The sequence below is a fragment of the Gossypium hirsutum genome, chromosome A10, assembly GCF_007990345.1.
Source record: "Gossypium hirsutum isolate 1008001.06 chromosome A10, Gossypium_hirsutum_v2.1, whole genome shotgun sequence".
Classification (NCBI taxonomy): Eukaryota; Viridiplantae; Streptophyta; class Magnoliopsida; order Malvales; family Malvaceae; genus Gossypium; species Gossypium hirsutum.
This window is the reverse complement of record NC_053433.1, coordinates 101,325,039-101,397,127: the sequence shown is the minus strand read 5'-3', so window position 1 is coordinate 101,397,127 and position 72,089 is coordinate 101,325,039. Positions and strand designations below refer to the sequence as shown.

Below are 72,089 nucleotides of genomic sequence, written 5' to 3'. Positions count from 1 at the left end.
AAGAATTATTCGGCGTATGACTTAGAGCTTGCAGTGATTGTTTTTGCCTTGAAATTTGACAACACCATTTGTTCGGGAAAAAATGTCATATTTTCACATATCATAAAAGTTTGAATTATTTGATGTCATAAAAAGATTTGAATTTGAGACAACACAGATGGCTCGAGTTATTGAAAGATTACGACTTGATTATTGACTATCATCCGAGAAAAGCTAATGTTGTTATGGATGCTTTAAATAGAAAGTCTCTGTTTGCTTTACGAGCATTGAATACATGATTGATATTGATTGGTGAAGGGTCGATTTTAGCTGAATTAAAAGCTAGACCGACATTTTTTCAACAGATTTGTGAAGCTCAGAAATGCAATAATGTTTTGATAGCTAAACGAAAACAGATTGAGACGATACCTGATTTAGATTTTCATGTTGGTTCTGATGATAGTTTGTATTTCAAAGGTAGAATTTGTGTGCTGAGAAATTCTGATCTTGTTCAGAAGATTTTACAGGAAGCTCACAGTAGTAGCTTATCTATTCATCCCGGTAGATATAAAATGTACGGTGATTTGAAACAGATGCACTGGTGGCCTGGTATGATATGAGAGATTTCTAAGTTCGTAACGAGATGTTTAGTTTGTCAACAAGTTAAAGCGAAGAATTGGGTACATTCTAGTTTATTACAGTCGTTGATGATTCCAAAGTGGAAATAGGAATCTGTCACGATGGATTTTGTATCAGGATTGTCTCTGTCACCAAGAAAGAAAGATGTTGTATGGGTTATTGTTGATCATTTGACGAAGTCCGTGCATTTCATTCCAATACGTATGGATTTTTCACTCGAGAGATTTCCAGAGTTGTATATTGTTGAAATCATTAGATTGCACAGTGTGCCAGTTTCTATTATTTCCGATAGAGATCCGCGGTTTGCGTCTCGATTTTGAAATAAGTTACATGAGGCTCTAAGTACTCGACTGAGTGGTAATCAAACCAATTGAAGTGGTAATGTATATTTATGGGTTTGGTTTTGTTGAAATTATGAATAATTTTAAAGGATAAAATGGTACAAGAGTAAATAAGGTTAAATTAATTAAAACCAAATTCAATTCATCTTTTCCAAATTTGCTTCCACCGAAATTTGAAGGATAAAAAAAGCCATAGCTAGGGTTGGAGTTTCGACAACTTCTATAGCTAGCATGTAAGTGTTATTTTGTCCCATTTTTAATGATTTTTATGTTTTTGGGATCGTTGTAGTTTAATCTAGCTAGCCCGGGGATTAATTTGTAAAACTATTAAATAGCTCACAAAGGAGCACACACAGAGACATATAACAATGAGCTCACATAATGAGCTTACTGGAAACACTTGTAAAGATTTCACACAAAAGCTCGTGAAAACACAACTTATAAAACAATATGTTAAAACGTTTCTTAAAAACACAAGCTCACTTAGGAGCTAGCATAAAACATATATTTAAAACACAACCTAAAAAGTGTTTTGAAAACAAGTCTCAGAACTGAAAAATAGGGTTTTGTCAAAAACTTACTTTTGGAACTTAGTTTAAAAACAAAGTTCTTGAAAACCAACATAGTTCGCACACAAGGTACAAACATTAAACATTCATACTGGAAAACATGATAGTTATCATACTTACGACAATCCAGATCACTTGCCAAAAATTGAGAATTAAACAAGCTTGGCTTTGCCTTTATCCTTGCTTGTAGATTGTCCAACAGGTTCGCAATATAAACAAACACATAGATTACTAAACAGACAGAACTTACAGAATTCACACATGTAAGAGAACTTGGACAATCAACCTTAACAAGACAGAGGCTTACCCTAGGTGCTATGAACTTAATTCAGAATAAAGACTTGATGGCATGATATTCGATAAGAGAGTTCTCATGGAATAAGGGTCGTATTTATAGACCTAAGTGTCCTAGAAATCTTTGGATACCCTACTTGACTTAGGAAAGACATTACTTGCATGTAAAGTATTCCTAGATACACTATATCTTTATTTCCTAATTTTAAGTCTGATTTTATCTTTGACTGGTGAACTCTTAGTTCGTAACTCAACTGCCGAACACCAGTTCACCAAATAGATTGGTATACTCTTAGTTCGCAACTTATTTGGTGAACCTTAACTTTCCAAACAAATTGGCGAACCCTCTTGTAATGAATTTGGCGAACTCCTTACGGTGTCTTTTGATGTATACTACTTCATCGAAACACTGGCAAACTCCTTGCTAATACTTTTTTGGCGAACTCCCCCTCTGGTAAACTCCATAATTCGCCGAAGTACTGGCGAACCTTCACTTGTTAGGCCAAAACTTTTAGGTCTGATTTTGGGATGTTACACTCCATTCTCGTCTCCTTCCCCTACCACTGCTCTCCCATCCCTCTACTTCTTTCCTACCATCTCTCTCCCTTTTTTCGATTCTCTCCCTCTCCCCCATCGTTCCTCCCCTAATCCGACCCTCCCCTTCTCTGTTATCGCCCTTTTCCCTTTACTAACCCACCCACCCTTCAAGCCCCTTGATTTTTTCTCCCAAAACCATGGATCCTATTCTCCCCAACCAAAAATCTCAATCTAAACCTCCAAGAAAAATCCCATCAAAGACCCATTTTTGAAAAATGAGTAGTGGAGTAGTTTCAGCAAGCAAAAGCCTAGCTTGTGGTAGCCACAATTGCCTTTGCTCCATTCCTCTTCTCACACCACTATTAGTAAGCTTCTCTCTTTTTTCTCATCATCTTCTTTTTTTTCTTATCAAAATGGCAGCTTAAAAAAATTTGACAGAAAAAACAATGGAAGAAGAGACATTTACAACCGCGCAGGTAAATAAAAACCCATTCTAAAAACTAAAAAAAAGGTCTTTCTTTCACATGAAAATTTGAAAAATCATAGCTTTCTTCAAATTTTGAGTAATAAGGTAAAGTTAATCCTTTTATTCTTTGAGACAAAATAGAGTGTTTGATCTTAACATAGTTAAAGGATTTTTTCAGGTTCCTTAGACATTCTTTTATTCTCTAATTCAATTCAAATAGATTGTTGAGAAAGTAAAGCAAATAGGGTTCAGTCTCAAGAGATTTACTTTTATTTTAGCTTTTACTATTTTGGATTCAATGAGAAAATCCACTTGGGAGACATACTTTGATATTTATAAGAAATGTAGTTGGTCTAAGGAAGAGATTTTAGATGGTTTTAAGAATCATCCATCGGTAATGGCAGTTTTTGAGTGTAGAATTAAAACATTGATGGAGTTCTTTGTGAATGTAATGGGATTCAAGGCTTCATTTGTTGCTAAGCAACCCTATTTTCCAGGATTGAGCATGGAGAAAAGACTATAAATGATTACAAAGTAGAGAGAAAGGGACTGCAAATGATTGTTGATTTAGGAGAGGGTTAGCAAAAAGAAAGGGGCGGTGGGAGAGAAGGACAGGGTTGAAGTAGAGGAAAGGACGATGGGGGAGAGGGTGAGGGTCGAAGTAGGGGGAAGGATGATGAGGGAGACAGAGAGGATCAAAGTAGGGGGAAAGACGATGGAGGAGAGGGAGAAAATCGGAGTAGGGGGATGATGGGAAAGAGGGAGAGGGTCGAAGTAGAAGGAGTGAGAGTAGGGAAGAGGGAGAGAATCGAAGTAGGGGGATGGATGGTGAGGAATATTAAGAGGGATAGGAAAGCGGTGGTAAGGGGAGGGAGATGAAAGGGGATGGGGAGAGAAGGATGAAAAATGGCAGCTTTGTTACGTATGTAATAGGAAATGGTTAGTGGTGACTGATTTGTTATTTTTTAAAAGTTTAGTGACTAAGTTGAAAGTTGAGTGACTATTTTGTCATTGAGATCAAACATGAGTGACTGTTGGTGTACTTTACATTTTTTTTAACAAAGTTGAATATGACTTTGTTAATACATATCCTATATCTGAGTTTTTAGCATACATAGATTAATCAGTACGGTACCTGCCAAGAATGCTGATTGTTGACATATTTATAGAGTGATCTATAGCATAAACGATTCATAATCCTATAAAATTTTATGCTAGTTTAATCAATTAAGATTTGGCAATGAAATAATACTAGCTAGTTTCACCAACCATTCATTGGCTTTTCATGCATGTTCTTCCAAGGAGCTCATTGTAGTAAAATTTCTCATTAACCACAAGCCCTTGAAGCCTATAATGATACGCTATCAAGACTTGGCAAGATGGAAGAATTTTATATATGTCTTCCAATCCTCGTCATATTTAGCTCATAATTGATCATTAATTCCAAGGGAATCACTTGACAATTATCGTGTAATATGTGCTATCAGTTCAATTTTTCTCATACATTAGCAAGTTGCCGAATGTTAATAGGAAAAACATCATTAGAGTCGCCATCCAGGAGACGTTTCGCTATTATGACATTGGCTGCATCAGAAGGATGGAATGGGTCCCAGAAAACGTACTTGGATCTATCTGGACAAACTTTGGATGACGGACCACATGGGATCAAGCCACCGAAGCTACCGGCGATATAGCAGCATGCAAAGCTTCCGCTGTCGAAACCTGTAGAACACGAAATATAGCTAAACCATTTCAGAACATATGGTTAATGCAATTGCTTGAAAAGTGGGTGAAAAGAATTTTACAGCATTGGTACCATAGGCTCTATAATTTTGTATCATATCGTCTACAATGCGGTAAACATCAGCATACACAAAAATTGAACCCTTAAAGCTTGTGGTGAGCTCTTTAGTAAGACTCCTCAACTCAGTATTAAATAGCTGAGCCAGCTGATTTGGACGACTAGCACAGCTAGTTCCAGCTGTTGGATTTAGGTCTCTCTCATATGGTATACATCCAATGGGGCCTACATTTACCACAATAATCTTTCTAGCACTCGAAGTGTAAAGTCTCTGAAAAAAAAAAAAAACAAAGCTGAATTTCTGTGGAAACTATGATTGATATAAGAAAGAGAGTTGAGTAGAAAATCTATTACAGTAAGCTGTAGCTTGAATCTTGCAATCATGGAGGCCACAAACACTTGTGGAGGGACTAATTTTTGCTCCTCAGCTGAGACAATGGGTGTAAAGTAGTTATTGATGAAATCATTGGATCCCATCGTAACCGAGAAAAGAGAGCTTTGAAGCAGCTCTAGAGTTGCAGAAACACCAATGGTGGAGATTATATCTTGCCTCGTATTTTCAAAATTGTCCAACTGTGCATCAAAGTTGATTCGACCACCCTATCATTGCATGCATATTTATATTATTGCTTATTACTAAGTGAAAATAATGGATCTTTGGACATTAAAAAGAGCCATAAGATAATTTAATCTCAAACAAGTTGAAACCAGTTCCTGCATTTGAAGTTCAGAATTAGACTTTTTTACGTCAAATTTTTATTTTGGTCGCTAAAATTTGAGATTTACTTTTCCTATTTTAATTTTGTTTGATTCTCCTGCTTTCAGAATATTATAAATAACCGGAAAAGAATCCTACTTTTATTAACATTTGAACACCATGTAAAAGAAGCCTTACAAAGATGTTTCCAGTGTGGTTGAGAATCCCACCTCCCCCAGAAGCATAATTGATACCTTGAAGAACCACTGGTCCTCTAGCTGTGGGGGCTAAGTAAGGCGGAGTGAAACCTGGAAGACCCAATTCCTGACCTGCAATCATTTCCATTAAACTTATAATCAATTGCCTCTTTAACCAGATTTATAATCATGAAATGCAGAAGCTTTATCAACTTGCCTATGATGTCCACGATTGTTCTACCATTGGTGAACCGACCGGTCGGACCTCCAAAATCGATCCCATTTGGGACGAAGTTAGCCTTTGATAATGATGCAATGTAATTGTTGTTTCCTGCATCAACCAAGGAATCTCCAAACACAAAGTTGGCTGGAATAACATCCGTAGCAAAACAAATTTTTAGTAACACTTTGACTGTCACTATTTGGAACACGGTCCTAACTATCATTTGTCTATTTGAAAGCTCACTCATAATGAAATCAAGTACAAGAATGCACCCAAAAGAAAACAGTGCTAGGACGGTCCTGTAGGATAACCTTAGATCATTGATTAAACCTTAAATTTTGAAGGGGACAGAGCACTAAATTTATAGATGAGCATGTGGTCTGCAACGAGTAACAGGTGAGTAAATGCTAACATTAAATGAACTGCCACTTCTCAATACAAAATCCCGTGAGAAGCCAGAAAAAAGACAAAGTAAACACTATTGTAGTGTCGTAAAACGTTCCAGTATTTGTTAAAAATAGAAGTTTGAGCTGTGAAAGAAACTGAGCTAAATGTACTGGGCTCTTTTTTCATGGAATTTAAAACCAAAAATTTATGTGAGCCATTGGGGTTTTTTACAAATATGGTATAAAAAAATTATTATATATGAAAATAAGTTGTCAGATAAATTATTTACGAAAATAAGTTACTTTTTTTTAGTTGCGCCTACCTGACAGGCACGACATATTATTTTATTAATAAATTTTTTTCTAATATTTTATTATTATTATATTTTAAAAAAATTTCAGGTTAAAAACGGGTCACCCGTGACCCGTAGGCGCCACATGTGGTGCCTGATGCAAGGGCGCCACACCCTGCAAACCTCATTGACCGTGCAGTGAAGCAGTGAAGAAAGAAAAAAGAAAATAATTTAGTAATTTTTTATAATTATTTTAAAATTAGATTGTTAGTAATTTAGAATTATTTGATAACTTTTTGTGTTTGTAATTATTTTAAAATTAATTTATTAATAATTTAAGATTATATATTCTAAATTATTTTGTTTAGTTTAATAATGTTAAATTTATTTTGTTAAATATTTTGCTATAAATAATTTGTAACTATAAAGAAAATAATTTAGAATTTTTTAGAAGTCAAGAGACTAAAAAATTGAAAGTAAAAGAGATTGAGAATAAAAATTAGAAAAGACGGACGAAATTGAATGGAAAAAGATGATATTTGTGAAAGTAGTATTAGAGTTTGAGGGCAATAAAATTTGTAAATGTTGGTGCAATAAAATTAATTTCTAAAATGGTATTTTTAATAGTGTATTATTGTATTGCGATTTTTTTGATAATGTATTTTAAAAAAATATTTTTATAGCTATTTTATTAGTAATTTATGATTAGTTTATATAGTGGTTTTATTGGTTTTTTACCTATTTGGTATAAAAAATTTATTATATACGAGAATAGGTTTTAATAAAATACGGGTTGAGCCTCCTGAGAAGGCACCACATGTCGCGCCTACCTGACAAGCTCAACATGTCACGCCTGTCAGGTAGGGGCAACATGTGGTGCCTCCTCGTTAGGCGCAACCCATTTCCCCTATATATACCCCCTCCCCGGGAAAGCATGAGCAAAAAAACTAATAAAAAAATTAGTAAAAGTAAAAAGAGAGAAAGAAAGAGGGAAGAAAGGAAAATAAGAAGAAAAACAAGGTATTTTAATTTATTTATTTTTAAATAGAATGTAGTAATTTGTTAGAAATTTTATTATTTAATGTTATTTTGTTAGATAAATAATTTTGTTTGTTAGGTTCTGAATGAAAAATTTTGCATCAAAAATTTTGAAAATTGTGAGAATTTTGAACTTTTTTTAACAGATCTAGTATTGAAGATGGAGAACAAATTTTTCGTATGCATTTATTTCGATGGCGAAATTTTGACAACAAGCGTCGGATGTATATTTGAATGCCGCAAACAAGTTGCAATGAGATTTAATAGAAATATCACGTTTGATGATATGAACGAAAAAAATTAGTGAAAATTTTTTATAGACGTTGTGGGAGAAGGATCTTGAAAATTTTCTACAAGTTTCCAGTTTCGATGGATCCCATAAAATTCATCGAAATGGAACTTGTAGACGATGAAGATGTGGAGACAATGGTTGCTCTTTATTGCCATAGCAACCAAAATGCACCGATTCACTTATTTGCTGAGTTAGCTATTGTGGAGTCAACAGAAGATCCAACTCCATTAGGTGAAGAAGCTGGACCTCAAGAGCCGTGTATGGTGGTTCCGATATCATACGTTGGTAGTCGATATTGACATTGATCTTAATGCTACACCCGAGACTGATGTGGGTGGTGATGATGTATACCGAAGTAGTGATCCTTTTGATTATGAAGTCGATATTGATAGTGATCTCGACGTGGATGATGTCCCAGATGATATTGACGATGAAGGCGTGAACGAGGATGGAAACATTAATGCATCTTTAGTCGGGAACCAGATCCGTCGTATTGTGATACACAATAATCCTGGGGCACACATGTCTCGGATAGACCCCGATGCGGCGCATGCAGCCGAGTTCCCGGAGTACCCTAAGATACTACCTACTCACCAGATGGCCATATATTCTGATCCTGAGGAGTTGTTCGTGGGCCAGAGATTCAAAAGTAAGGAAGAGTGCGTATTTGCCATTAAGCGGTATAGTATGAATATATCAGTAGACTACAAAGTCGTCAAGTCTAAACCGACATTATATATTAGAGAGTGTTGGAAGTTGGCAGAAGGCTGCAATTGGCAGATACAAGCTGCATTTATCCAGAAGTCTAAGATGTGGGAGATACAAAAATTTGTTGGGCCTCACACATGTACTTCAACACTAATGACAGAAGATCATCGAAAACTTTATTCGAAAACTATTTGTACATGCATCATGCCAATGGTTGAAGACATGCCGACCATTAAAGTTTCGGTATTAATTGCCGAAATGCAGGCACGATTCCAGTATCGAGTATCATATCGAAAGGTATGGATAGCTAAACAGATGGCAATGGAGCATTTGTACGAAAATTTTGATGCATTGTACAATGAGTTGCAGTGATGGATTGCGGCAATGAGGGAGTACGTACCGGGTACTGTCATTGAGTTGCAGACAAGACCTTATTATGGCCCAGATAAGCAACAACAACCGGGTAAAAGAATTTTCCAACGGATGTTTTGGACATTTGATCCATGTGTGCGTGCATTTCCCCACTGTAAGCCATTTATGCAAGTGGATGGGACGTGGCTATACGGTAAATATACACAAATCTTACTTATTGCGATTGTTCAAGACGGGAACAGGAATGTGCTACCGATTGCATTTGCCATCGTAGATAAAGAAAACATGGAGTCGTGGGAATTCTTTCTTACAAATCTACGGAGGTATGTAATTAGTAATGATAATATTTGCATCATCTCCGATAGAGGGAAAGGATTAATTGCCGCCATTAGGCGTTTTGGTGTGCCATGGAGATCTGTTTACTGCATACGGCACATTGCGGCTAACTTTCATCGAGATTATATGAATGCAGATTGGAAGAGACAAGTTGTGAAAATGGGTAAAGAACAACCTTATCGTTTCAATAAATAACATACAATTTTTTTGTGGCGAGACTGTAACTTAACTTATATCGTCTTAATACATACACAACTTACGAGCTAGAACCACACATTTTTCGGCAAAGGATGACTAGGCTTGAGAGTGACATAGAAGGTCAGACGAACACATATTTTCGACAATAGTTGGGTAGCATGGAGCCATGGCAATGGGCTCAAAGTTTTGACGAGGGCTTTCGTTATGGTCAAATGACGACAAACTTGGTGGAGGGGATTAACGCTATGTTGTTGAAAATGCGACATCTTTCGATTTCATCTGTCTTCTCAGCTACATTCTATAGGTTGGTTACCTTGATGCCAAGAATGGGTCAGCAACAAGTCAACCAGACGGAGACAGGACACGTGTTTGTCGAACATGTCAGGGATGCAATTGTTGCAAACAGTCGGATGGCGACGTCGATGAACGTAGAAGTATATTCACGATGTAATGAAACGTTTCGCGTTATAGAGACCATCGGTCGTTGACTCGGTATTCCACCTAGGTCATACGGGGTTGATCTCCAAAATAGACGGTGCGATTGTAGGAGGTTCCAAACACTTCATTATCCTTGTGCATATGTTGTGGCAGCTTGTGCTAAGGTCTCGCTCAATGTAGATTAATTTATCGATGAGGTGTACACACTTGAACGCACGTTACGTGTATAGGAGAATGAGTTTCCCGTGCTTCCTGACCTATCTACTTGGGAGGTTCCTCAGACGACCTTTGAGCTTATCCCAGACAAAGGCTTACGTAGGAACCCTAGAGGTCGTCCGCAATCATCAAGAATCCATAACGAAATGGACATTAGAGAGAAATCCGACGGGAAGCTGTGTGGAGTATGTAGATTAGCTGGTCACAATCGGAGTAACTGCCCACTCCAAAATTACCAAACTGGACAATCATCGCGATCGGATAGAAATTAAGATATTGTTCATTACATGTTGCTTATTGCATGTTGAAAGAAAAAAGTATTGTCTTATTAATTTTTAAGTACTTCGAAACTACCGAACTGGATAATCATTCTCTGTTTTTATTTATATTATGTATTTCAACTAAGCAATTCTAAAATTCACACTCAAATCCGATAATAAAATGGCAAATAAAAAAAATTGATAAATATAATGCAAAAAAATAATTTACATAAAAATAAAGTAATTTACATAAAAAAATAAAGTAATTTACAATACAAAACCCTTTAAAATTGATGGTTTGATGGTGTGGTTCTAGGGGTCTATCTTCGTGGAGCTCGACGTTCACGTTCTGGGCGACTACGATGATCAACGTTCTCTTCACCCATATGTATGGGTGTAGAGAAGACTCAAATGCCACTAATGAACTCGAGTCGGGGGGAGTAGAGAATGGCGCTGGATATAGGCCGGGGGGAGAAGAGAATGGCGACGGATACGGCTCTGGAGGAGTAGAGTACGATGGTGGATATGAGCTGCTCCCGGAGTGTAGCTCCGACTCCGGCTCTGGCTCTAGGTCTACCTCTGGAGCTGGTGCATGATGCTGATCTGGAAGATGTTGCCCAATCCGTGTCGTATGAGGGGGGACTACCATTGACCGCCCACCAAATAAAAATGGTTTCCCCTTCTCATAGTACCACTGTAGGTACTGTGACGAGGGCTGCAGATCCAAACAACGATTCATCTGAGGTACCCTACTAAACTGGTTGTTCCACATCATAATATATTCTGAATGCTCATCTCCCCAATCAGTTCCATGCCTCCCCCTCCTATTCATGCCATGTAGCTGTACATCCAATCTTACTGGCTGTGTCGGGATATATTGTATACAACCGAACTGCCGGAGTACTCGATCGCCATGATACCACTCCACTGTATGAAAATGGATAAGGGGTGCGCTAATGCACCATAGGTGTGAGTGGACGTGGGCATACGATGGAATAACAGCTGTAACTTCAGGAACAGAATATGGCATCCAAATGAACTGCACAGTTCAAAACATTTTTATATTAACGCGGGTTAAGTGAGATAAAATAATAAAATAAAATTAATATTAAAAAAACTTACTCCCTCTCCAGAATGATTCTCGATCATCAAACGGTATATCGGAACCGTGTATGACCTCCCGATACCTGGATTCGTGCTTCATCTATGAAAATAAATTGTTAGAACAATATAATCCGAAAAAGAGACAATTAATTGTTGTAGCGCGTAAAGATTCATCACCTGTTAACGAGTGGAAATATATATGATTGATGACTAATGGATGCCAAGAATGGCATCCGATAAAGATCCCACGACTGCAACAGTATGAGGCATCCACCTATGTCAACCGTAGAGGGATCTGTCGTCCGAAAAAGTTCGCGGTACAAAATGGCTAACACTGCGCACCCCAACTGTATGAATGCGTGTTATGCAAATTAGATAGCAGCGGTAAGTACATTAAGTGGACTTCACTTCCGTGTGTATCCGGCATGAGTACACCTCCTATAAGGTGCATAATATAAGTTCGCGCTGCCTGCATAACCTCCAATTCAGTGGCAGTACTAGGCAAATATTCAAAATTGGCCTTTGGCCATGAAAACTTCAAGGTTTGAAAATTTCCCTCACTTGGCAAGCGTCCAAGTAAGTCATAGCAAAGGCGAGCAGGCCTAGAGATCAAACTTACGCCCGTGACCGTGCTCCCATCGATGGGGAGCTCCAGCTGTAGTGCAACGTCCTCTAGAGTGATTGTGCACTCCCTGCACGGCAAATGAAATGTGTGGGTCTTCGGACGCCATTGCTCGACTAAGGCAGAAATCAAGTTATATCGTAGATTAAAAGTCCGGATCAATGCTGCTGATCCAAACCCGACTAACTCTAAGAACGGTATTAGGCATTCATCCGGCTGAAACCCTACACTATGAATATGGCCCTTTAATGCGCGATACTCGACCTGACATTATTATAATAACGAAATAGTTAATACAATATAATTTCATTCAACAAATAATGTAATGTGAATATCAAATAAAAATTTCATTACCATCTCATTAATGCTACTTGATATGTGATTAGTACTATCAATCAATGAATCCATTTGTTACAAATCTGCAATTAAAATTATATAACAACAAATTTAATCAAAATTTTAATCAATCAATAAAAATTATCAAATAAATAAATAAATTTATATAACCTAATCATTTTTTAAAAATACATTATCAAAAAAAACACAATACACTAATACACTACTAAAAAATAATTTTATTGCACAACCATTTTAAAAAATAATTTTATAATTCCCCATCGTTTACAAAAACCATTCAATTTCGTCCGTCTTTTCTATTTTTTTTCTCAATCTCTTTTACTTTCGATTTTCTAGTCTCTAAACTTCTAAAAAATTCTAAATTATTTTCTTTATAGTTACAAATTATTTATAACAAAATATTTAACAAAATAAATTTAACATTATTAAACTAAACAGAATAATTTAAAATATAATATTAAATTACTAATAAATTAATTTTAAAATAATTACTAACACAAAAATTTATCAAATAATTCTAAATTACAAATAATTTAATTTTAAAATAATTATAAAAATTTACTAACTTTCTTCTTCTTCTTCTTCTTCTTTCTTCTTCTTCTTCTCTTTTTTTTTTCTCTCTTTGTTTCTTTGCTCCTGCTCCTGGACGTAACAAACATTTGGGGGGGGGGGAACCTTATATGGTCCCCCATTATTGTTTTTCTACAATTAAATTTCATTCCTCCCCAATTTGAGATGACAAGTCACTGGGGAAGGTCATGAAATGACTACACGCCTGCAGGGTGTGGCGCCCCTGCATCAAGCGCCACATGTGGCGCCTACAGGTCACGGGTGACCCGTTTTTAACCCAAAATTTTTTAAAATATAATAATAATAATAAAATATTAGAAAAAAATTTATTAATAAAATAATATGTCGCACCTGTCAGGTAGGCACGACTAAAAAAAAATAACCCATTTTCGTAAAGAATCCATCTGACAACCTATTTTCGTATATAATAATTTTTTTATACCATATTTGTAAAAAACCTGAGCCATTGATATGAATTTGAGATGAGTTTTTATGGGGGGATAAATTTTAAAATTATTCAAAATTTTTTATTGAATGTTAATTTAATATATGAGTTTTAAATAATAGCATGATAACTTGTAAATAAATATTAATAATTTTATTTAAATATAAGCAAATATTAATAGTAACTATTATAAATAAATATGGGTAACTCTCAGATTTAGGATCTTAAGGGTTTACGATTTTAGAATTTATTTATCTATACTATTAATAAAATCTTTAACTGTATTAGTGTTACGAATCAACTGAACACCAATTTTGTTTAGAAAATTACAAAAATATTCTTTCTTTTTGCAATTAAAATAATTTATATTATTTAATGATACTTTAGTCTTTTTATTATAACAATAACCAATAAATTAATGCATTTAGTGAGACTTAAACTCATACCAATTAGATTGATAATACCTTGAATTTACCACTAAAGCAAAGTTTCGCTTTGTTTTATTTTATACATTTTTGTTTTAATATGTACAATTTATTTCTATCAATTGTATATCTATGGTTACTATTAATAAAATTTTTGGCTGAGTTGATGTCACGAGTCAACCGAACATCAACTTAGTTAGAGAAATTATCAAAATGTCATTTTGTAATTAAAATAATTTAAATTATTTGAAATTATTTTAATCTTTTTATTTTAACAAAAACCAGTAAAACTAAAAAGACACATTTGGTGAGATTTGAACCCATGATAATTGAATTGGTAAAAACCTTAAAATTATCATTTAACTAAAAAAATTATTTTGTTTTATTTTATACATTTTTATTTTAATATACATAATTTATTATCTTAATTAGTTGTATATATTAACAATTTTTTTAATTGAATTGGTATCTCAAGTCAACTCTATAACTCATAATTGATGACCACACCATAAGAGACAATTGTAGTGCATTTAGTATTGTTAATCTAATGTATTTATCTGTTTAAATTTCGTTTTACTCATAATTTAATCTATTTTTTTATTTTAATATCATAATTAATTAGTTTCAAATCATATGTTTCATTATTTATTATTTGTTAATTTTAAACACACATCAGTGTTCTAAATCTGTAATTTCTACATGTATATACCTTTGATAGGATTTCTTGTAACAAATTATTATTTAATTATGTTAAATAAAATTATTAATATTTATTTATAAATTCTCCATTATTATTTATTTTATTTAATGATTAAGTGCATATTATTATTCAAAAATTTATCCACATCATTTGCAACATTACCCGACATTTTTTTAATGTTTCCTATTATTATGGTTGGGCTAAAATTTGAAGATACAACGAATTCAGGGAGCATATTAATTTCTCAAATTTCTAACAAGTTGACTTTTTTTTTTTATCACAAGTTTGTGTAGGTCGGTGTTTCTACAACAAGTAATGAGTCATTTATCAATTTTTGGCTGAAAAATATTTTGTCATTTATTATGATTTCAGGAGTTATTCTATAGAATAATAGTTCTTGCAGCTCAGTCAAAAAATTTATGATTCTGACCATCATACATTGTTAACTCTAAGCAGCATACTTTTATGATTAAAAAAATGATAAAAAATTTAAATCTACCAACCATTAAGTGCTTAGTTTTGAGAAATGCTTATGTTACTCAGCATTTTCAGTTATGGATTTAGAGATACTTATTATGGAAGATAAAATGAGCTTGAAGGAGAATTAAGGAAGGGGTGGAGCTTATACCTAAAATATTATTTAATTCTGAAATTCATATATATATTTAATATTTATGTTGAATACGTATTTGAACAGTGGTGGAATTAAAAATTTTTTTGAGGGGTTAGAATTAAATCATATATTTTTACGATAGTAAAATGTAATTTTATTATTTTAATAGTCCATATTTTTGTAATTTTTAAACTATTAAATTAAATTTTTATTATTTTTAAAAGGATTAAAGTATAATTTTACTATTATTAATTTAAAATTTTATAAATTATAAAAAACCTAAATAAAAAAAATTTAATTTTAAAGATTAGAACACTTGCCAACCCCTGCTCCCCCACTGTATTTGAACATAAATATAAAATATCATAATTTAAATATTTAAAAATTATTCAGAACTAAAAGAAAAAAAAAGTCGCATCTGCAAACAGGTTGCTTAGAGATGCTGGTTTTAGTAGTGAGTAACATGGAATTGAATTGAAATTTTCGAATCGAAAAACAACTTGCTTAGAGATAGTGCATGTAGCTTAACTTTTTTGTCCAATTCGTAATTAATTATCCCTCAGCTAAGGAATCATCCAAGTTGGTCAACAAGTTATCACTGACCTAGACTCGCCCACACTACTCCACCGGCTGCTCTATCTGTAATCTATCTCCACCGCCTCTAGACCCAAATAATTATTTATTATTTAAATTTGATTATAAATTTTTTTAAATTATTAACATTAAATAAATAATAAATCTGACTTTTAGATTGTAATTATTAAGCATCGACTCGTATAAACAATGAGATAGTAAAAATGAAAAAAATGAACACAAATATTTTACGTAAAAAACCTTCAAAGAATAAAAAATCACGGGCAATGGAGGTTTCAAATTTTCACTAAATAGGTAAACAAATGACAGTACAATATATAGAAAATAAATCTAAAAGTACTAAATGTACAATCTCAATCCTCAAAAATAAAGTTTAAAATCTCAAAAAGCAAACCAATAAACAAAACCTTAAATTTTATAAGGCATTCACAAAAAAAGGTATAAATTACACTCCATAATTACTATGAAACTCTTACTAAAACTCATATGTAGTTATATCTTGTGGCTTTCAAAGAAAAAAACCCTTGTTGATTTGTGTCTAATTTTGGCCTCTAAAATCAAGAATATAATGGCCCCTTTAAATATGTTAAAACTAGAGCCCTAATATGACTATAATAATCTTAGAATAATTAGAGTTTAATTAAAGAATAAATAGTAAAATTTAATTAAGAGTAGAAAATCCGGTTGAATTAGACAACATGGTTTTATTTTTTGTCAGGACGACATCCTTCACGCCATAACAACATCGTAATCCTCATCATAACGTCATCTTGTAAATATGAAACACACCCTATAGTAATTCACCGAATCATGAGTAGTTCTAATATATATATATATATATTTGCTTGGTTAGAAAACTAGAGTACAATAATGGGTCTAACTTGGTTTGATAGGGGAACATTTGTGAAATTTAATATCCACCCAAGTTGCCATTGTCAGCTCGATAATAAAGATTGGGTTTATGGGGTATCACTTATCAGCATCCCTTACCATTTTTCTAAAGATGGGCTTGACTTCTCTAACACCTTTAAAACACAAAAACACTACCCACCGTTTCTATATTAAAGAAATATTGAATTAAATAATCTTAAGAGATCAATTTTAAAACTATACATAAATTTTTATTTAAGGTGTAACGTTATATATGAATTTTCATTTTGTATATTTTTATATATAAAATTTTGATTTAATTCAGTTTTCACAAATCACTAATAACATTATTGAATTAACACTATTTTACGTTAATATATTACATACACAAACAATTATATTAGGGATAATATATAATTTAGCCCTTGAATTTGTCCATTTGTACCTAGTTGATCCTTAAATTTGTATTCTGTCAACCTCGCTGGTACCTTCGCACTAACACCGTTAGTTTGATATGGCACTATTAGCCAATTTGATGGTGCCATGTGGCAGCCTCTCAGGATGACACATGGTACCACTAGATTGGCTAGTAGTGCCACTTTAGCACAAACTAACAGTGTTAGTGCGGAGGCACCAACCTAGTTGATGGAATACAAAATTCAGGGACAACTAGGTCCAAAAATAATTGAGGGACCAACTAGGTATAAATGAGCAAATTCAAAGGCCAAATTATATATTATCCCATTATATTAATCCAATATGAAAATAAATGTATGTATTTATTTCTTTAAGGGTAAACTACACTCATGGTTACTAAATTATTAGTAAGTTTACAAATTGGTTACTCAACTTCAAAAAGTTACAAAATGATTATTGGACTATTCAAAAGTTTTCATTTAAGTCATTAAACTATTTGAAAGTTTTTATTTAAGTCATTGGATTGCTAAACTTTTCTTTTAACTATCCGAGTAGCGAGCTCCAAGCAATGATTCAATAATCAGTATAGTGGATCAATACCTATTGACAAGTAGAAGAACATACTTTAGATCCAAGTGGATCTGATGATCAATATCAGATATTAAAGAAGAAAACAATTTGGATTTTGGTTATTAGATTCTTGGCATTCAAAGTTGTTTCATGAAAAAAATGAACTGTAAAAGATAAGGGATTTTGATTGGTGCAAGCGGTGTGAACAGAGAAGGTTATACAACAATGATTTTAACAATCCGACGACTTAAATGAAAACTTTTGAAATTTTCAGTGATCATTTTGTAACTTTTTGAAGTTGAGTGACCAAAACGTAAACTTATATATTATCTCTAATATAATTGGTTGTGTATGCAATATGAGTTTTAGTAAGAGTTTCATGGTAATTATGGAGTGTAGTTCACAAAAACCCTTCTATATTATCCCTAATATAATTGTTTGTGACCTTGGGTGTAGTTCACCCTTTTTGTAAATGTATACAATTGAATTAAAAACAAAATTTTATGTATACATATGGACCACAATTCAATTTCCATTATATAATTGCACCAACTTAAAATTCATATATCAAATTGTACATAATACCAAAGTTCATGTATAAATTTAATATTTATCCCTTAATTAATCATCTAAGTTCACTTGGTTTTATTGCTTTTCTTTTTTTTTTTTAAATATCTCATACATTGTCCATGAGAATTTTTAAAAAGTCGCTCATGCCTTTTTTGGTGTAATAGAATAATTTTATCTTTTTAAAAAGAAAAAATATGTGACTGTATTTAAATTCTATTTGTGATGTTAAAATTTTTTACAAACAATATATTAAAAGATTAATCCTGTAGAGGGTTCTTTTATTAAAGTGGGGAGACATTACAATCTAACAAAACGAGATGTCGTAGGGAGATGGTAGAGAAGAAAATTAAAAGTCTTTGGAAAATATGTTTGGTGGCAAGCGGTGGTGATGACATCAAGAAGGGTTGAGAAAGATGAGCTATAGTGGATATTATGATTGTAGAAAGAAAATTGTAAAGAGTTTTAGAGTGCTCAAGTTTGCCTGCAGATCAAAAAGTTCCAAATGAGACGTTCAGACTTATATTTTTAGGCATTGAGAAGAAAGTTATTAAACAATGGTTATAAGGAAAAAGTAGGCATGAACGTGTTAAAATAGTGGGTAGTGGAAATGGGAGAGGTTACTTTGAATGTGGATAATGGAAGGTAAATTATACAGCTAATGAGTGGAATGATGGTTGCATGAGCATTATACCCAAATAAAGTACTTTAACAAGAAAAGTCTTAAGTGAAAATGCATTGTTTGCTTATTGAAGAAATAAGGAGGAAACCTTTATAAAGAAAGGTTAAGAAGTAAACTTCTCAAAAATATTTGTATATGAACTTCCAAGCCATGCTCTATAAGACATCCCAAAAGTGGAACAACCTAGGAATCTTACCATCTTTCCAACGTTGTTTTCAATAATATTCGTATCTGAACTTCCAAGCCATGCTCTATAACATATCCCAAAAGTGGAACAGCCTAGGAATCCTGCCATCTTTCCAAAGTTGTTCCCAACATAAAGATAGGTTGAGTTTGATGGTAACTCTTCTCTTTTCCTATCTTTTTCGTTCTCTCTAAAAATTATATTTGAAATTTTAGAGAGATTTCTAAAGGTCCCTAATAAACACTATCCTTTAATCAATTTCATATGTTCAATGGTTGTGATTTATTACTATCCTTTAATCAATTCCATATGTTCAATGGTTGTGATTTATTGGAAGTTTTTTAAGCATATGAATTCTTCAACTATCAAATGTTGTGGTTGGAGGTTAGATTGTAATTTATTTTCAACATTTTCGAATGTGCTTTAGATCTTAAACCTATTGTTGAAATATTCATGTTTACTTTTTCAAATATTATATATATTTATTATGTATTTAGATCCATCTAATTAATTATAGAATCTTACATACTTAACAGGGCTAATTGACTTAATTTCAATAAAGGTCACTCTCCATTTTCCTTAACCTGCACACACACATACACACACAAAAGTTTATCTAGCTTGAACATGTTAAGCTCATCAATTAACACATTTACTCATGCATATCATCATTTCACCATATAAACCAAACTCACATAACTATTAAGCTTCATAATAAATTTTATAACCGATTACTCAACCATCATAATGAAAACTAAAGCATAAAGAACTATATTGATTAGGATTCAAAAATTAAAATAAAAAAAAGAACTAAAAGCTAAGGAAAGAATTGATTAACCAAATGGAGGAAATTTTCACTAATGCTTGGAATTTAACAATGCCCAAGTTCAATATTGTTGGATCTGATGCCCTGAGTGTAGTATATTCGTTTGTAAACTTGTAATTTTTTTTAACAGATCGGTTAATAAAACAAATTAATGGATTAAATTAATATAATTTGTACAATTTTCCTCATATGGATTTTGCATGCAAAGCAAAATAGAAGCAAATATTAGCTTACTGGTTATCTAATTTTAAACCATATTAAGGAATATTACATGGTTGGATCATAATATGGAAAGACAACTTATATTAGTAGACGAACCTAAACATGTCCTTAATCTAATCAGAAATGAGCAAATCAATTGAAAGACTAATATGCTGTCTATCAAGTCCAATTGGGGAAATGCTTTGTCTTGGGTATCAGAGCAAATGAATTTTAGAAGATAGAGACATAGATGTGACTAACTGGGCTAACAGTACATCAAATTAGACCCAAGAAGAATAGATCTTGAATCTATTTATGGATTTATTCACTTGTGACATTTATAGTGTGGCATAACTAAATCCTAAATGGATATGGACTATTCATGCGTGACTCGTATACTTTGATGTAAGTAAAAGCATGCGTTTAAATAGATAAGGAACTGAAAGCTGGTGCGTTGGGTATACGACTTCTTCAATATGTAGTGTCATTCAAAACAATGGAATTCATAACCCGAGACATGGCTAAATGATATCTTTTTACTGGCATTACATGGTTGATGAAAAGTAAATGTAATCGTGAGTCGTTCATCTTTTTGAATAACTTAATTACTACTTGATAGTAATTGACTTTTTATGAAAGAATATATAATGGTTACCATGAAATAAAATAGGATTATATTGAATGACTTAATTACTATTTGAAGGTCCTAATGATTTCGAAGCTTCAACAAGGTAAATCACACAACAACACAATCAACAATCAACCAAAAACTCACCTAAACCAACCAAAAACGTAAGTCTAAGCTATATTATTCATGAAACTGAAATTTTGATAGGCAAACTTGAAACTCAAATATCTTAATCTTTACTCATACTCATAGCCTATAATCTATTCCAATCATCTAATTATACATTTAAGAACAATTCCCAACCTTCAAACTACTCAAAACTACCCAATTCATGGTATCAGAATTTTCGACATGTTTATGACAATTTTCACGAAAATTCATTATAATGTTGAAAATCTTCAACGAAACTTTAAACTAAGTTTAGAAACCTTCTATTATGTCAAAACTAATTGAAAAACACTTTGAAACCACGTTTTTTACTCAAAATTCCAAAATCTACTATTAACAATCTTATTTTCAGCTTGTATTTAAAACATGCGATTTAACGACTAAAAACTCAAATTAAAAGATCAAATAACATCAAAAACTGATAAGGAATCGGATCGTTACCTTATTTGACAAAAAACTGAACGTTTGATCGAAAACTGAAAAAATCCAAAAATTCAACAATGAATAAATCTATGGTGTTCTTGGATATCTTTCTTAAAATACTATGGAGATTTATGGCTTGGGGAATGATAGAAATCTAAGAATTAAATTGTGAAACAAAATTGAATGAGAGGAGCTTTGGAATGCAATGGACGACAAAACAAAAATATGGTGGAGAGACTAACATGGGTTTTATAAATATGAAATGGACAAATAGGGTGAAAATTAAATTTTGGTTTAATTGCCTTTTAAAACTCATAATTTAAACCATTTTATAGATAAGTTTTTATTTCAAAATTGAAAGTTTTTTCAGCATTGTTTTCAAAAATTAATTTAATTTTCAAAAGTCATAAACAAAAATAATTTCGAGTTACCACAATTCAAAATTTCTAAACCCATTCTGAGCCAAAATTCCTAATTTACCCTCAAAACTTCTAGACCCAATTTTAGGATGTGACATATAAATCAATTTAAATATCTGAATTAATATGCAATATTTATTTTGATAATTTTAATAATTATTAAATTTTCAATTAAGTTTTAGGCTGAAATTTTAATATAATATCTATAATTGTCATTTTGTATTCTTACTTCAATTTAGGTTACCATTATTATTTTGTTTGTATCAAAATATATATCGTACACTGATTCTAATTTTACAATTATTGATACCGTTTTTGTTATTTTTTATCCAGCTTTAAATTTTCTTTTGGGTATATTAGCCATAATTTACTGAGTAAAAAGTGGAAAAACATAATTCAAAGATGATAAACTATTTATCAACAATCAAAGTTAGATTAGAAAGAATAAAAGGTTCACTATTGTAGATGTGAATAAGGAACCCAACAATTTCTAATCAGCTTAGTTGGTTGCAATTCTTTCTAATAACACCTTGTTTCCCGGTCAGAACTCCATAGCGAGATAGCTTCACAAAGGCAGAAGAGAATGCTCGGAAGAAATCAGCCTCATTCATGGAGAAATGTTTCATAACATGTGCTGTTTTGGGGTTTGATACCATTTCAGCATCTATTTTTAGTACTCCTCGGCCTCTCATTGCATTTACATAGTATTCATTGTCAAACGAAAACGGCGTCGGGTCATTCAGAACGAAGCTTAAATTTGAGGTTAAGGGTCCTTTCTGACAAGTTAACCTCAAAAATGCAGCAAAACCAGGTTCCATTCCTCTAAGCTCATCGTTGTTACGACCGTATAAACGGTTCTGAAGGTTTGAACAATGCGTTATGCCGAGCGTGTGAGCACCTGCAAAACCAAAGATAGTAGTGTCATATTTCCATATTGGAGAAATAAGTCAAATTCTATATTCCTTTTAAATTTTATAAATATTTAATTGAATTGTAAAAATATTATCATTTATTTAAGTTTAAATCATAAAATCATACTTAAATTATATTTTTTTTCCTAAGTTAGTATTTAACCCACATAGTATTTTTAAATTAACATTAAATTAAAAGAGTAGAATTAAATTTAATTAAATTAAAACTCCCTCCCAACTCTTTTAATACACTTTCTTTTAACTGTTATATAACTTGCAATACTCTTACCTTTTTATTTACTCATCTTCTTCATAATATATGAGTTCCATGCTTTATTTGGGTTGTTTTCATAGTAAATTGTTGAGCATCGTTAATTATTTAATGCAAAATATATAAAAAAAAGGAAAGAATTATTTTTAAGAAAAACAATACATATATGGTTTTTGAATTGAGGGTAAGAAAGGAATCGAAATTAAAATTTAAAAATAGAAAGAAAAAAAAACTCGTCGGAATCGAGTTTTGTTGCTGGAAACTAGGTTTGGAAGAGTTTTCCGACAGCTTGTTAAATTTTTTCGTCATCAGAATTCTTAAGTATAAAATAAAAAGACGAATATGTTTATAAAAGATCTTAAAAGGTAATAACATTTAATTTTTTGAGGGGGATTTTTTTAATTTTAAAAATGTCATGTGTCACTAGGTGATTGATTAAGAGATTTTTTTAATGGTTAAGATAATTTGGATAATTAAGTATAATTTGGATATCACTTGAGATAACGGAATATAGTTTAGTACTATATGTGACAACACGGTTTTATGCTTTGGGTAAAATGGTATAATTTAAATACTATTTTTTGATTTAACCCTATTATTTAAGTTGTTTCATTAACTTAACCATCAATTTGAATATTAAATATCAACTATGTGGATTATATTTTGAACACAAATGCATCATTAACTCATTAATATAGTTTGGATTTAACATAATGTATACATATATATAATGAACTTAAAAATTACAGATTTAAACGTTATATTTTTACCTGTTAGATCCAAGCTTAAAATACAAGTAACCAAGATATATCCTTTAAATTAAATGCTTATGTTGAAGACATACCCAAAACGGCGACAGATTCTTCAAGGTTCATTCCTTTGTTGGTGAAAATATTAAGCATTTCAGAGACTCCAGCTGTTGCAGGAGGGAGCAATGCGTCTGGCAGTCGATGGCTAGGGGCGTGAGACGAATCCCGCCGTCCCAATGGGACTTTTATCCGTGGCCCTCCTGTCACCGCCACGGCCTCTCGAGCCGCCAATATCAGAATATCGGCACATGAGACTTGTTGGGGGCATTGAGCTTCCACCATTGATTTAACCATGCTTACTATCTCTCTCTTTCTTATCCCCAAATTCTTACTAGAAGCCATCTCTGTTGCCTCATTTCCATTTCCTGGATCAACTAGAATGGAAGCATCGCATCCCTGAGGTAAACAAAATTAAATGTCAAATGTTTCACATCCTTAGTGCACCAGCAAATTATAAAAAAAAATAAAGAATGTGACATAAAGACTGTTTTTGATGCATGCAAGAAACTCAAGTTTTATTATGCCTCTCTAAATTATAATCGTAAAACCAAAACTGTAAACCATCAACAAAGAATGGTTGTAAATCAGTGTACTACAAACGTCGGTACCTGAACTTGACAATCATGAAACATAAGCCTTAACAACGCAGATGCAGAAGTGGGATCGGTGAGAAATATAGGCTGAAGGCCATTTCTGACAATGTCCTCAACTTGTGGGCACGATTTCTCATAGAAATTATATGAAAGGCCGAAACCTTTAACATTAAAACTAAAACATTGAAACATGAAGAATACCACAACTATAGTTCTTCTCATAATAAAAGAACTTATAATTGCAGGCAGATACAGCTAATAAAGACCAAGAAAGATTATAGCTGCTGTGAAAAACAAAAATGAAGTAGTGTTGCATGGGAGAACATTATTTATACTACTTTTCCATTAATGATTATTAAAAGATGTAAACTTTAAAGGCTGTCAAAAACTATACCATCCGAACGTGACAACAATAAGGTGAGAATTGAATTACCCCACCGCAATGAATTAAGCTCATCTATATTTCATCAAACAGGCTCTATATTTAGAAATTTATAGCGTGAGTATATTAAAAGAAACTGTGGGATTCTGCTGAGCTAGCATTTGCTTTCTGAATCCTCACCCGTTCCATTCATCATTTAATTGTGATTTTCTCCATTTGGATTGAAGAATTATCTTTACCTGCCATCAGAACTGGAAATTGCTGATGAGAAAAGGGCAACCAAATGGTTGGTATTGAGTCTAAATGCTTATGAACAACCCCCTGTCCACATATTTTTCCTTCAAAAAGTTTTAAAGTTTCCTATCACCCAAGCAAGCCCTGCAGATTTAAGACCTACAGGTTTCCAAGTAAAGAACGGCTCAGAATATGCAATTATATTGGTCAATGTATTGAGTTGTAACCCAATTTAAAAGATATTACCACACTTTTCCTTTTTACAAAAATAAATAAGATTTTACAGATACAGAATTATAATAAGTGTACATACACTTATGGAAAACATTATTAATATATTACCAAATTTTACTACTTTCTTCATCAAGTACGTTTCTCAAAATTTAAACTTGCCCTGTTTCATTCTTATAAAATCAAGACAGCTAAAATTTATCCCACAAATTGCAACTCGTGCTTCTCGTGCTTGATTACATTTTTAAACGTTTTGAGTTGTCACCCACGTGAGACACCAAAATTAAGCTAACCATCATGAATTATTAAACCGGCAAGTATATCGGTAGGGTTTTTTTTCTTTATTTTATAAATAGTAGACAAAAAAAAACTGTAATTTGTGTTTTTATTAATATTTTATTATATTTTTATAAAATATTTATCAATCCCTTAATTTTATTTGTAAAATCTAAAAACTCTACTAACACTTTATCAAATATTTTTGCTTATCAAATATGTTAAAATTGTAAATCAAAATATAATATAAGCATTAAATTCGTTGTATTTTGGCAATAATATTTTAAATTAGTGACAAAAATATTATATTATAAATATAAAAATTTGAATTTAATCCCAATATATGGGTGTTATGTTATTTTGGTGTTAAATCTTAGTAATACGAAGGCATACGAATTTCATTTTTGGGATTTGGAGACAGAACAGAAGTTTATGGTAGGAGCATTGTTTTCATTTTGCTCTCTAATATTTATATATGGCAGTATGACAAATCATTGGCAAACACACCATCATTAACAGCCACGGTTACAAGTTGACTATATTTTTAGCATGCACATTTTGCCACTAAAATCCCCCTCCTCCTTTTCCACCTCCATAGCCGCCGCCACCATCACCACTTCTTCCACTTCCACCTCCATGTCCTCCACCCTTAGAACCACCACCAGCACCGCCTCCATGTCCTCGGCCTCCACCTTTTCCACCGCCAGCTCCACCTCCAACTCCTATGCCTCCACCAATTCCACCTCCTATACCTCCACCTATTCCACCACCAATACCTCCACCTATTCCACCACCACCTCCAATTCCAATTCCTATACCACCACCAACACCTCCACCAATACCAACGCCCAGGGTCTCCCTCTCAAGTTTTCGGCATTCTGCTATCCATATGGTAAACACAAGTATCATCAAAAACAATCCAACCCATGTGGAAATTAATTTCCCCATCCTTTTCTCTTTCTTTTTTTTTTTCTTAAATGAAGAACCAAACACCCGAAATCTTTTTTTGTTGTCAGTGTTGAGCTTCAACTTAATGAGTTAATTCAGCAAATAACCACTTATATATACAATATCCGTTGTACGTAAACATAGATGGACGCCATATAATACTTGCAGTTGATTGGTTTAAGATTATTTTTTTGGACTTCCATACATACAAACTTTCAACTTGTTTGATGAAATTGACCTAACTTTCAACTCTTTTTGAAACCGATGGCCGCATGACAAGTGGCGAACCCAGGGGAGGCATGGGCCCTTTGAGTAAATGGAAATTTTTGTTCTCTTTTCTCCCTCTATAAAATTAATACATTAATTTCAGCCCTTTTAACCTCTTGGTCTGATGAAAAAATTGTGATTTTTTACCCCTTCTAAATATTAATATTCAATTTAAGTTTCTTTAGCTCGAAAAAAAAACATTTAACCCTTTTAAAAAATTAATAATTTAATGTAAACTTTTTTTAATATAAATTTTTAATTTTAATTTCTAAAAATTTTATAATTTTATCTTAATCCTCTAATAACATAAAATTTTTGGCTACGCTTCTATACGAGACTAATGCTTACCAGTGCACCACCACCACCACCATCGTTAGAAAATCTCAATGGCTCAATCCTAAGTTGTAATCAAGGAAAGTCTAGCCAAGCTTAAATAATGAGAAGTTAAAGGTTTAGCTTAAAATAAAATTGCACTATTTAAATTCAGCTCAATTAATCTTATTTATACGTTAATTTATATTCAAACTCAAGTTGAAGCTCGTTCTATATATATAATTTTCTTGGATAAAGTAATAATCTATTAAAAATACATTTTCAAACAAAAAACAAACAAACATAATTAGGCTTATGAGCTGCTTAAATTGAAAATTAATATAACTTAGCTTCCTCGAGCAGGAAATTAAGTGATGAATTCATTTAATCCTTTTTGAGTCGGCTTGTATGCTAAATGTCCCATTTGTACCCTCTGCAGTTAGCAGGTTCATAATTACAGAAAACATAAAATATAAAGTCTTCAGGAGAGTTAAATTCAAGTTTCTAATTGAAGATTAATGGTAAAGTCAGCTTGCATTATCCTGCCGCCTTTCTTTCTGTATTGAAGTTTAATGGGTTAATATAACTTTTGCACCCTAAATTTGACAGTCAGGTCTACTTTAATTTTTAGTAGTTTAATAACATAACACTTTAATATTATATTATATCAACACCTAAAAAATAATTTAATTTAATAACATGATATTTTAACGTGGTACAATCCTAAAATATTATATAGTTAAAAATTTTATATTTTCTCAAAATTTAAAGATTAAAATAAATATGATTATTAAATTTAAGTAGTAAAATATAACTGTTTGCAAAGGGTAAAAAATTTCATAAACCCAAGTTTAAACATGTCACAATGATTTAACACCTCGCTTTTATGGTGCAGCCTATCTTTTTGGCCAAGGAAGCAAGCAGCAGCTCGCCCATGTGATATGTTTAATTTGTGGTTGAATAACAAGTTTTTAATTCTCCTCTGATTATGACTGTAGAACGAAAAACTGGGTGCTCTTTTTTTATATTATTGAAAATCAATCTTGAAAACGATAGGATATTTGTCTTTTTACCCCTTGATGACTTCAGGATTAAAATATGTCTTTGAAGTTAGTTTTTCTTATATTTTCAGAACATACATAGGATGATTACACCTAATGTTTCTAAATTATAATTTAATTTTAAGTTAGTTAATAACCTTTAAATTATTTTACTTGAGTCATCAAAATAAAGTAGCATATCAATTAGATTTTTTTTCTAGTGTAACTTTTTGTTTTTATACATTAAATGTTTGTTTGGATTCTTCATTAAGCATATTTAAAACAACCATGTACCTGTCACATAGACAGATTAGACATAACATGTTGAAAAATATCCTTCTTAAATTTAATAATATTGCCCTTTCTTTTAATATGTCAAAATCCAAAATTTAATAAGGACATTATTTATATAATACTGATATTTTAAAAATATGAACTGACAGATAATGTTTAAATTGAAGGATAAATTGATATAATAACCTTATTAATACGTTAATATTGATATTTTAGAGTTTAAAATCAATTTAGAATCTAAACATTATTGGAAGAAGTTGAGTTTAATTAATCTCAATTATAAAAACCATTGGCCCCTAAGAAACCCCTAAGAAACCCATTGGAGTAATAAATTTATTTTATCAATACAATATTAAGAAAAAAAAATTGAGATGAACATGTATATTTAAGTGTTAGATGAGAGTTCTGATCACTACTCCAAATAATTTTTTTTGGCAATATTAAAATTTTTTAATTGTATTTATTTTGTTATTCTTATCTCAAATTAAGATAATTTGATCCTTCTAAACCAAATTAGAAGTAAAATTGAAGAGGACATTTGGGGGTAGAACATTACTCGTGTTTTCTATGTTTTCTTTCTAACAAAACAAGATGCTTGTAGTATATTTAATACGCATGGTTGAAGTAACAAGCATTAAAAAATTACAATAAAATAAAATAAAATTTAGATTCAAAGCTCAAGTTGCGAGCTTTTGTTTTGTGTGTGTATAATAGTATATAAAATTGACAAGGTAGTCCAAGTTCTTAGCAGCATTTCACCTACTATAACCTAACTTTCCACAATTGACTCGCATAATGATGCACGTGGTAAGTCGGATGTTAGTTGACTAAGTTCGTAAATATAGACAAATAAGGGAATTGGCTTAAAAATGATAATTTTTTTCTTTTGAAATTGTAAAATTTTAAGTTGTTCAAAAATGGTAACTTAATAGTTTAGCCTTTCTAGAAATTGTAAAATTGTTAATTCATACAATAATAAAATTATATTTTAATCCCTCTAAAAATTTATAATTTAATTTCAATCTTCCAAAAGAATTTTAGCTTGACTTCTGGTTGTGCAAAGCGAATGACGTTCGAAGATATCAGAGTTAGACATTTGGGCATCTACTTCTAATGATGCGCACTATATAGAGGTAAATGGAGATGCTTTCGAATGCTCTTTTCGATCTCTAAAATTTGTCAATATCACTTTTGTTGCTGAAGGGAATAGGATTCCTGTGCCTAAGTTAACCAAGAGAAACGAGACGAGGATCAAGCTGAGTTTTGGAAATGGAGCTTGAACTAGAAAAGGTTTGGCAAGTACATGCAGTGATGACCAGAGCTTTGAAACCAATAGGCAAGATGGATCTGTATGGTTTGGGGTTCGAGCCAGATATGGGCTAAAGAAGGAAGCAGTAGTAGAAGAATCAAGAAAGAAGAATGGCAAGAACTTTAGATCTGGAAGTGGGAATGGGAACCTATGACTAATCGTTCTTTGTCAGAAATTTTCACATCCGCAGGACTGATGTACTATGGACAAGATAATCTGGAAATACGATGGTATCGGCTGAAAAAAACTCTTCAGAAATTCAGCATAAATGTCATGAATAAGGGAAACAGTGCAACTAGGAATCTGTCAGTGATAAGCTTATGTCCTTGAAGGTATGTACTTAACACTTAAAGACTTTTTGTCGACCTTCATGTAGTTTTTAAGCCCTTTTCAAAGTAATGCTCAAAACTAAACCTTTGCTTTACCTCGAAAGCAATTGAGATCTTTTGTAAAAGCTTATGTGTACTCTTTACTAATAATGCTTTTTTTTTTAACGATTCGATTTTCAGTAACATAAAAAAATTGATTTCTCATATCAAATTTCTTAAATCAAATTAATTGAAAATTTTAAATAATAATGTATCAATTATGAAAATAAGAGCAAAATTATTAAGTGGAATTAATTAGATTGATTGTAAAATTTTAGTACAGGGACTAAATCGTAAATATTGTTATTAAAGAGTTTTAATTGAAGCAAGGCTAGAGGACTCTGTTAACAAATAAACCTTGGACTTTTGTGTAATAATACCATAATTTAATAATTGCTTAGTGTATTATGGTGATCTACACCATCAAATTCACTAATGCATGTATAGTAAGATGTGAGCCATTGATTAGGTTTGTATTTAAGTTAATTAAGCTTAAATAGAAAAGTGTGTATACCGCAGTGGGAGAGAGGATGAAAAATAAAATAAAATAAGTTTTCATCTTCACTATGTTTTACTAACTGAACCATTAAGGAAGAAGAAAGAAATTTTCTTAATTTTCGCCTCCATTGCCGTACACCATTGCTTAAGGTAAGAGTGATTTCCCACTTGGATTTTAATGAATTTTTATTTATTTATTTTAAGGTTAGATTTTTCAAGCCGATCCTTAGATTATTGAATTGTTGATGTTTTGGTTGAATTTCCATAGTTGAAAAGTTTTAGAAATTTGATACTAATATCTCAAACTCATGCATGAATGATATTAGTTAGTTTAAGGAAAGAATACCTTAGAAAGGCGGTGGAAAATATTGTATTAGGCTTGAAATAAGTTTAGATTATTTGATTTAATCATGTGTTGTTAGGGACCTATTTGTAAAGGATCACAACCTTGAGGCTTGTTAGTGAATAATGGTAATATGAGGTCCCTATACTATATTTGTGAATTTAAATTTAGATTCGATCGGATATATTATGAAATACGAGAATTTCAGACATTAAAATTAAAAAGAGACTAAATTATAAAATGAACAAATATACTTAAATGTTAGATACATATTTATTAAATGAGGAAGTAATGTTGTTTTTGTAATCGAATCATCGAACGTAACTGAGACGAGGTCGAGTTGACGAGGGGCGAAGGCGAAATCAGACAACGAGCTACAAATATGGTTTGTTTCCTTGTAATTGAAGTTTGTACTTTATTAGTTAGCCAAATTATAAACAAATAATATTGAAACCAAACATGAATCGAAGCAAGGACAAGTTCGACTACTCGATTTGATCAGATTAAGCCAAGGTATGTATATAAATGTTTGCATTAGGATAATACGATGCTATCTATATTGGTAAATTGGTTGGATATATATTCTGTATATATATGTGATGGTTATATTATGGTATCATTACTTGTGTTATTTATGAATTAATGCAGAAGTGATATATCGAAATGTAAACACATATTTGCTATTTGTGGTAATCTTATGCTAACTTTTGGTATAGTTAAATAATGTTAGGAAGTGTGTATAAACTCGAATATTTATGTGAGAATACGAAATTATATGTTTTATTGAGTTAATGTGTTATTATCTAAATTGCATTTGGTTGATATATGTTGAACATGAATACATATGTATTATGAAGTTGTGAAATTAATTGAAATTTAATATGATTAAATGATTATCAAAGAGAAAATTAATAGTGTTAGATAGAGTTATGAGTATAAGTGACATGCTTTAGGGTCTGTTTCATAGGTGGGGTTTTATCATATATTTGATTGTTTCAATAATCACGTTGCTTTTAATTCACATATATTAATATATTTAAGGAGTTTATTGAGTTGGTGTTACTCTTTAATTAGGTCCCAATTCAATTGAATAATACATAAAAATAAAAGGTAAATCAATTAAAGCTTCAAAGGAAATTAATCAAGGGTAATCATCTGATGCAACACATGTGGAGTTTTTCAGACTCCACAAGCGAGTTGAGGGTGTGATAAATGTCACATTTATTTATATATTTACTTATCTTTATTACACTCTATAAGATACTTATTATACCTTAAACCCGCTTGTGGAATACGAACAAAAAAAAACTCCACAAACAACATATGAGATAATTTTCTATTAATTAATTAATAAAATTTAGTTTTTAAATATTTTAAATAAAATTTAATTATTAAAATATTTAAAATAAGGGGAAACTACACAGATAGTCACACAACTATCAAATTTTTTTATTTAAGCACCAAAAATAATAAAAAAAAGTTTGCAATTTAAATATCAACTTACATAGTTCAATCATTTTAATCACTTGCGTTAAAATCACAGACGGGAAGTTGATGCGGCAACTAAAGAATTGGTATAATAACAAATTTAGCTATCAAATTTTATACATTATATCGATTTAGTCATAATTTTAAAAAATTAACCCTCAAAATTTACAAATGTTTTCAATTTGATCCTAATTCTAAAAAATCAAATATATATATAAATACGAAAATATTTAAAATATATATAATAAATTTAAATTTTGTATTAATATTTATATTAACATTAAATAAATATAATTATATTGTTAGAATTGTGTGACCCAAATTCTAAGAGATTGCTTGCAAGTTAAGTTAAACAAAAATATATTTTCTTTCTAGAAGATTTAGTATTTATTAGTATAATATATTTAGCATTTATTAGTATAGTTTATTTGACTTACTAATTTAGCCTATAAATAGGCTCCTTTACAATCTTAGAATGAATAGACACCCATTAGATTAGAACTCATAACACATTCAGAGAATTTTGTGTTTACGTTTGAGGGTTCTTTGTTTTTCGGGTTTTCGGGGTTTAGTTTTTATCTCCATCTTTTGTACTCTTCATTCTTTTGCCATTATAGTAAAATTATCTTTGCCCGTGGTTTTTTATCCTCTTTTGAGGGGTTTTTCCACATTAAATTTGTGTGTTCATCTTCTCAATTTCTTCTACTATTTTTACTTGTTCGTTGCTTAATCGGGATGATCCTAACAAGTGGTATCAGAGCTAGTTTAACTTTCATAGATCAGCCCGGTCAGAGATGGCAGCAACAAGGTTTGAAATTGAGAAGTTCGATGGTGAGACAAATTTCAATCTGTGGCAAGTTCGGATGATGGCAATTCTAGTTCAAAATGGCTTGAAAAAGGTTGTTACAGGGAAAAAGCCTGAGAATCTAAATCAAACAGAATGGGAAGAGCTTGATGAAAAGGCCTTGTCTGCAATCCAGTTGTGCCTCGCGAATACAGTATTGCAGGAGGTATTGATGGAGAAGACCTCATTCGCCTTGTGGAAAAGGTTAGAAACTCTTTATGCGACTAAGTCTCTGGCTAACCGTTTAGTGTTGAAACAACGTCTATTTACGTTTCGCATGAACGAAGGTGAGCTTCTTAAAGATCACATCAGTTAATTCATTACTCTTTTAAATGATTTAAAGAACGTTGAGGTTCATATTGACGATGAAGATCAAGCTATGCTATTATTGTGCTCTTTACCCTCTTCATACAAGTCTTTCAAGGAGACCCTGATTTATGGCAGAGACAAACTCTCGTTCGAAGATGTGAAGGGTCATTTGTTGAGTAGAGACAAACTCGACAATGAGTTTGATTTGAATAGCAAAGCAGATAGACAAGCTTCCGTTTTGGTAGCATCAAAAAACAAGACAAAAGGTGTCGCTATTGCAAAAAGTTAGGTCACGTCAAAGCAGATTGTTATAAACTGCAAAATAAAAGAGCTGCTGAGAGTAACGAGGAAGATGTAGCTGGTGCTAATTTGGTCGATGAAGGCGGTGATGATTTCTTGTTAGTGTCAACGAGCGATAACTCCAAGCTTACGTCTGAGTGGATCCTAGATTCAGGATGTTCTTTCCACATGTGTCCCAATAGAGAATGGTTCTCCACATACAGTTCAGTTGAAGGTGGAGTTGTGCACATGGGAAACGATTCATCTAGTAAAATAATCGGTATTGGTACTGTTAAAATTAGGATACACGATGGGACGATTAGGACACTCTCAGATGTCAGGTATGTACCTGATTTACGAAAGAATCTCATCTCCTTGAGTATTTTAGACTTGAAAGGACGCAGAATCAACATCGAGTCGAGCGACATTAAAGTATCTCGTGGAGCTCTCATTTTGTTAAAAGGTAAAAGAACCGGCAGTCTTTATATTCTGGAAGGTTCTACAGTGACCGGTGAAATCGGACGTCCCTCGTCCGTTACGGAGTCAAAGTCAACTCATTTGAAGCGGAGGCAACTTGGTCATAGGAGGGAAAAAGGTATGACCGTTTCGTTGAAGAGAGGTTCTCTTTTGGATGCAGGTTTTGAAAAGTTAGGGCACTGTATTCGTGAAAATCAAACCCGGGTTAGTTTTGATTTGGCAGTGCACAAGTCGAAGGCTAGAAGTCTTCCAGCTTCTAAGCATAGATTCGACTCAGTTAATTTCCTGCATAGTTCAAGATAGGCCCGTGGAGGGTTTTGGCAAAGATGGCATTGAAAGAATTCGTGTCAAGGTGGAGATTGTTAGAATTGTGTGACCCAAATTCTAAGAGATTGCTTGCAAGTCAAGTTAAACAAAAATATATTTTCTTTCTAGAAGATTTAGTATTTATTAGTATAATATATTTAGCATTTATTAGTATAGTTTATTTGACTTACTAATTTAGCCTATAAATAGGCTCCTTTACAATCTTAGAATGAATAGACACCCATTAGATTAGAACTCATAACACATTCAGAGAATTTTGTGTTTACGTTTGAGGGTTCTTTGTTTTTCGGGTTTTCGGGGTTTAGTTTTTATCTCCATCTTTTGTACTCTTCATTCTTTTGCCATTATAGTAAAATTATCTTTGCCCGTGGTTTTTTATCCTCTTTTGAGGGGTTTTTCCACGTTAAATTTGTGTGTTCATCTTCTCAATTTCTTCTACTATTTTTACTTGTTCGTTGCTTAATCGGGACAACCCTAACATATATTAATATTAAATAAAATAAAAATCTCCCCGCTTCCACCCGTCCCTCTCCTTCTCTCTCTCTCTCAGTGGGACCTCCCCTATCACTGTTCCCGTCCCCCACTTAGCTAATATAAATCGTTCAGGCTTTGAGCCATTATCATGACAGAAGATTGAAGAATGGATGGAGATTCAAAAAAGAATGAAGATTTGCGATTTATATTAGCTAAGGGAGGGAAGGTGGTGGCGGTGGAGGAGGAGGAAAGGAAGAGGGGTTGGGTGGGGGATTTTTTATTTCATTTAATATTAATATAATTATATTTATTTAAAAATATTTATGTATATTTATATTTTTTTATTCTCTTACAATTAGGATCAAATTGAGAATATTTTAAAATTTTGAGAGTTAATTTCTTAAAATTATGACTAAATTGATATAATGTGTAAAAGTTGAAAGTTAAATTTATTATTATATCAATCTTTTTAACTGTCACATTAACTTGTCATTTATGATTTTGACAGGAGAGATAAAAATGACCCAATTATGTAATATGTGTGTTTAAATTGTAAGCTTTTTATTTTAAGTGCCTAAAATGAATTTTTTTTAATAATTAGATGAATACCTGCGCAATTTACCATTAAAATAATTAATGTCAAATTTTAATTATTGAGACAATAAGTGTAATTAATTACGTGACACAACTGATTTTTGGAACATCCGCGTGTTAAAGTATTGAACTCTCCTAAGATTATTTCCTTCTTCTAAAGATAGCGTTTGGTAAGGATTTACATTTTAAAATTTTAATTTTTAATTTATAATTTATAAATTCATTATTTCTAAATTTTTTGAGAATTAAAATATTTAAAGTTTAAGATTTTAAATTATTCTAAATTCATTGTTTGGATAATTTAAATTTTGATTTTGATTTTAACTAATTTTAATCTTTAAAAATATTTTTTTAAAATTTAATTATTTAGAAGGATTTTGAACATTATTTTTGAACTAGACTGTATCGACTGATTGGATCGAGAACCAGCTAAGGTATCAGTCTAGAGAAAGGCATTAGATCGGTTGACTCGGAAATCGATACAAATCGATTGATTGGGCTATTGAACCAATTTTTTTATTTTTATAAATTTTTAAATGATTTATTTAATGGAACCAGAAGGACCAATCGAACTGGTTGGACCAATAAATCGATGGCCTAATCAATTCGACCACCAATTTAATTTTGAAAATCGGACCAAACTAGCTGGTCAAAGCGATTGTCCTTGGCATAAGTGGACTTACTTAGGTATAAACTAAATATCAAGGGTTTAAAATTAAAATTGTGGAAACTATGGTATCAATTGAATTTTTTAATATTCATATTGTATTAAATTAGATGCATGAAGCTTCATCACTGTTTTCAGAATCGGATCGGACCGATTGGATTGGGAATCAATCGAGGTACCAACCCGAAATAAGGGGTCAGATCGATTGTCTCGTGAACCTGTCAAATTGACAATTGTACCAGTTTGATCTATTTTTAAATATTTTTATTTTGTAATAATTTATTCAATCGAACCAATTGAATCGAGAACCGATGATTTGACCAGTTTATCTATCAATCCAATTCACAAAACCTTGAGCTTCGTGATGTAGTAAAATTATTTATTTATTGTTTGAGTTTCGAAGAATATGTGAGAGAAGAGAGAACAAAAAAGTTCTCATATTTTTTTAATCAATTTTAGATTTTGAAATTTTCAAAGTTTTAATTTTGAAATTCAAAATTAAACTGTTAAGAAATTTGACTTGGATTTGCCTAAATTTAAATCCAACTTTTTATTTAATGTGCAAAAAAAGAATTTAGATTTTCAAATCCAAATCTAAATTTTTTACCAAAATCATAGTTTCCATACAAGGCCATAAAGGAATTGGATTTAATAATATATATATATATATAACATTAATTCCATCATACATCCCTAAACTACAACATTCATTATAAATTTATCCTAAACTTTAAAACGTTATTTACATCCTCTAACTATCAAAAGGTCCTTCCATTACTAAATCATTAATTTAATGGTTAAATGAGATGTTAGATCTTATATTGCAAAGTTGAAAATGTAAAATTTAAGGGTTAGGATGGACAATGGATAGTTTTAGGCATTGTATAAAAAAGAACATATATGATAAAACCTATAATGAGATTAATGTTAAAAAAATGTAAAATTTAAATAAACATGAATATTATAAAAATAAATGTTGTAAAAATCTTAATTTTGAGATTTTTGAAAATTTTTAACCAAAGCTTTATGTTCAGTCTCTTTATTTTTCTTTATTCCAGTTACTTTTGTTTTTAAATTTTCATTTTAAATTATACAACATAAGATGGACATGTCATTAACAATTAAATTAGTAGTTTTAATAATAAAATGACATAATTGATATAACATCAATTGTTTAAGGATATAATTAAAACGTTTTGAAGTTTAGGGACTAACTTAGAATGAGAATCATAATTTGAGATGTTTGCCGCAATTAACTCATATATATTTACTATTCTTCTTCCTCTCATGTGTTGCATGTAGTATACGCGTTTATTTTTTAAATAAAAGATAAAGAATATAACATACTTAATGTAAATAATATTTTAAGTAAATAATATTTTATGAAAAATTTTATTAAAATACAATAAATATTTTTTTTTACTTACCTCCTATTCTACACATCCACTTTTGATATATTCAAATTAATTTGTACAGTAATATTTGAAATACTCTTGGAGTTTTAAATTACCTAAACAACTATAAAAACATAATTATAATAAATAATTATAATTATATGTAATGCCATGAATAGTTAATCTTGTTTCTGTGAATCTTAACATAAATGAGTATCTATTTCAGTAGTTAAGTGTTTTGAGAGAGTGTGTAAGGTCTTGGGTTCAGGTTCTACTTTTTAGAAAATTCTATTATTTTTTTATCTAAGCGTTATCCCTGTTAGATGGGCTTATGTAATATTATTTGTAAACTTATATTAGAATGAGCTTGTTGGTTTGAGTAGCAAGGAGTTAGCTTGTTGGAGGTTTTGTGTTTGAATCCTTGCGCAAGCGTGAGTGTTAATTTTTGTTTCGGTTGTCTGTTAAAGGTTCGATAGAGTTGGAAGTTTAAAGTAGTTGGATGTGGTTAGTGGGGATGATATTATTGGATGTGGTTATTAGTGGGGTGTTGGGATACTAATCAAATTGGTTATTCTTAATTTTATTTTATTTTGTTTTTTTTATTTTCTCTCCTTTCCCAAAAATCTGACATCAGTTTCTGCCTCTCTTCCATTTTTTTCTGCCATTTCCATCTTTTTGTCTCTCATCTACTTCTTTCTTCTATCTTTCTTTCGTTTTCCTTCAAGTCTATTCACACTTCTTCTGTTCTTCGCATTGTGCTTTGGATTTTGGTGTTATTCAGGTGATTTGGGTAAGAGTGGTTACTTTTATCTTTAGGTAACAGTTTCGGTAAGCTGTTTGGATTCACTTTCGTTGTAGTAGCGTAATGGTGTTGTAGGGAATTTGATTCTTTGTAAACGTATTGTGTAGGAGAAGACGGTGAAACGGTGGTTTTTGCTCCAACAGTCTAAACTCTGTGTGTGATCGGGTTTGATAGTGGTAAGTATGTGCTCATTGCTTGGTTGAGCATTGTTGGATTTGCAATTTGTTGGCTAAAAAGGTGTTTCAGTATTCTATTTTTAGGTTTTGGTGGTCTTAGGAGTGGTTTCGCATCAAAATCGTATCACGTGTCTACCTAAAACACGAGAAAATAAGATTCGGCGAAAGCCGAAAAAGGGGACTATCGATGCCACACGGGCGTGTTCCTGGCAATGTGGCTAGCCATGTGTTAGACGCAGTCATGTGATGGCAAGAGTGTGGTCGTGTGGGCCACACGGACTATAACAGTCTGTTTTCAGTGAAATTAGAACAATAGTTTTGAGACCACAAATTTGAAGTCAAAAAATTTATATTATTATTATTTTATGTTCTACTATATGATAGAAATAAATTATAAAAATTTCGTTAATAAATTTTAACGTTTACATACCTAATTTGATGAAAATGACTAAATTGCATTAAGTGCAGAAGTTGAGTTCTAATAGTTAAAGGTATTAAATAGCTATAGAATTTTAAATTGGAGATCCTCATATAACAAATATCCATTAAAATGCTTAGTGGTTAAGCATGAATAGTCATCATTGGAAATTTCATGAAACATTAAGGTTAATTGTAACACCCCTTACCCATATTTAATGCCGGAACAGGGTACGAGGCATTACTGGACTTAAACACAAGCAAACATACATTTCCAAGCCATAATTTTCTGTCCAATTTAAAATCATTTTCAAAAACTCATAAAGTCCCTAATACAAGCCTATGAGGCCCAAAACATGCTTTGGAATTGGTTCAGGACTAAATCGAGAACTTTAGAAGATTTTACAAAACTTAGAAAATTTTTCACTAAACAGGGGTCACATGCCCGTGTCCCGACTCCGTGTAACTCTCTGACTTGTAACTCATGACCAAATTGAGATCACACGGCCAAGTCACATGCCCGTGTGCTAGGCCGTGTGGAAAATTAATTTTCACAAAAATAGGTGCAGACTTCACATGCCTAGGACACACGCCCGTGCCTGAGGCCCTGTCATCCCCACGACTGAGACACATGCCCACGTCTCTGCCCATGTACTCAATTCTAAGTATTCTGTTTCTCAAAATTAAGGTGCAGGGGACACACTGACGGAACACAAGCCCATGGGGCAGACCGTGTTTTTATGCTCACACCTACACAACATAACATAGCACCCATCCAAGCATATACATACAACCAAATCAACCACAACCAAGACATTAACACATCATTCACATGCTACCATCTATCATATACAAACATCACATACTTATCAACTCAAATCATGTAAATTCCCACATCCATGAAAGGCATCATTATATAAATTATTTATACCAATAGTAGCTATTTTCAAATGGCCTTATACAAAATGAACTTTCAACCAATATAAGCCAGCACATTTTGCCAAATCAAATATGACACATAACAAAATGACCAAGTCCCCTATACATGTCATAACCCAAAACATTGAATTCATTGATACCAAAATAATTGTTGATAGTGTGAGTGGATCTCCGACGATCTCCGATCTCCGAGATAGCTTGGGAACACTATAAGACAAATGAAAGATAGGGGAGTAAGCTATAAAGCTTAGTACGTTCCTATGCAAATAATAAGTATCATAACCACACATTTAACCTACAATTAACATGATGAAAATTGGCATAAATGTTATTAAAATCTTATAGTCATAACTTACTTAATCACAACCTTACCAAGGGTTCATCACATATCGAGCTCATTACATTTGAGTTTTACGTACATACCTGTAACAACTCGCAACATAACCATAGTCTTCCTCAACTTTGACATTTCTTTTGAACACTCGGAATATTAACAGATACTCAGAAATCTTGCACATAAGTCCCATATATGTAGCCGAAGTTACCTCATATCTCATAATACATATAAGCTCATTTTCGAGCTATTCACGGGCCTGCTCACACAAGCTGTCAATCAGGATGTAGCTACACAGTGCTATTCACACAAGCTGTCAGGTATCCGCATCTCATGCCGGACTACCCAGCCACTAGTAGGACGTACGAAACCAGCATTCGGATCACATAAGCACATGGGTTCCTAATGACATGTCACTCGTATCCTATTATGTTCTTAAGGTTCAATCGGGATTTCTCGCTTGTCGAAACTTTTGTTGAATACGTCCAAAGAGTCAATCACACAATTCATACAATATTAAAGCATATTAAACATAAATATATCAATGCATTATTTACATATAAACTTACCTCTGTACAAAAATAGTAGAATTTGACCTAATCGTCAAACACTTTGTTTTTCCCCCGATCTAGGTCTGAACCCCATTTTTCTTAATCTATAATAACAAATTTAACTCATTTAATATTCACATTGTTCAATTCAGTCCAAAAAAATCATATTATAGGAAAATTACATTTTTCCCTTAATGTTTCACATTTTTACAATTTAGTCCCTAGGCTCGTAAATTGAAATGTATTCAATTTTTTCAAAACCCAAGCCTAGCCGAACCATTTTCATACTTATACCAGCCCACAATTTCCACTTAATCACACTTTTACTAATTATTTTATACTTTTACAAATAGGTCCTTTTTGACATTTTTACCAAAGATCACTTAGTAAAAGTTGTTTATCTAACACCAAACATGCATTTTCTACCATTATACACAAATATATATCATGGGTAAAATTTTAAATTTCATTATACACAAATATATATCATGGGTAAAATTTTAAATTTTGGTAATACTTCAAAATAGTCCTTGGAAAAGCTAGATTAGGTTACAAGGATCTCAAAAACATGAAAATCATTAAAAACGGGGCTAGAATGGACTTACAATCGAGCTTGGGAGCTTGAAAAACCCTAGCTATGTTCTCCATTGCAAGTTTCAGCCATGAGGAAGAAGATGGACAAAAATTTTGGCTTTATTTTGATTATTAATTCATTTATTAACCAAATGACCAAAATGCCCCTATCTTAAAACATACAAATTCTCTTATTTCATATCCATTTTTTTCCACTAACTTAACAAATGGTCTAATTAGCATATAAAGACATTAAATTTAAAATTTCATAGAAAATAGGCACCTTTAGCTTCTAGAACACACATTTTGCACCTATTGCAATTTAGTCCTTTTTACTAAATTGAGTGCCCAACTGATAAAATTTTTAAACGAAATTTTCACGAAACAATTCCACAAAATTGTAAACCATAAAAATATAATAAAAATAATATTTCTACGTCGGATTCATGGTTCTGAAACCACTAGTTTGACTAGACCCAAAATCGGGTTGTTACATTAATTTTGGAAATTATCAATTAAAGTGATATTAAATAAAATAAAAAAAATATATTATCATTATCTAGCACCAAATAAAAAAAACCTATCCATAGAAGCTTGAGATATTAGCAAGCTTGTTTTGCTTAATTAAGTATGTATTGTCTCGTTTTTAATGATTTTTATGTTTCCGAGATCGTAATAGCTTAATCTAGCTAACTCGGGAATTAATTTGCAAAACTGTTAAAGTATTAAGGTTTTTCCATTGATGAGTATGCTTGAATTTTAAAGCTTTATGATAGAAAATGAAAGGTTGTTGTTAAATAAACAACTTTTGTAAAGAGAATTTTGATGAAATTATCAATTAGGGATTAAATTGAAAAAGATGATAAATTTATAGTAAAATTGTGAAATTGTGAATTATATGGGCTGCTATTAAAATTTATAAAAATTGACTAGGCCTGAGTAAGGATTAAATTGCATGAAAGTTATTTTCCAAGCCTAGGGACTAAATTGTAATAAATTAAAGTATAGGGCAAAATAGTAATTTTTCCAAAAATGTGTTGTTGGACTAAATTGAATATGAATTATATTGCATTAAGTTAAATTCATTCATATAGATCCAGTTAGACCTAGTACGAAGTTAGATCGAGGCAAAGGAAAAATATCGAATTAGTCGTCTTCGTATCTACGTAAACTTGACGAGGTAAGTTCGTGTAATTAATTTGTACATTTATATGTGTTAAATTGAATTATTGTTTGTGAATTGTATAATTGCCATGAATAAATACCGGTTGTATATCTGAAGATTACCGAGTCCCGTTTGAATCGTAGGAATTTGTAGGATATAAAGACATGTCATTAGGGTTACCAATTTGGTTGAAGTACTGCATGTGTTGCAGACACACCACAGCTTTAATGAGCTTCCTAATACTCAGCTCGCATGAGCTTTCTGACACTTAGCGCACATAAGCTTCCCGTTATTTAGCTCACATGAGCTTCCCGTTATTCAGCTCAGAGGAGCTTCCCGTTTACAGCTCGTATGAACATATATGAATATGAATTGACGGATTACAGTTCAGTACACCTCGGTGTACCACCCGTGTATCTAACGATATTTTAAATGGTTTAACGAGTACAGTTCTATTACGAAATTATATGAGTTTAATATATTCTATTACCGGTATTTACATGAAATACTGAAATATGATTATTTGATGAATTCAACCATGTGTGTTGGATCTTATATGTGATTTTCATGGCTAATATGTTGTGATCATGTGTTTAGGCTTTTGGCCAAATGGATTGAGATATGCTATATTTACTTACCTATTTTATGGAAATATGGCAAGTTAAATTCTATATTATACGAACTTACTAAGTTTAAAATGCTTACTTTGTGTTATTTTCCATGTTTTATAGTAATTCAAAAGCTCGTACGAGTTGGAAACTGGTCAGAGCTATTTCACACTATCCATCGGCTCTTTTGGTACTTTTAGTAAATTAATCCTGGTTATAATGGCATGTATAGGTTAATTTGGCCAATGTTGGTATATAAATGTTTTGTTAAGACTAGCCATTTGAATGGCTTGTGTTTGGTATATTTTGATATATTTATATATGTGGCCTTATCATATTTAATGTGTGTTTGATATGGTTAAATGATGGAAAACTTATAGGTATATTGATGATTGATTTTGAAATAGTATAATTGGTACAATTATGCATATATGCATTTGGTTATCTAGGTAAATTTGGATATTTGGTTGACATGTTATTAAGTTTTCATTTGAGGTGCTAAATGTAACACCCCAAACCAGTCGAGTGTTTTCAAAACATTTATTCAATGCGGAAGATTTTAAAACAGATTGCCTATTTGTAGTATTTTTGATAAAACATCTATATTTTTGAAAACTCGTGTCCTTTCCTACTACTAGCAGTAATAAACCAAAAATGCAAATCCCAAGTTAAGTAAAAATCCATAAAGGCCATATTACAGCAAAAATAATCCCAATTAAAAGTAAAATCATAGATAGTTAATAAACAGCGTAACAGAAAATGTGTGGCCACCATTGAGTCCTCCGTTGCACCGACTCGCCTATGTCTAAGGATTACCTAAACAGAGTAAACAGAATGGGTGAGTTTATGTAAACTCAGTGTGTAATCCCCATATAAACAAGCAGTCAGAATGCAATCATAGTTTGGGCCTAAGCCCATTACAGTATCAATATTCAGTACAGTAACAGTTATGCAGTATCAAATCCTACCCAGCCAGCCTCTACACTCTAACTCCGTCCAACCCTACACTCCATATGGGGATATAATCAACTCACCCATCCCTACACTCCAAAAAGTACCGGATGCGACACTAGACAGTAGTTTGTAGCTAAGCTGCCAGTAAATTAGGCTCGAGGCCTTTCAGTACACTTCCTCCAAACATTGTATTTCCTCAGCCCAATGTAATATACAAATATGGCAGGCTATCACATAATATCATGCATGTAAACAGGGCATACAGTATCAATTAGTGGAACATCATCATGCTTAATCATATCAGTCATACAGTCATTTCAATCAATTAGAGGTCTAAGTAAGCTTATCGACCATACAGTAAGTCTACAGTCGACTTGGGTGACTCGTGCAACCTTAGCAATAAAACAGTGAAAATGGGCCTACAAACCTACGATGCTCGCCCATGTAGGCCCACACGACCGTGTGACCTACATGGCCCAAAAATCTCACAAGCTCGTGTGGTTCATCTGTGTAGGCCCACACGCCCATGAACTACACGGTCCAATTCAGCCCAGCCCGTGTATTATACATGGCCAACCTCGTTGATCACACACCCGTGTTCAATCACACAGCTTACCACATGAACGGCCACACACCCGTGTAGCGTCAACAGCCTCACTTTTTGGCTTTTTGTCGATTCCCGTTTATAGTGTTACGGTTACACACCTATAGTGTTTTCGATATTTAAGCCCTTTAGAACACTTCAATACCTATAATTGACCAATTCCACACCATAATCAATCTTCCTTTATGATTAAAAAACAAATCCCGAAACCAACGGTCTTATCTATAAAGCAAAGAACACTTATTGCAAGGTTTCCAATCGACTTGCTAAGAATCAGTATGAAGGGGGCCTCAATCCACACGACATGCTGCTGCTAGAACCCCATAGTTAATTTACCAAAAATTACTCAATCAAAATAGTGTTAACAATTTACCCCTTACCCCACGAGTGGCTAACGTTTGCACAAAAGAGAAGAATGAAACACACTCAAGAGTAAAGGAGGAGAAAACGGTAGCAAGTGGGGAATTTTGGCTGCAAACAACAAAAGAAGAAGAAAAGACGGAGAGGGGAAAACAATCAGTAGAAAGTCAAATAGTAAAAATTGGCACCAAAGAACTAAGAATAGTCGACCGAAAGTTGAGAGAAACAAAAGCCAAAATCGAAATTAGACTTACCGTATGCATAATATTCAGTGTCTTGTTGAAGAACTATATGAATAAATAGAATGAAAGGGAGAGTGGTGCAAGAAGTACCAAAGTTCGGCAGCAAGGTGGGGAAGAAAGCAAATAAAGATCAAAAAGAAAGAAAATCACAATATTTCGGCAAGGAGAAGGTAGAATAGCCGTCAGAAGAAAGAGGAACATTTTGGGGATTTTCAAAATAGCAAAAAGAAATGAAATCAGATCTGGATAATCTTCAACCTCCCCTAATTCAACCCTAAAAACTCTCCTACTATCCCTCCACAAACCGTCCACTTCTCACAATACCTCAAATTCCTTATTTTCCTCCATCAATCCCACAAATACCGAAGAACTCCCTTATTATCCTCCTAAAAATCGGCCATAACATCCCCACACTTCTCAAATACTCAGAATTTTGGTCAAACTACAACACTCATATGCTTCAAGCAATAAAAATAAATCCCATTGATCGCGTAGAGATTCGAACATTAAACCTTTAACCATTTAATACTCTACCTAACCACCAGACCAACAAGCCCATTCTAACATATTTTACCAACATTTATTTATAATTCTACTGATTAGAGATAGTGATTTATTCATTTAAAAAAAATCTACCCCAACTAAGGCTTGAACTTGGGACCTCTCCCCCACACCTAGAACACTTAACCACTGAAGCAGATACATAATTCGTGTCACAAACAAACGAAAATAAATACATAAGGGATTTTTGGGGCGTTACAACTCTACCCTCTAAAAGCAAATTTCAGCTTCGAAATTTTACTTGATCAGAATAGATGAAGATACTATTGCCACATCGCATCCTAAGGCTTCCATGTGGCCTCCTCAAAGCTATGATTACGCCGAAGAAACTTAACCAATGGGATGGATTTTCTTCTTAGAAATTTTACATCTCGCTTCAATATCTGAACTGGCTCCTCCTCAAAGGTCATATCTAGCCTAACCTCGATCTCCTCAATAAGAACAATATGCGTAGGATTAGAGCGGTAGCGCCTCAATATTGAGACGTGGAATACATCGTGAATCTGATCTAGCTCCGGAGGTAACTCTAACTGGTAGGCAATTGGTCCTACACGCTTCAGGCTACAATAATGTCTAATGAATCTAGGGCTCAACTTACCCTTACGACCAAATCTCAGTACCTTCTTCCATGGCGAGACTTTAAGGAAAATAGAGTCTTCCACAGAATATTCAATTTCACATTTCTTCAGGTTTGCGTAGGACTTCTGCCTATCAGATGCCATTTTTAGTCGGTCCCAAATTAGTCTAACTTTATCCTTGGTATCAGAAACCAGTTTAGGGCCCAGGATACGCCGCTTGCCCAACTCAGTCCAACATGAAGGTGTGCGACATCTACGGCAATATAATGCCTCGTAAGGTTCCATCTAAATGCTAGACTGATAGTTGTTGTTATAAGAAAACTCTGCTAGCGGAAAACACTCCTCCCAACTGCCACAGAAATCAATCACGCAACTTCTTAACATGTCCTCCAGTATCTGAATCACCCTCTCTTGTTGACCTTCTATATGAGGATGGAATGTAGTACTGAAGTCCAATCTAGTACCTAGAGCTTCATGTAGCTTCTTCCAGAACTGAGATGTGAAGCGAGGATCCCTATAAGATATTATTGAAACCAGTACCCCATGCTGTCTCACTATCTCAGACATATACAACTTAGCCAGCTTCTGCAGAGTGTAGTCAGTATGAATAGGTTTGAAGTTGGCAGACTTAGTCAATCGATCCACGATGACCTAAATAGAATCCTTCGTAGAGGGTGTGAGGGGTAACCACTAACGAAGTCCATAGTCACTCGCTTCCACTTCTAAAGTGGAATCTTAACTGGCTGCAACAAACCCGAAGGTAACTGATGCTCAGCCTTAACCTGCTGGCAAGTCAGACATTTACCCACAAAATCAGTAACCTCTCGTTTAAGTCCTGGCCACTAGTATAACTCACGAAGGTCTCTGTACATTTTATTTCTACCAGGATACATAGTATAAGGGCTACTATGTGCCTCTCTCAGTATCAACTACTTCAATTCAGTGTATTTCAGTATACAGATTCTCCCACGGAAATAGAGTACCCTTTCACTATTCAGTCCAAAGTCCTCAGTATGCCCACTTTCAACCTATCGAAAACGAAGACCCAAAGATTTGTTTTCCAACTGCTTACCCTTAATCTGTTCAATCCACGTAGGCTTAACCTGAAGCTCAACTAGCATACTTCCATCATCAAATAAACTGAGGCGAGCAAACATCGCCCTCAAATCAGTCATAACCATATGGCTCAGTACATCGGCCACCATATTGGTCTTACCAGGGTGGTATTCAATGTACAGTCGTAGTCTTTAAGCAACTTAATCTATCTACGCTACCTAAGATTTATCTCCTTCTGAGTGAGGAGATACTTGAGACTCTTGTGATCCGTGTAGATGATACACTTTTCACCATATAGGTAATGCCTCTAAATTTTCAATGTGAACACCACTACGGTCAACTCTAGGTCATGCGTCGGATAATTCACCTCATGAGTCTTAAACTGATGAGACGCATACACTACCAGCCTACCCTCTTGCATCAATACACATCCCAAACTGACATGTGATGCATCGCTGTAGGCAATAAACTTTTTTCTAGACTCTGGCTGTATCAAAACAAGGGCCTCAATCAGTATAGTTTTGAGCTTCTCAAAGCTCTCTTGTTGTGCATCAGTCCAATTAAATGGCACACCCTTATGTAACAGCTTAGTCAAAGGTGCAGCAATCAATGAAAACCCTTCTACAAAATGTCGATAATACCCTGTCAGTTCCAGAAAACTTCAAATCTCAGGTACAGTCTTAGGCTACTTCCAATCCAAAACAGCCTCAATCTTTCAAGGATCAACTCTAATCCCCTCAGCAGAAACCACATATCCTAGAAATGCTATTTCACATAGCCAGAACTTACATTTACTGAACTTGGCGTACAGTTGTTTCTCTCGCAGAACCTATAGAATCACTCTGAGGTGTTTATCATGTTCATCATCAGTCCTTGAATACACCAGTATGTCATCAATAAATACTACTACGAACTAATCCAGATAGGGCTGGAACACTCGGTTCATCAGATCCATGAAAGCTACTGGTGCATTCTCCAGTCCAAATGACATCACTAGGAACTTGTAGTGATCGTATCGAGTCCTAAATACTGTTTTGTGCACATTTGTCTCCTTAACCATCAACTGATGATATCCTGATCGGATGTTAATCTTGAAGAAAACTGAAGCCCCTTGTAACTGGTCAAACAAATTGTCTATCATTGGTAGGGTACTTATTCTTCATAGTTAACTTATTCAGCTGTCGGTAGTCGATACACATACGCATGGATCCATCTTTCTTTTTCACGAATAGAACTGGTGCTCTCCACAGAGACACACTAGGGCTGATGAACCTATGATCTAATAACTCTTGAATCTGAGCCTTAAGCTCCACTAGCTCTTTTAGTGCCATTCTATAAGGAGTGATGAACACCAAAGCTGTACCAGGAAGGAGCTCAATCCCAAACTCTACTTCACGATTCGGAGGTAACCTAGGTAGCTCTTCAGAAAAAATGTCAGGAAAGTCCTTAACCGTCCTGATATCCTTAACCGAAGAATCTTTCGAATCTAGAACACTGATGTAGGCCAGATACGCCTCACATCCCTTACGAACCAACTTTTCAGACCACAATGTAGAAATCACATTCGATAAGTAGTTCTAATACTCTCCAATTACGACTACCTTCCTGTCCTCTACAGTTCTCAGTACAACCCGTTTTATGGCACAATCTAAGCTCACTCGGTGCTTGACCAACCAATCTATTCCCAGTATCAGATCAAATTCTCTGAAAGACAGTTCTATTAGATTAGTCAGAAATATAGCCCCTTGAACCTTTAAAGGAACATCTCTAAACACCTTATTTACCTTTACTGATTGCCCCAACGGACTCAACACAGTGACCTCACTTATAGTGCTCTCAACCCGTACATTCAAGTTTTCAGAAAAGGTACAAGCTATATAGGAGTGAGTGGATCTTATATCTATCAATGCAGTATAATGTATATTATAAATAAAGAACATACATGTGATGACGCCTGGAGCATTTCCATCCTCTCGACGATGTGTAGCATGAACTAGAGTTAGCTGCCTCGCTTTAGTATGACCAGTACCTCTACTCTATGCTCTCTATCACGGCCCAAACTATTTCCTCCTCTAGCTTGACCACGACCTCTCATTGGCTACTGAACAACTTTCGGTGGCTGTGCAGTATTATTACCTGGAGCTTGCATATAATCGACCCTCCGTGGTTAACCCCTAATATAGTGCTCCAAAGAACCACACGTCAAGCATGCCCCAGTCCTTTTCCAACACTAGCCTAGATGGCGTTTACCACAATCAGTACACGACGGCTGTCCAGTAATAGCAATAGGAGCCCCAACTTTGACCGGCCCATCCACTCTGGCCTTTTTCTTAAGACTCTAAATGGAACTTGAGGGTTTCGAATCCCTCTTACTCTTACCCCTCTCTCGATTCTGACGCTCAACTCGCTTTACTTCCTCGGTGATCTTTGCCTTATCAACCAATGCAGCAAAATCTCACTCTCTCTCTGGAGCTATCAAAACCCTTAGATTATTCTTGAGGATATCCTTAAAGTGAGACATCGTTCGTACTCAGTCGCCACCATACCTCACGCATAGTGGCTCAATCTTAGAAATTCGGCCTCATACTCGGCCACTGATCTATCTTCCTGAGTCAAATTTAGGAACTCCCTCCTACGGGCATCCATATAACTAGTATCCACATACTTCCCATGGAAAGTGGTCATGAAGAACTCCCAAGCAAGTCGATCAGGCTGAGTGCCCTCCTTAGCAGTGAGCCATCACTGATATGCCTCATCATGTAGCAGCGATACTACGCCTTTTAATTTTTACTCAAGGGTGTAGTCCAGATCATCCATGATCTTTTCTGTGGACTCAATCCAGTACTCAGCCACATTAGTGGCGATCCCAACAACATCCTTAAAAATCTCAGCTCCATTAGACCGGAGTCATTTTGTAACTGACCCTCGGCCTCCAACTCTAGTATTGGACCTAGTGACCCACTCTAAAATCCTCAACATCGCCTAGGACAGTGGGTCGTCCCCAGCCGCTCGATCATGAGACCTAGACCTAGACCCAGACCCAATTTCTCTAATAGGCGACACCGGCGTCTCACTAGTGTCGAAATTCGGCATACCACCTAGTGAAGAAGACCCAGCTCAAGCCCTTCTACGACCTCTACCACGACTTCTTATACCTTGTCCACGAGTACCTCGTGCACTCATTATCTAATCGCGTTTATCTGTATTAATAGTTTTATGCATCATTTTATAGTTTTAGTAATTATTAACAAAATTTTTATGCAGAAAAGTATCAGTAATTCAGAGTTCATTTTCATACAATGCAGTGTCTATCAGTTTAACTACAGTCTCAATGTACACTATATTAAGTTGTTTTCAGTACAGTCCATCTATAGTAGTCTCAGTATATACTACCTATAGCAGTTCCAGTCAAAAATATATAACAGTTATAGAGAACTTACAGAATTGGCTCTAGAGTCTTAATGTACCATACGTTCAGTACAAATATTCCAATATTCAGAAATCAGTTAAAAACAAATTTTTTTTGGAACTCAAATCCACAGCTAAGTTTTGTAACCTGGCTTTGATACCACTAAATGTAACACCCCAAACCCGGTCTGGACGTTATTCTCGGATTAGACGATGTTACATGGTAGTATGTTTGAAAATCGTAACTTCGCCCAAAAATAATTTTCTTTTAGAAACGTTGTATTATTACCTATTACTTCTAATCTCGAGTTATTTAATCAGTCGAGTGTTTTCAAAACGTGTATTCAATACGGAAGCTCTTAAAACAAATTGCGTATTTGTGGTATTTTTGATAAAACATCTATCTTTTTGAAAACCCGTGTCGTTTCCTACTGCTAGCAGTAATAAACCAAAAATGCAAATCCCAAGTTAAGTAAAAATCCATAGAGGCCATATTACAGCAAAATAATCCCAATTAAAAGTAAAATCATAAATAGTTAATAAACAACGTAACAGAAAAGGTGTGGCCAACACTAAGTCCTTCGTCGCACTGGCCCTTCTATGTCTAAGGATTACATGAATAGATTAAACAAAAGGGGTGAGTTTAAGTAAACCCAGGGTGTAATCCCCATATAAATAAGCAGTCAGAATGTAATCATAATCTGGTCCCAAGCCCATTACAGTATTAATATTCAGTATAGTAACAGTTATACACTATCAAATCCTACCTAGCCAGCCTCTACACTCCAACTCTGTCCAACCCTACACTCCATGTGGGGATATAATTAACCCACCCATCCCTACACTCCAAAAAGCACCGGATGCAGCACTAGACAGTAGTTTGCAGTTGAGCTGTCAGTAAATTAGGCTCTAGGCCTTTCAGTACACTTCTTTCGAACATTGTATTTCCCCCAACCCAATGCAATGCAATATACAAATATGACATGCTATCACATAATATCATGCATGTAAACAGGGTATACAGTATCAATCAGTGGAACATCATCATGCTTAATCATATCATTCATACAATTATTTTAATTAATTAGGGATTTAGGTAAGCTTACAGACCCTACAGTAGGTCCACAGTTGACTCGAGCGACTTATGCAACCTTAGCAATAAAACAGTGAAAATGGGCCTACAAGCCCATAATGTTCGCCCATGTGAGCCCACACGCCCGTGTGGCCCACATAGCCCAAATTGGCCTTGGCTGTGTGAATCACACGGCTTGGCCCAAAAATCCCACACGATGGTGTGATTTATCTGTGTGGGCCCACATGCTCGTGGCCTACACGTTCCAATTTGGTCTGACCTGTGTATCGCACATGGCCAGCCTCGTTGATCACACACCCGTGTTCAATCACATTACCTACCACACGGACAACCACACGCCTGTGTAGTGTCAACAACCTCACTTTTCAACTTTTCGTCGATTCTTGTTTACAGTGTTATAGTTACGCACCTGTAGTGTTGCGATACTTAAGCCCTCTAGAGCACTTCAATACCTACAATTGACCAATCCCACTATAATCAATCTTCCTTTATGATTAAACAACAAATCCCGAAATCAACGGTCTCATCTATAAAGTAATAAACACTTACTGCAAGGTTTCCAATTGACTTGCTAAGAATCAGTACGAAGGGGGTCTCAATCCACATGACATGCTGCTGCTAAAACCCCATAGTTAATTTACCGAAAATTACTTAATCAAAACAGTGTTAACAATTTACCCCTTACCGGTTTGCACAAAAGAGAAAAACGAAACGCACTCAAGAGTAAAGGAGGAGAAAACAATAGCAAGTGGGGAATTTTGGCTGCAAACAACAAAAGAAGAAGAAAAGACGGAGAGGGGAAAACAATCAGCAGAAAGTCGAATAGTAAAAATTGGCACCAAAGAACTAATAATAGTCGATCGAAAGTTGAGAGAAACCAAAGCCAAAATCGAAATTGGACTTACTGCATGCATAATACTCAGTGTCTTGTTGAAGAACTATATGAATATAGAGAATGAAAGGGAGAGTGGTGTAAGAAGTACCAAAGTTCGGCAGCAAGGTGGGGAAGAAAGCAAATAAAGATCAAAAAGAAAGAAAATCACAATATTTTGGCAATGAGAAGGTAGAATAGCTGTCAGAAGAAAGATGAACACTTTGGGGATTTTCAAAATAGCAAAAAAAAAATGAAATTAGATCTGGATAATCCTCAACCTCCCCTAATTCGATCCTAAAAACTCTCCTACTATCCCTCCACAAACCGTCTACTTACCACTATACCTCAAATTCCTTATTTTCCTCCACCAATCCCACAACTATCGAAGAACCCCCTCATTATCCTCCTAAAAATCAGCCACAACATCCCCACACTCTTGAAATACTTAGAATTTTGGTGAAACTACAACACTCATACGGTTCAAACTGTAAAAATAAATCCCCTTCATCGCGCAGAAATTCGAACCTCAGACCTCCAGCGATTTAACACTCCACCTAACCACTAGACTAGCAAGCCCATTCTGACATATTTTACCAAAATTTATTTATAAGTCTACTGATTAGAGATTGGGGTTTATTCTTTTAAAAACAAAAATCTGCCCAAGCTAAGGCTTGAACTTGAGACCTCTCCCCCACACCCAAAACATTTAACCACTGAAGTAGATTCATAACTTGTGTCACAAACATACAAAAATAAATACATAAGGGCTTTTTAGGGCGTTACACCTAAGGGCACATTGGTTGTATGTGATGATATTTCATGTTTAAGACTTGATTTTGGCTTGATTTGTATGCCTTATTATGGCTTGTTGATATACAAATTGTTGTGTTTAGTTTGATGTTAATTTGGGTGAGAAATATGGTTTAGAAAATGACCTATTTTTGTCTACATAGGCAGAGACACGGGCGTGTGTCTTAGCTTTGTGTGACACACGACCAAGTGACACGGCTGTGTGTCCTCTGTATCTTTAAAATTCCGCAAGTCAGTATGCTCAACACAGCCTAGCACATGTGCATGTGACTTGGACGTGTGACCCAAGTAAGAGAGTTATACGGGCAAGGACACGGGCTGGGATACAGCCATGTGTCCTTATTTCGAATGCCCACACGGCCTGACCACACAGTCGTATGTCTCCTCCATCTTTGAAAAATTTTCATGCTTTCAGAAAAATTCTTTAAGTACCGATTTAGTCTCAACTTGTTTCTAACTCGTATTTTGCGCTTCGAGGGCTCGTATAAGAGACAATATGTTTAATTTTAATGGGTTTCTGCAATGAATGTTATATGATATGAAATGTTTGTTTATTTGATCTGTAAACTTCAGTAATACTTCGTAACCTTATTCTGGCGACGAATTCGGGTTTACACAGGCTAGGCTGAATTGGGCATATGGGCCCAAAATCTGGAGATTTTCCCTAGGGTCACATGAGCCTTTCTGATCGATTGTAGGCCTTTCGTAAGGTCGGTAAGAGCTAACGAAACCTTAAAGCTTGTGATCTAATAATCTGATATACCAACTTGAGTTAGGTAATCTGATATGTATGTTTGATTAACTGGTAAAAACATGTATCAATATTTGTATTTTTGTATCTGTATATTTGTATCTGTATATCTGTATCTGTATATTTGTTTCCGTATATTTGTATCTATATTTCTATATCTATATATGGGGTGGTATATGTTTATTGGAGGAAGTGTTATGTGAGGAGACATTTCACCCTTATTTTGACAGCACAGCTGCATATTATTCTATTATGTGTCATTTAAACATTATATGGTGTGTAGGGATGAGTGGGTGTTTTAAAACCCACATGGTAGATGGGATGGTTGGAGATGGTGTGTAGAGGATGGGGGTAGGATTCTATATATCTGATCTGATTATCTGATTCTGGCATATGTTTCTGTTAAGGACTTAAATTCATATCTGTATATGTTCTGCATATGAGAATTCTATGTATATTTGCATGACTATCTTTGTTGGGTTACACACCGAGTTTACGAAAACTCACATCTGTTTGTTTGTTCTGTTCAGGTAATCCTCAGGCATAGGCTGGTCGGTGCGACGAAGGCTCAGTGGTGACCACTCGTCAGAAAATTGTTTTTATTAGTAATAACGGTCTCATTTCAAATTCTAGATTTTCTTGAAAGTTTGTAATTTTTGGGACTATTTGGACTCTATGGTTTTTAACTTTTGGATTTTTTTTGCTTTCTATCCTGCAACGTTTGACAAAAACACTTTATGTGAATAAATGTTTTTTGAAAACATGAGCTAGTTTTTGAATAAAACATGTAACACCTCAGATTTTAGGGTTAGAAATTCTGAGCTTTGTGGTTAGGGGTAGTGAGTAGATTGATCTATTGTGTTTACTTTCGCATTTTAATGTCAGAATGGGCCTGTTGGTTTGGTGGTTGGTTGTTGTGTGTTAGTTTACCTTTGGATTCTAGGTTCAAACATTCGTGTGTATTTAAGGTAGTAATTTTATTTTAGATTTTTTTATTTGCTAAAATATTTATTAGTTTTAACTATTTTAGTTTATTTTTATTTTGAGTATAAAAAACCCAAAAAAGGAAAAAAGGAGTGTTGCACGTTCTTTTTTATTTCTCTCCCTCCCACGTTCTCCCGTTGTTCCTAGTTCACGTTCTTTTTTCTTATTCTTTTTTCAATTTTTATTTTCTCAAGTTTAGGGTTTTGATCATAAAACTTATTTTAGGATTCTTCGTTTTGAGAATTTTACCTTTTACAATGTTTTCAGTCTCATAACTTGAGAAGTAGGTGTCAAATCTTTAGTTATAGTTGTTTGTGTGTAGTGGCTTCCATTAAGGTTTTTGAATCGGTTTGGAGAAGCGAATCGAACGAATCTAGTGTTTGCTATCGCGTCTAAGGTGTGTGTTTGGAAACTCTTCTTTTTCGTTATTAAATTTCTGATTTGTTTCCTTAAAATTTGACATATTTTGTGTGTTTCTGACATTTGTGATTAGCGATTGATTTGGTATAGGGTTGCACGAATTACATCCGATAAAGTTGGAATCACGTTTTTAAGGTGTGTGTCCTAGCGATCGTGTGTGTGATACTTTGTTAAAGTTATATCGTATATGTGTGTACCGCACTTAAGTCATATATTGCTGCCATTTTACGCTAATGTGGCTGCTGTTAACATGCCATGTTTGTATACGAATTTTTTTTCACTAAATACGTCGTGGTTGTTTGTCGTTTTGTGCCGAATTGGGCTGCTGATTGCATGTTGATTTTTCATGAAAATACTCAGCGATTGTAACAAACTTTTTGCTGCTGTTTTTGTAGAGTAAAGGCGGCATATGTGTGCACATTTTGTTGCTGTTTTCGGATAAGTTTAATGCTGCATATAGGAGTTTAGTTGTTTTTAAAGAGTAAAATGCGACACATGTGGGCTTTTTTTCGCTGATGTTTTGGTATCGACTGTAAAATTGTATGATTGTTCATAAGTTGGTTAATTCCTATAATTATACGGTAGGGGTAATCGTTTGGTTTCAATAGATACGTTGTTAAATTGTTTTAATTGTTATTTATTTGCTTAATTCATTTTTTTAATTACCTATAAATGACGACTAAATCTATTTATATTCTAGGTGTTAGCACTACTCCAAGATTTTAATGGAATTATTTACAACATTTCAATTCATGATTTGTTTTAGCTAATGTTAAATTTTGTATTATGCTCTTATTTTCTTATATTATAGTGGTTTTCATTGAGTGCTTTTTTAGTTATTTAAGATATTTTTATTCTCTTTTGGATGATTTAATATGTGGTTGAGCATTTGGAGATATGAGGGTGACTTTGTGAATGTAAAAAAAATTATGTCAGCAATAGGAATCAATGGTTGTTAGGATACCCAAATGAAATTATATATTAATAAATTCCTTCATTTTATTTTGATTTTATTCTTTACAAAATATTGCAAACGCACTAATTAACTTAATTTCACGTCAACTTTTTTATACATATATTGCGGGTGGCTATGCTAAAGCACCACCACCGAACAGTGGAGCTTTCATTAATGCTTTAGTGTAAAAAAAACAAAAACAAAAACAAAAGATAGTTTAAATCTCTGATTTGTTTTGGTAATTAAATGAATGCATTATACCATTTGCATTAATCTTTTTGAGTTTGGTTGCGAAGAGAAGAGACTCTGATCTGTTCTGACAGTTTCAACTGCAATTTGTCTATACAGTGGTTTACCACAATGCACAGTACGACATATATGTCAGTACTGTTGCATATTAACATTTGAGTGGCTTAGTCCACATACTTGGTGTGTAGGGTTGGATGGACCTTTCGAGGTCCTATGTGGTGTGCATGGTTGGATGAGCTTTAGTTCTTTTTGGGATGTGATTGGGGGACGGAGAGGTATTTGGCTGGTTGGGTGGGTTTTTATTATTTGTTGCATCCATTTTGCATTCTGTCTTTCTGTCTGATTGTGAGACTAATTGCTTATAGTTTGAGGTGGTTCATTACTGATACGTTAATTTGTTTGTGAAGACTGTTCATATATCAAATTGCTATTAAGTTTTATTTATATATTTTTTATTTGTGACATTTTGGTATTCATTTACCTATCATTTTCGAACTCACACTGAGCTCGTGTAGCTCACCTCATTGGTGTTTCTCCTTTCAGGTACACTTCCGTTTCTGTAGCTTGGACTCAGCATGCCAAAAGTCTCAGATAGTCTCGGTTTAAAAAGGCTTTAATAGTTTTTACAGTTTCTGAGTTTATAATTAAACCCCTTAGACTGTAAGTACTATTTTGAAAAATGTGGTATGAAGTTTTATGTTTTACGCACTTAAATGTCATTGGTATTGTACTTTCTTTTGAGAAAAAAATAGGAATATTTATATATTTGGACTGAAATTTTTGTAATAATGGAGCTTTATATCTAAGAGTTTTTACGAAACTTAAATACTGTAATGTTTTCGGTTTGTTAAACTAAAAATTTCCCACGATCACTTCGATCATCAATGTGATTTCCGGAATTCGATTTACACTTCTAGGCCAGGTTTAGGGCGTTACATAACAATTTTTAAACTTCTGCTGCAAATTTTACAAATACTTTAAAGGATATCTTAAATAAGTACATAAAAATAAGTTTTTCTGGAAATGGACTAGTTTTGGTAACAAATAATACGAAATGATTTAGCATAAGAAAAGTGCCGTAAAACCCATTGTCGTAACACTCCCATATTTAGCCATAACGTCTAGGCCGGATTTAAAGTTTGACATTATAATTTATAAAGTAAATAAAATATCATAAAATAAATAATAATTCATCACATAACATACAAAATCATTGAATATAATAAAAGCAATGCTTTCGAAAAAGGGATTCGATTTTGCAACAAAATCAAAACTCTTGCTAAGCTTAATAAAATATACAACTAGTTGCTAACCTTAATACAAAATTAATGTAATAGGTCAATTTTGACCTGGGCTTATAATAAATAAACCAATAATGTCCAAATTTTAAAATCCAAATTACAAAAATTAAAACCCAAACTACAACCCATATCAAAACCCAATACCTAACTTAAGCCCCAAACCCAATTACCCAATACACATCAGCCACTATCCTAAAACATTTTCAATCAAACCCTAGGAGCCGCCCTAGCCACTGCCCCCTCCCACGTGCTTTGTCGGCACGTCCAACGCCCGAAGGTCAGCTCCCCTGACATCGCTTGTACCAACATGGCAAGCTTCTGCACCATCGCTTCCGTCTAGGCCTGCAAAACGAGAACAAAAAAAGAAAGCAAGACAGAGAGCAGAGAAACACGCAAAATAGAAGCAGAAACAAGCAGAGATAGTAAGAAATCATATGTAATCGGCTATAAAGCCAAAAGAAAAGATCAATGTAAAAAGGGGGACCGATTGTTCAAAGAAAAAAATACTTATCAATAAAAAAGAGAGAAAGTTTTGAAGGTAGTTTTTTTTTTTTGCTCTTTATTTCATTCTATTCTTTTCATTTTTACATATATTTTATACGAAAATCAAAAGAAGAGGAAAACGAAAAATACCTGAATCGGTCTCCCTCCTCGTCGACGGACGTAGTCGGTGTCCGAGGGTCCCAAAAGGCGACGGAGTGGTTGTATGTTCGTTTGTTAATCATTTTCTCCATTTCTGAAAAAAAAATAAAAACTGATTTAAAGTTCTTTAAAAAAAAGGGAAAGGAGGTTTCGAAACGGGGCTGAAAGGCCCTTGTCTGTGCACCGTCGGTCGCCGGTGCCATGGTGGCACGGTGGGCAGAGAAAGAGCCTTCGTCGGAAAATATGAGAGGTTTCAAAACTTTTTTGTTTTTTTTCTAAAAAAAAATAAAGATGGGTTTTAAAACATTGAATGGAACAGCTGGGTGGGGTGTGAATCCGTGCATTCCCACCTTAAAGGGGTGATTTACATTTTTAATCCCTCCATTTTGTAGAACCACTTGATCAGGCTTATTTCTTTTTTATTATTTTTGATTTGGCCCTCAAATTTCGTGTGGTTTTTTTTAATTCGGTCCCTTGGGCTGTCTTGCTGAACATGCGTAGGGAACCAAGGGAATGTTTTCCCATCTAGTCCTTGCTAGTTTTAATGCGCTTCGTTCGGATCCTTGATTAACTTTCCAGTTTTTATATTGAGCACCCCGAAATTTTAGCTTGTTTTCATCCCTGTCCTTAATTCATTTACTTCATTTATTTGCTTATTTTTTTAGAAAACTGTTGTGTTGCTTATTATTTTATTATTTTGCATTATTTGTTTCAAGTTTTGTATCATTCAGCTTAAACTTTTTCATATGTATTTTTTTGTTTGATTATCATAAATTATTATATACTGTTTATTTTAAAATTCGTCTTACATATATTATTTTTTATATATTCTATTTATTTTTAGACTACCTTATTATATATTAATACATTATTTCATTTATCATATTCTTTAAATTTTGTATATATATTATCTAACTAAAACTATTTTATATATATAACTATTTTATATTCTTTATTTTAGATTTCTTTTATACATTATTTATTTTAAACTTGTTATATTATTCTCAAGCTATTTATATATATATATATTTTCTAAATGTTATTTGAGCTAAACTATTGTTTTTTGTCATTCTAAAATTTGTTATACATTACTTATTTGTAAATTTTTATGTATCATTTATTTTAAGCTATTTCGTATATTTTATTTATTTTGAAGTGCTTTACATATATTTGATTTTGAATTTGTTTTCATGTATTATCTATTTAAAATTGTTTTATTATTTTAAATTATTTTATATACCTTATTTTTAAACTCCATCTTATTTATTTTAAAATGTTTCATTATTATTTATATTAAGGTTATTTTCCATATTATTCATTTTACCCTTTTATGTATATGTATTTTAATATTATATTTTAATATATTATGTATATAGTTTTTAATACTATTATCATGTATATTTATAAGTAGCATTATTATAGTTTTTAATACTATTATCATGTATATTTATAAGTAGCATTATCAGTATTTTTAGTATTATATTTTCATCACCTTACTTACTATTATTATACGTTTATATGTATATTCACTCTTTTTATTTCGTGATTAATAGTATTATTATCGCATTTAATATTGCGTGCATTGTTATCATTTCTAACATTATTGTCAGGTGTATTATTTGCTTCGATGTATTTCTAACTCTTTTATTTTCTGTTTCTTACTTATTCTGTATCAGTTTGCTTTTTATTTCTTTAAAATTTTCATTCTTGCTTTCTAATTAATTTCAATAAGCAAGGCAATGTATTGATTTAACATTAAGTCGTCGATTTCATCGCTATGTTGGGTGAATGTCAATCGGCTTATGTTTAAAAAGGAATGTCCTTCTTAAAAGAAACCGAAATTATAAAAATTCTCGTGTTTTGATTGGATCACGATTAAATGTTGCATTGAACTTGCGTTTTTGAAAATTGAGACGACACATGTTTAATGAGATACTATTTTTTTGGCGTCACGAGGGTGCTAATACCTTCCTCGTGCGTAACCGACTCCCGAACCCTATTTTTCTCTAGAGTTTGACGTAGACCTAAACTCGGCCTTCTTTTTACCAAAAAATAAATTTTTTTGTTAAAAAGAGGATTTATTAGGTGTCTGATTACACCTAGGAAAAAGGATCGGTGGTGACTCCTCTTTTTTTATAAAATCGAAATTTAGTTTTCCAATTTTCAATAAATCACCTCAATTAGTGCCCAAGCAAATTTTATGTCGCTACAGCTGGCGACTCCGCTGGGGACATCTTTTTGAGAGTCGAGTCGAATTAAACGCGTGTTGTCAAAATTTTTGAAATTCCTTGTTCACTTTTTATGCAAGGGGATCGGGTCTATTTAATAAATTGAATCGGGTAGCTTAATTTGTTAGATTTTCTATGACTTTTCCCTGCTTATATTTGATGTGATTACTAATCAAGGTTGTTTGTCTTTATTTTATTTTTTCTTTTTCGTCATGCATCATATGCATCATATTAGAAAGGTGTTGATTAGAGACCGGTTGCCAAAAATGGGTTTCTGATGGAGGAGTTAATTACACAAGTAACTGAGAAAAATGCCGTGGTTCAGGACTAGTATTTGAAAACCCAGAAGGAAAAAGGGGACAGCTTAACAGAAGGATGTATCTCCTATCTTCCCGAGCACGTAACTGTAAATGTTCGTCAAAATAACCTTGAAGACTTGACTCGAATTTGGAAACAGTGGGACTCAGACACTAAGGGTATCTTCATTGAAAAGTACGGGGATATAGCTCATTTGATAGCCATCAACGTAGATGAACAATTGATTCAAGCCTTGGTTCGATTCTGGGACCCAGCTTACCAGTGCTTTACTTTTAATCAAGAAGATACGACCCCGACCATTGAAGAATACACTGCTTTACTCCGTGTTGACAATGTACAGTTTTATAAGATATATGTGAAGGAGCCCAAACCAATGACCCTCAAGAAAAAGCTAATGAAGTTGACAGGAATGACCGATACATGGGCTAAAAAACAGATAAAGAAAAAGAACGAAGTTAGTTGTGTCCCATGGTTTTTACTGCGAGATATAGTTCAAAACCATCCAGACATATTGAGGAGGGTAGATTTGTTTGCTCTGGCCATTTATGGATTAATCGTCTTCCCGAAGGTTCTCGGACATATAGAAGTCGCGGTAGTAGATTTCTTCGAGAGGGTGAAGCAAGGAATCAACCTCGTCCCAACTATCTTGGCCGAGACTTTTAGATCTCTGAGTAATTGCAGGAGAAAAGGATAAGGACATTTTATCAGATGCTCACAGTTACTTAATGTCTGGATTCTAAGTCATTTCTAGAAAGTAGAGTGCACACCTTTCTATATGTTCTCAAAAACATTTGCCCCATTGAAAGCTTACCTCGAGAAAGATTGGCCGAAAGATGTCACCGATCAGCACTGGGTTTCGATTTTTCAAAACCTTCGTGCTGAAGAGATAACCTGGAGAGCACAATGGATCCGTCCTTCAGTTTTGATATATAAATGCGGAAGCCAAGATTGGGTACCTTTACTCGGATTATGGGGAGGGATTGGATATGCTCCGTTAATGGTTCAAAGGCAATTTGCTTCACGACAGTTCATACCCGCCGCCAGAGGATTGGCCCAATCAGAGTTTACATTTACAGGTGAAGGTTACATGAAAAGATTACGGGATATTGCAAAGGCCTGGAAAGAAATTCACCTAATGGAATTAGCTCTCTATGCTGATACTTTCACTCAAGATTATGACATATGGAGAAAACGACGGATGAATAGTCAACAAGTCTCGTCGACGAATTACACCTTCCAGAATCTTTTCTCAGAAGAAATGCTATCCGAGATGGAAATGGCAAGACGTGAATTTATACGCGAAAAGGACAAGCTGTTACGGGACCTTAGTTCTCTTCAAGAAAAAAACTACCAGCTGAAGATCGATGTTCAAATTGAAAAATCTAAAACCGTAAAAGTCCAAAGAGAAGTTGAGATCGTGAGAAACGACTTAAGAGGCCTTCATTCGGAAAATAAGAAATTAAGAAGCACTATAAAAAATAGTGGGCTGGGTAAATCACAGGCAGAATGGAAGGAAGAGCTAAACAAGATCAAAGGTGGGATAGAATTCTGGAAAGGGAAGGTGAAAAAAGAAGAGGAGAAAGCTGCACGTGCTACGATAGAGTTAAGAAAGAAAAATGCTAAATACAAAACTGTGTCTACAGAATTAATCACTAGTCAGTCTGAGCGTCGAGAGTTAAGAGGGAAAGTGCGAGATTTAAAAAATACGCTGCAGGCCTGTCAGTAACAATTGGATACTCTCCTAAAAACCTTAGATGAAAAGAACGACCAGTATGACAGAGACACTCACGCCTATAAAAAAGACCTCCAAGAAAAAGAAATGCAACTTGGCTTTTTGATCACTGAAATTCGCAAGGCGGCTATGCAAGTTGTGCAACTATCAGATGAAACCGAAGCTCTCAGTTGCCAATTCCCTCCGAGCCAAAGATCTAGCATATCAGAGTTCTTAGAACGTGTGAAGAAATATAGCGATATAGCTAGGAAATTTGTGTAACTGTTGAATAAAAAAATGACAAAATGTTTTGTGATAGACTCTTTTGATAAATGAAATGCCTAAGTAGAGGCTATCTTGAAATCAATACCAAATTCTTGCATATTCATTCATGATTGACATTCATTTGACATTTATTCATTCATCCATTCATTGCATATCCCACAATCATTCACTAAGGATAAAATCATATAATTCGCAATTGTGACACTACAAGTCTAGAATCACGTCATTCTTATAGGACGCGCCGACAAGCTAGAATAATGGAGGCTGAATTCAATGAAAAAATTGAAAGGATGGAAAGAACTCAAAGAGAACTGAATGAACAGTTGGCTAAGTCATAACAGGAGACAAGAGATCTGATGGTAAGATCTCGAGAGGAATCACTCGAGCAAAAGGATCGAATGGCCAAAATGATGGAAATGATGTCAGCTTTGGTTAAAGGAAAGGGACTTATGCAGAGCCCTGACGTTATGGAACATCAGTCAAGAGTTAATCATGATCAGGATCCGCTCTATCCCCCAGGATTCACTCCACCGCACGCTATGCAACACAAAGATGATACGCTCAAGGGGAACCTGCAGGCCTGGAGCAACGACCTGTGCCACCTGCTTATATAGGGCAAGGAATATTTGTATCAAACCCTGGAACTAATCCTGCTAATCTAATCGTTCCAGATTTGGATGATCCAGTAGAAATAGCCAGGTTGAAAATAGACGATCATGATGTTCGGGATAAGTATAGGAGCTTGGAAGAAAGGCTCAAGGCAATAGAAGGTACTGAAGTCTTTTCTGCATTAAGTGCCAAAGAGCTCAGTCTGGTGCCCGATCTGGTTCTACCTCCAAAGTTTAAGGTGCCAGATTTTAAAAAATACGACGGAACGAGATGTCCAAAGGCGCATCTTGTCATGTTTTACCGAAAAATGACGGGTTACGTGAATGAAAATAAGTTATTCATACATTGTTTCCAAGACAGCTTGATCGGATCGGCTCTTCGATGGTATAATCAACTTAGTAGAAAAAGGATTCAATCATGGAAGGACTTAGTGTCAGCATTTTGTGAATAGTACAAGCATGTATCTGACATGGTGGTTGATCAGCTAACTCTGCAAATGATAGAAAAAAAGCCAACAGAGACTTTTAGGCAATACGCTCAAAGATGGAGGGATATCTCGGCCCAAGTAGAACCACTACTGACTAAAACTGAGATAACGGTCCTCTTCATCAACACTTTGAAAGCTCCATTCTATGATAAGCTGGTAGGAAGTGCCACGAAAGACTTTGCGGATATTGTAATATCCGGGGAACTTATAGAGAATGCCGTCAAGAATGGAAGGATGAAAGGTCTCGAAAGCTCAAAAAGGGCAGCACCCATGAAGAAAAAAGAGCCAGAAACCCATATGGTGGGAACTGGAAGCCGCTATACTTCTAATTCGTACCAAACCAACCACGACCTCGATATCACCCACCTCCAAACTTCTATTTTCCTCCCTAAGGCCCTTACTATCAAGCAGCACCTCCTTACCCTTCCTACCCCGTTTACTCTACAAATAACCAAAGGCCAGGCGCCACAGTCCCACAAAATACCATACCTGCTCAAAGCCAACCCAAAAACGAACAAAGACCGGCAAAACCCAATCCCGAGAAACCTCAATTTACCCCTATTCCTGTATCGTATGGGGAACTGTACCCAAAACTATTGGAGAAACAATTGATATCCCCACATTATATGGCACCCCTGAAGCCTTCATACCCAAAATGGTACGATCCTAATGCCAGTTGCATGTACCACACCGGAAACTAGGGGCATTCTACAGAAAATTGTCTTGCTTTTAAAAGGAAGATTCAAGGACTCATTGATGTAGGCATTCTACGATTTGATGGCGCTAGCAATACGGCTAGGAACCCGTTCCCTAACCATACTGAAGGAAACGTGAGCGTGGTGACGAAGGAGAACAAATGGCAAGCCAAAAGATATGTTTCTGAAATAAAGACACCTCTGCAGAAGGTCTGGGAGGTACTGGTCAAAAAGGGGTTGTTATGTCGTCCCAGTAGAATTTTCGAAGAAAGAAATACAAAAGGTCAATGTTTTTGTGATTTCCATGGTATTGAAGGGCATGACATTCAGTCTTGTGATGAATTTAGAAGGTTACTTCAAGACATGATGGACAACAAGGAGATTGGGATCTTTAATAAAGAGGAAGAGGCCGATGAATGAGAAATATGCGCTTTTGACAATCAATCATCAGGTTGCCCTTATAGCGCCGATCGACCATTAGTGATTTATTACGATGCAAAGAAGGAACAAGTGAGACCAAAAATGATAATTGAAGTACCATCTCCTTTCCCTTACAAAGACAACAAGGCGGTACTGTGGAAATACGATGTCAATATTATCACACCTGAAGGTGGAAAATCTAAAGCCACTACTGGAAGTGTTGGTGAAGTAGGTCATTTTACCCGCAGCGAGAGATGTTATTCTAAAAAAGTTGAACCAAGGAAGAAGATTAGTGACTCGAAATAGAAAGGAAATGCACTAATGCATGAGGCTGAAGTCGAGCATGAAACCCTGTCCGAACAAGAAGCTAAAAAGCCTGTGGATGAGGAGGAAGCACAGGAATTCTTGAAGTTCATCAAGCATAGTGAATATAATGTTGTGGAACAATTGAGAAAACAACCAACACGAATCTTAGCATTATCTCTACTGTTGAATTCGGAACCACACCAGAACGCTCTGCTGAAAGTGTTAAATCAAGCTCATATGGCAAACAATATATCTGTTGAAAAGCTTGATAGGTGGGTGAATAACCTGAATGCGGATAATTTTATTTCTTTCAGTGATGACAAAATACCGCCAAATGGTAGGGGCTCCGTGAAAGCATTGCACATCACAACCCATTGCAAGGGTTACATAATACCGAATGTGCTCATTGATAACGGGTCAGCACTCAACGTCATGCCTTTAGCCACGCTTTCTAGAATTCCAATTGATCTGTCTTATCTAAGGCCTTGTCACTCCATAGTAAGGGCATTCGATGGGATAAGACGAGAAGTCATGGGAAAGATTGAGATCCCTCTAGAAGTGGGTCCCTACATAGATGATGTCGAGTTCCAGGTCATGGGCATTACACCTTCATATAATTGCCTTTTAGGAAGGCCCTGGATCCATTCTACTGGGGCAGTTCCTTCATCTCTCCATCAAAAGGTCAAATTTATCATGGATGGCTGTTTGGTCACTGTCGCGGGTGAAGAAGACATTGTCGCATCTATCTCTGCTGATGCACCGTACCTTGAAGTAAGCAAAGATGCAGTAAAATGTTCCTTCCGATCCCTTAAATTTATCAACGCTACATTTGTTGCTAAGGGAAATAGAATTCCCGTGCCTAAGCTGTCGAGGAATACCAAGATAGGAATTAAGCTGACTGTGGGAAAGGGAGCCCGAGTGAGGAAAGGTTTGGGAAGATATCAGCAAGGGATAGTTAAGGCTCTAAAACCAGTATACCACAAGGCTCGATACGGTTTAGGGTTCTATCCGAATGCATGATAAAGAAAAAAACAGTGGCAGAAAGATCAAGAAAGGAGGGTTGCTAGAGCCTTAGGCTGAGAATTGGAATGGGAGCCTATAACGTACCCTTCTTTGTCAAAAACATTTACATCTGTAGGAATGATATACTCAAGGCAAGATAATTCACGAAGTACGCTGTTTTTAATTGAAAGGGTTGTAAGAATGTCAGTATAAATGTCATTGATAAAGAAGCTGATGCGATTAATGATGTTTCAGTGATACGCCCTTGTCCTCTTGGATTCGATTTGAACAATTGGACTGCTGTGGATCTTCTTATAGTTTCTAAGTCTTCTCCAGAGTAATGCTCAATGTTAAATCTTCTTTTTGTATGTCCTCAAGTATAGAGGGATTCTTTTGTAAGAGCTTATGTTTGCTCTTTATCATTCAAATGAACATAATAGAGATGCATTTTGTCATGATCTTTTCATTCTCATTAACTTCATAATTATTCTCACTTCTCACAGCCTGTCATTACATGTATCTCACATCATGCCATAACATTATGCTTGTTGGTTCCAATAATTTGATGCTCCTCTATAGTTTCCTTTTCCATTCAACTTTTAGGTGCTCAGATATCAACGACATGAACAAACCCGTTACAAGTCTTAAAACCAATTTCGAGAAAGCTATTTGTTTAGGAGAATTCGAAGTTGAGAAAAATGATGAAGACTATGTCTCGTCTCCTGACTTGCTAAGAATGGTGGAACAAGAAGATAAACAGATTTTACCTCATCAAGAATCTGTTGAGACAGTAAACTTGGGAACTGAAGAAAAGAGGCAGAAGTGAAGATTGGGACCTCCATTTCAGATAACACCAGACATGATTTGATCGCCCTGCTTCATGAGTACAAAGATGTATTTGCATGGTCATATCAGGACATGCCAGGTTTGAACAAAAATATAGTGGTCCATAGACTCCTTTTGAAGCCAGAATGCAAACCTATTCAACAGAAGCTAAGACGAATGAGACCTGAAATGCTGTTGAAGATAAAAGAAGAAGTCAAGAAACAATTGGATGCTGGCTTCCTACAAGTCTCCAAATATTCAGAATAGGTGGCTAACATAGTCCCAGAACCGTAGAAAGACGGCAAAGTACGAATGTGTGTGGATTATCGCGACCTGAATCGAGCAAGTCCTAAAGATAATTTTCCCTTACCACACATTGATACATTAGTGGATAACACAGTGAAACATTCATTATTTTCTTTCATGGATGGATTCTCGGGTTATAAACAGATCAAGATAGCTCCTGAGGATATGGAGAAAACTACCTTCGTAACGATGTGGGGAACATTCTGCTACAAGGTGATGCCTTTCGGATTAAAGAATGCTGGGGCAACATATTAGAGGGCCATGGTGATGTTGTTCTATGACATGATGCATAAAGAAATAGAAGTCTACGTCGATGATATGATTGCTAAATCCCGAGGGGAAAAAGAGCATGTTCTGAACCTCAAGAAGTTGTTCGAAAGACTAAGAAACTTCCAGTTGAAGCTTAATCAAACCAAATGTACGTTTGGGGCTACCTCGGAAAAATTGCTAGGTTTCATTGTCAGCTAAAGAGGTATCGAGGTTAATCCAGATAAAATAAAAGCCATACAAAAACTACCACTTCCGCGCACGCAAAAAGAAGTCAGAGGATTTTTTGACTTCTTCAAAAACATAACCCGAGAGAATGGGACGAGGAATGCTAGGTGGCTTTTGACAAGATAAAATAGTATTTGTATAGTCCCCTGGTGCTAGTACCGCCAACTCCAAGAAGACCATTAATATTGTACCTGATTGTATTTGAAAATTCAATAGGTTGCGTACTGGGTTAACATGACAAGTCAGGGAAAATAGAAAAGGCGATTTACTACCTCAGCAAAAAGTTCACAGAGTATGAGGCAAAGTATTCGTCAATCGAAAAATTCTATTGCGCATTGGTTTGGGTAGCTCGAAGACTCAGGCAATATATGTTGTATCATACGACATGGTTAATTTCAAAGCTATACCCAATAAAGTACATGATGGAATCACCTGCACTTTTAGAAAGAATGGCGCGGTGGCAGATCCTACTATCGAAGTACGACATCGTCTATGTGAGTCAAAAGTCGATAAAAGGAAGTGCAATAGGTAACTTCTTAACAACTCGAACAACGGAGGAATATGAGCCATTGAGATTTGATTTCCCAGATGAAGACTTGATGTACATTACAGAAAAAGAATGCGAGTCATCAAAAGAAAAGTCGTGGAAGATGAGCTTTGATGGTGCGTCAAATGCATTGGGGCATGGGATTGAAGCAGTCTTAATATCACCAGAAGGGAATCATTATCCGTTTATTGCCAGATTGAACTTCTTTTGTACCAATAACATAGAGGAATATGAGGCTTGTATCATAGGACTTCGTGTAGCCATTGAATGAAATGTCCAAATTCTACAGGTATAAAGGGACTCAGCGCTGGTGATTTACCAAATCCGTGGAGATTGGGAAGTGAGGGATCTGAAATTGGTTAAATACAGTGATCTAGTGGAGGAACTGATTAAAAAATTCAAAGAAGTAACTTTTAATTACTTCCCACGAGAAGAAAACCAATTGGCTGATGCCCTGGCCACTTTGGCTTCAATGTTCAAAGCAAATAGAGAAACGGGAATAATGCCCCTCAAAATGAGCATATATGAGGCCCCTGCACATTGTTGTAGCATTGAGAAAGAAGCAGATGGACGACCATGGTTCCATGATATCTTAGAATATGTCAAGGATCAAAAATATCCCGAATAAGAAAATGAGAACGACAAAAGAACAATCAGAAGAATGGTAGTGAGATTTGTTCTTGATGGGGATATCATGTACCAAAGAGGAAAAGATCAAGTGCTTCTGAGATGCGTGGATACTATTGAAGCCAGAAAATACTTGAAGATGTCCATGAAGGAATTTGTGGGATGCATGCCAATGGTTTCACTATGGCCAGGAAGATTATGAGACTCAGTTACTACTGGCTGACGATGGAAAGCGACTGTATTAGTTATGCAAGAAAGTGCCACAAATGTCAAATTTATAGCGATAAAATTCATTTAGTCCCTTCGCCTCTTCATGTCATGACGTCTCCGTGGCCTTTTTCTATGTGGGGCATGGATGTTATAGGGCCAATTTCCCCAAAAGCTTCTAATGGACACTGATTCATTTTTGTGGTTATAGATTACTTCACAAAATGGATAGAAGCCACTTCGTTTGCTAATGTAACGAAGACTGCAGTTTGTAGGTTCTTGAAAAATGAAATCATTTGTCAATATGGTTTGCCTGAGAGAATCATTTCAGATAATGTCTTGAATTTGAACAACAAGATGATGAAAGAAGTGTGTGAGCAAATTCAAATAAAGTATCATAACTCCTCACCCTATCACCCGAAAATGAACGGAGCTGTTGAAGCGGCCAATAAAAATATTAAGAGGATTATTGGGAAAATGACCGAGACATATAAAGACTGGTACGAGAAGCTACCATTCGCTTTGTATGCATACCGTACATCTGTGCGAACATCTATGGGAGCAACCCCTTTCTCTCTGGTCTATAGAATGGAAGCTGTGTTGCCGATCGAAGTTGAGATCCCTTCTCTACGAGTCTTAATGGAGACAAAACTAGATGAATCAGAATGGGTTCAAACTCGATATGACCAGCTAAGTCTTATCAAAGAAAAACGTTTAAAGGCAATCTGTCATGGACAGATGTACCAAAAGAGAATGATTGCGGCCCATGACAAGAAAGTACGACCAAGAGAATTCCACGAAGGAGAACTCATACTAAGAAATATCCTCCCAATACAAAAAGACTTGCAAGGAAAATGGGCACCAAATTGGGAAGGACCATACGTCGTAAAAAAGGCTTTCTCAGGTGGAGCTTTGATTCTCACTGAGACGGATGAGAAGGAGTTACCAAATCCAATAAACTCTGATACTGTGAAGAAATATTATGCCTAAAAAAAAGAAAAAAAGATCAAGACGAAAACCCAGAAAGGGAGTCTTGATAAACAAAAGATCAAGATGAAAACCCGGAAAGGGTGTCTTGATAAACAAAAGATTAGGATAAAAACCCGAAAAGGCGTCTTAATGAAGCAGATCTGGGCCTAATGAGTAAAACGATTCAAGCAGTGAACAAGAGTACAGTATTTGAAGCATTTTCAGCAGCTCGAAATCTTTTACGTAAGAAGCCATGCTCGAAAAGATTTTTGATTAAGAAACGTGGAAGAGTTCATACGTTGAATACCCAGAACTTTTGTATCCACTAAGAGCAATTCCCTTTTTCTTGCTTTATGACTCTTTAAACCTTTTTGGTCAACTTTTTTTGTTTGTTACCTTTGAAATAAATATAAGTGTGAGGCATCTCTTTTTGTACCTATTTTGGCCATTTTTCATGCATCTCACGTATGGTCCATTTAAATGATAAATAGTGAAATGACATACTCCAAACAAAAGAAATATTGAGTATTACTCGGAGGAGAATTTGATAAGTACAAGAGCCTCAAAGCAAGAACAAAGTTCAACAGAAGGTAAAAGAGTGATATCCGAGAAACGCAGATTACTCGTAAAGCTTGAGGACGGGTACAAAGCCTGAAGAGAAAGCCAAGAATCGAAGCAATGAATGCAGATCATCACAAAAATCGTAACAAAAAGGGATATATGACGAACAAGCCCAAAGCTCATAGCATAATCGTGTAGGAATACAGGCATTTAAGACAAACGTGTGCACATCATGATAATATCATGCATGACATATATAGGTACTCCAACAGAGCAAAAGGTTTGGATGACAGATGTACTAAATCAAGGAAAAAGACACCCGAGTTCCACCAGATGGCAGGTTTTGGTTTTGATGTTTTATTTCAATTTTTCAATGTATGTTTCTAAAAAATCAACTCATATTGCGAGAGGTGAGTTGAGCTTTAGGTCACACGCTGAGGTATTTTCAATTTTTGTTTTTCAATTTATGTCTCAAAAAAA

The 72,089-nt window shown here is 34.2% G+C and overlaps 4 protein-coding genes and 1 long non-coding RNA gene across 5 annotated transcripts; all 5 read right to left on the bottom strand.

Moving 5' to 3' along the window:
• Positions 1-3,838: 3,838 nt before the first annotated feature.
• On the bottom strand, positions 3,839-6,070 carry LOC107896597 (GDSL esterase/lipase At4g16230). Its single transcript, XM_016821796.2, has 5 exons — positions 5,738-6,070; positions 5,522-5,652; positions 4,981-5,226; positions 4,642-4,897; positions 3,839-4,547 (listed from the first exon to the last, which is right to left on the bottom strand). The coding sequence occupies exons 1-5, from the start codon at positions 5,988-5,990 to the stop codon at positions 4,324-4,326; spliced, it is 1,110 nt and encodes a 369-aa protein (XP_016677285.1). The 5' UTR covers positions 5,991-6,070; the 3' UTR covers positions 3,839-4,323.
• A 5,524-nt stretch (positions 6,071-11,594) lies between these two features.
• On the bottom strand, positions 11,595-12,414 carry LOC121208057 (protein MAIN-LIKE 2-like). The gene is made up of 3 exons (XM_041078573.1): positions 12,361-12,414; positions 11,777-12,270; positions 11,595-11,658 (listed from the first exon to the last, which is right to left on the bottom strand). The coding sequence occupies exons 1-3, from the start codon at positions 12,412-12,414 to the stop codon at positions 11,595-11,597; spliced, it is 612 nt and encodes a 203-aa protein (XP_040934507.1).
• A 9,647-nt stretch (positions 12,415-22,061) lies between these two features.
• LOC107895961 (peroxidase 29) lies at positions 22,062-24,550 on the bottom strand. Its single transcript, XM_016821145.2, has 3 exons — positions 24,265-24,550; positions 23,692-24,052; positions 22,062-22,563 (listed from the first exon to the last, which is right to left on the bottom strand). The coding sequence occupies exons 1-3, from the start codon at positions 24,469-24,471 to the stop codon at positions 22,160-22,162; spliced, it is 972 nt and encodes a 323-aa protein (XP_016676634.1). The 5' UTR covers positions 24,472-24,550; the 3' UTR covers positions 22,062-22,159.
• A 1,386-nt stretch (positions 24,551-25,936) lies between these two features.
• Positions 25,937-26,320, bottom strand: LOC107895486 (glycine-rich cell wall structural protein-like). Its single transcript, XM_016820756.1, has one exon. It carries the CDS (start codon positions 26,318-26,320, stop codon positions 25,937-25,939), a length of 384 nt encoding a protein of 127 aa, XP_016676245.1.
• Positions 26,321-58,322: 32,002 nt separating this feature from the next.
• On the bottom strand, positions 58,323-59,727 carry LOC121208468 (uncharacterized). Its single transcript, XR_005903518.1, has 2 exons — positions 59,003-59,727; positions 58,323-58,711 (listed from the first exon to the last, which is right to left on the bottom strand). It is a non-coding gene; the product is annotated as an uncharacterized lncRNA (long non-coding RNA).
• Positions 59,728-72,089: the final 12,362 nt, after the last annotated feature.

What these genes read in the sequence shown, in the direction of transcription:
- LOC107895961 (XM_016821145.2), bottom strand. Translation starts at nt 24,471, where the DNA reads ATGAGAAGAACTATAGTTGTGGTATTCTTCATGTTTCAATGTTTTAGT. An exon ending in TTCATGATTGTCAAGTTCAG is followed by an intron (nt 24,053 to 24,264) that starts GTACCGACGTTT and finishes TGTTTACCTCAG; the next exon opens with GGATGCGATGCTTCCATTCT. An exon ending in AGAATCTGTCGCCGTTTTGG is followed by an intron (nt 22,564 to 23,691) that starts GTATGTCTTCAA and finishes TTGGTTTTGCAG; the next exon opens with GTGCTCACACGCTCGGCATA.
- LOC107896597 (XM_016821796.2), bottom strand. Translation starts at nt 5,990, where the DNA reads ATGAGTGAGCTTTCAAATAGACAAATGATAGTTAGGACCGTGTTCCAA. An exon ending in GATTCAAGCTACAGCTTACT is followed by an intron (nt 4,898 to 4,980) that starts GTAATAGATTTT and finishes TTTTTTTTTCAG; the next exon opens with AGACTTTACACTTCGAGTGC. An exon ending in ACAAAATTATAGAGCCTATG is followed by an intron (nt 4,548 to 4,641) that starts GTACCAATGCTG and finishes CGTGTTCTACAG; the next exon opens with GTTTCGACAGCGGAAGCTTT.
- LOC121208057 (XM_041078573.1), bottom strand. Translation starts at nt 12,414, where the DNA reads ATGGATTCATTGATTGATAGTACTAATCACATATCAAGTAGCATTAAT. An exon ending in CAAGTAGCATTAATGAGATG is followed by an intron (nt 12,271 to 12,360) that starts GTAATGAAATTT and finishes TAATAATGTCAG; the next exon opens with GTCGAGTATCGCGCATTAAA. An exon ending in GGAAGTGAAGTCCACTTAAT is followed by an intron (nt 11,659 to 11,776) that starts GTACTTACCGCT and finishes CGGTTGACATAG; the next exon opens with GTGGATGCCTCATACTGTTG.
- LOC107895486 (XM_016820756.1), bottom strand. Translation starts at nt 26,320, where the DNA reads ATGGGGAAATTAATTTCCACATGGGTTGGATTGTTTTTGATGATACTT.